Source organism: Zea mays, chromosome 7 (genome assembly GCF_902167145.1).
Source record: "Zea mays cultivar B73 chromosome 7, Zm-B73-REFERENCE-NAM-5.0, whole genome shotgun sequence".
NCBI lineage: Eukaryota > Viridiplantae > Streptophyta > Magnoliopsida > Poales > Poaceae > Zea > Zea mays.
In genome coordinates, this window is record NC_050102.1 from 168,234,488 (window position 1) to 168,303,261 (window position 68,774).

The following is a 68,774-nucleotide window of genomic DNA, read 5'->3' on the forward strand; positions in this document are numbered from 1 at the left end:
GTAGCACCCTCGGCATCGACGACGTCTTCAGCAAAGCCCGACCCAGCCTCGGGCGGCGCCGCGGTCCAGGGGCTCCTCCGGGAATCCGGCCCGAGCAGGCGGCTCAACCGGTTACCCCTGGGGCCTCGGTCAACCGGCTCCCAAGGGCGCCAGCCCGATCCGAGGCCTCGACTGATCGACTTTGGCGTCGGCCCCGCCGACGGACAACACGGCTAGGCTCCGGCCAACCAGGTTCCCATTCTCGAGCCAACTCCGCCTCTGTTCATACTGATATCGCTACCCCCGGCCTCGATCCACCGAAGGGCGACCGAGGGGTCTCTTCAACTAAGCTAGAGGAGCCTCACATAACAAGGCCGAACGGGCCGAGGGATTCCTACGCCTCCGGGATACGGATACCTCACCCGTCACCTTGACACGGGGCAACTCATGCTTGGTAAAGCGGTTCAGATAATCAAACAGGCGAGACCTAGTGCTCGAAAATGAGGAAAAAACACGGCTCCGTGCCAAAATTACATACACGTTCAGGCCTCGACAGCCACAATGAACGAACTCACTGGCATTCGAAGTGCCATTACAAACGGAACTCCGGTTCCCCCTCCGCAGGTACGAACAACCCCACTCCGAGGGGGAAGGCCTGCGGAGCAACGGAAGGCCAACGAACGGCGCGCCGTCACCTACTCCAGCAGTGGCGACGACGGCGACTTCTGCTCCGGGGGGCCGAACAGCGGCAACGCTGACCTCAGGGTGGATGCCGCTGCCAGGAGGCCCCCGCCCGTGCCAAAACTCGTAAGGCAAGGACGGGCAGAAGGCCGTAGAAGTTGGAGGTCAGCCCGTGGCCGGTCCCGGCCGCCGCGCCGGCGGAAGAACCTCTTCCGGCTGCCGTGGCAGACGCCGACGCCGCAAGTGGCCCCGAAGCCACTCGCGGCTGAAGACCAGGCACGCTGCAGCTGCCGGACGCCACGGGCAATGCCCGCTCTCCCCCCATCACTGAGTGAAGGAGCGGGCCACCGCCCACGCAGGGGCCGACCCCAACTCGGCACTCTCCCCTCCCCGGCCTTGGTGATGAAAATCCTTGAGGCTGAGGAAGGGGCAGAGGCCGCAGCCCGGCTCGCTTTCCCCCACCATCAAGCTGGAGGTCGCCATCTCGGGTGACCGCCGGTGAAGGGGTGCGACCGGGCTGCGTGATGAAAATCCTTGAAGCCGAACGATGGCTGAGAGGTACCAACTCCCATGGAGTTGCGTTCCTCCAACGAGGAGGCGGAAAGGCGGCGGATACCCCCCATCCGGGGGCTTGGAAGACGGGAAGACCCGACGCTTAAGGGAGGAAGAAGACATGGTTGCCTTACGAAGGGAGCCTCCCTCCTTTTAAAGGCAACTCCCCCTACGTGCGCCCCCAAGCGCCGTGGGCCGAGTCTTCTCCAACACGCTCCAAGGCCCTCCCCTGCGACTCGGGGGCTGGGTCCCGCATGTCATGCAAGCCGGCTCAGGGCAGAAGAAGCCAAACCGCCGCGCATGGTGCGCACGACCGTCCAGCGGTTACAGGCGACCCCCCATTTTCGCCCAGACCAACGGGCGGAATGGGCGGGCAGCCATGCAGGCGGCATGCAACCGCGCCAGATGGACGCGCTTCTCCGACTTCTGACACGCCAGCCTGGAACCCAGGCCCACGCGTCGAGCAACCGGCACGCCAGTTGCTGCATGCAAGCAACCGCACCGCCACTTGTGCCACCATCGCGCCTCTTCGGTTGCGAAGCCTGTGCCACGACTCGAGGCGACCCAACAGCGCCAGACTGGCGCGTCGGTCAAAGCGACCGAAAGTGGGCCAGCAGTAATAGCGGTGGCAGGCGGGCGGGCACAGCAGTCACGTCGTCAGCCAGGCTCACGTCCCATCCTGAGACAGCAAGGGAGCCTCCTCTCACGGCGTGAAGACGGTGCACCCGTGACCCATTCCTCGAACGGATCGCACGCGCGCAACGGCCGCCCCGCCAACCACTCACCCCGTCGCATTAACTCCGCGGCGAGACACACGGCGCTTCTGGCAGGAGGAGCGCGCGACGCTTCACCTTCGCCGTAATAACCGCGTCAGAAAAGGTACGCCACGTCGTCCGATTTCGTATCCTTTTCCGTTTTCCTCTTTCTCTATCTCTTGCAACAGGGACCGAGAAAGGGGGATACCCCGAAAGGGATCCTTCTCCGCGAAGGAACCGGGCTCCGAGCCCCCCATTACTGATCAGGGGTTCGAAGGCTGGCCCCCCGAGGGTTCAACAGTCGCCTCAGATCGCGTGGGCCCGACACCCACTACTGGTCAGGGGTTCGAAGGCCAGCCCCCCGAAGGGCTTCATGGCCGCCTCAGGCTACTCGGGCTCCGCGCCCATTACTGATCAGGGGTTCGAAGGCTGGCCCCCGAAGGGTTCACAGTCGCCTCAGACACCGAGCGAGGGATGACCAGGGGTACGTTCGATACATAACCGAGGCTCGGGCTGCGCTCCCGAGGTACCCTAGGACATTTCCGAGACCAGTGGGAACGATCTTGTAACGGAATCCCATCGGAGGGAGGCATCGAGCCCTCGGACCCCGTCGCCAGGGGACCGGGTCCGGCAAATCACCCGCAGGTACTTTTGGGCGTGCCTCTGGGCCCCTAGCCGACCCCCAACGAACGGGGCACGGACGTCCACTCGGATTACCCGCTTGCAGCTCACCGGAGACACCATGTTCGGTGCCCATCGAGGGTAACATGGCGCACTCCCCCCCTCCTCCTTGCGGAAAGGCGACGAAGGGGCGTATGTAAAAAGCCGAGTCTGTCCCTGATCGCCCTCTCGCCCTGTGCAGAGGCTCGGGGGCTGCTCTCGCAAAAACCGGCTCCGGCCAAATCGTTGACAGCGTCAACATACCAGCCCGAGAGCTTGGGCCCCGACCGTGCACCCGGGCTACGGCCAGTTCGCATGAGGGAACGACCAGACCAACCAAAGTATTAAGACCTCGAAGGAGTGTAACCACTCCTCCGAGGCCTCGGGGGCTACACCCGGCGGGTGCGCTCGCGCGCACCCACCGGAACGAAATGCAACCGAGAAAGGCTGGTCCCCTTGCAAAAAAGTGCGACAAAAGCCTCCAAGCGAGTGCTAACACTCCCTTCGAGGCTCGGGGGCTACTGTCGGGGACCATAATTAGGGGTACCCTCAAGACGCCTAATTCTCAGCTGGTAACCCCCATCAGCATAAAGCTGCAAAGGCCTGATGGGCATGATTAAGTCAGGGATCAGTCCACACGAGTGACTCGATCACGCTTCACCCGAGCCTAGCCTCGGCCGAAGGCAGCCGACCTCGAGAGACTTCCGTCTCGCCCGAGGCCCCCTTTTTATGGCGGACACATCACCGGCTCGCCCAAGGCCTTGGCTTCGCTCAGAAGCAACCTTGACTAAATCACCACACCGACTGACCAAATTGCAGGGGCATTTAACGCACAGGAGGCCTGACACCTCTATCCTGACACGTGCCTCCGGCAGAGCCGAGGTGACCGCCGTCACTCCACCGCTCCACTGGCCAGTCTGACAGAAGGACAGCGCCGCCTGCGCCACTCCGACTGCAGCGCCACTCGACAGAGTAAGTCTGACAGGCAGTCAGGCCTCGACAAAGGCGCCACGGCGAACTCCGCTCCGCCCGACCCCAGGGCTCGGACTCGGGCTAAGACCCGGAAGACGGCGAACTCCGCTCCGCCCGACCCCAGGGCTCGGACTCGGGCTAAGACCCGGAAGACGGCGAACTCCACTCCGCCCGACCCCAGGGCTCGGACTCGGGCTAAGACCCGGAAGACGGCGAACTCCGCTCCGCCCGACCCCAGGGCTCGGACTCGGGCTAAGACCCGGAAGACGACGAAACTCCGCCTCGCCCGACCCCAGGGCTCGGACTCCGCCCTGGCCTCGGCCGAACGACTTCCGCCTCGACCGACCCCTTGGCTCGGGCTCGTCCACGGCAACAGAAGGCAGACTCAACCTCGGCTTCGGAGGAAACCCCACGTCGCCCTGCCTAGGGCACAGACCGCCACATCAGCAGGAGGCGCCATCATCATCCCACCCCGAATCGACTCGGGTCACGGAGAACAAGACCGGCGTCTCATCCGGCCAGCTCCGCCAGAGGGGCAATGATGGCGCTCCACAAGCTCTATGACGACGGTGGCCCCTAGCTCTCTTACGGAAGCAGGACAACGTCAGCAGGGACTCGACCGCTCCAACAGCTGTCCCTCCATCAGGCTCCGCCGCACCTCCAACAGCCACGACATCACGCCAGCAGGGTGCCCAGATCTCTCCGGCTGCCACATTGGCATGTACCTAGGGCGCTAGCTCTCCCTCCGCTAGACACGTAGCACTCTGCTACATCCCCATTGTACACCTGGATCCTCTCCTTACGACTATAAAAGGAAGGACCAGGGCCTTCTCAGAGAAGGTTGGCCGCGCGGGACCGAGGACGGGACAGGCGCTCTCTTGGGGCCGCTCGCTTCCCTCACCCGCGTGGACGCTTGTAACCCCCCTACTGCAAGCGCACCTGACCTGGGCGCGGGACGAACACGAAGGCCGCGGGACTTCCACCTCTCTCACGCTCGGCTCCGGCCGCCTCGCCTCTCCCCCCTTCGCGCTCGCCCACGCGCTCGACCCATCTGGGCTGGGGCACGCAGCACACTCACTCGTCGGCTTAGGGACCCCCCTGTCTCGAAACGCCGACAGGATGTGAAGCGAATTCTTCGATATTTAGTCGCTACGCCTTGCTTCGGGATCTGGTATCCAAAGGGGTCTAACTTTGACTTGATTGGATATTCAGATTCCGACTATGCTGGATGTAAGGTCGATAGGAAGAGTACATCGGGGACGTGCCAATTCTTAGGAAGGTCCCTGGTGTCATGGAATTCTAAGAAACAAACCTCCGTTGCCCTATCCACCGCTGAGGCCGAGTATGTTGCCGCAGGACAGTGTTGCGCGCAACTACTTTGGATGAGGCAAACCCTCCGGGACTTTGGCTACAATCTGAGCAAAGTCCCACTCCTATGTGACAATGAGAGTGCTATTCGAATAGCGGAAAATCCTGTTGAGCACAGCCGCACAAAGCACATTGACATCCGGCATCACTTTTTGAGAGACCACCAGCAAAAGGGGGATATCGAAGTGTTTCATGTTAGCACCGAGAACCAGCTAGCCGATATCTTTACCAAGCCTCTAGATGAGAAGACCTTTTGCAGGTTGCGTAGTGAGCTCAATATCTTAGATTCGCGGAACTTGGATTGAAATGTAGCATACATGTGTTTATGCCTTTGATCATGTTCATTCTGCATTGTGTTGCTTATTATGGTGCTCAAGTTGTACACGCACTCCCCGGACCTCACAAGTCCTTGTGCCAGTAATGCACATATTTAGGGGGAGATGTGTTACAACTTGACCCTTTGAGACTAACCATATGCTTGAGTTTGCTTGATTTAGTCTCGAAGGAGAATTGAAAGGGAAAAGGTAGACTTGGACCATGCAAGACTTCCACTGCACTTCGATGAAAAGAGTAACTTTTCCAAGTTCATCTTTAAACTCTTATTGCCTATTTGCTCTTAATTGAAGATTTTGGTGAGGCAATGGGGTTAAAGGGCCAAGATTGATCCCGTTTTGGTGCTTGATGCCAAAGGGGGAGAAAATAAAGGCCAAAGCAATAGATGGATCAGCTATCAGCTACCACTTGAGAAACTTTGAAAATAGTAGAATAGAGCTTTTGGTTTGTCAAAACTCTTGCATTGTCTCTTTTGTCAAAAGTTGGCCTCTTGTGGGGAGAAGTGTTGATTATGGGTAAAAGGGGGAGTTTTTGAAATCTTTGATCAATCTCTTTTGGAATGACTCTCTTTATGCTTCAACATGTGTGTTTGACTTAGAGATAGGAATTTGAGTTTGATTTGCAAAAACAAACCAAGTGGTGGCAAAAGATGATCCATATATGCCAAATCTGATTCAAAACAAATTTGAGTTTTATTTAAAGTGATTTTGCACTTGTTCTACTTGCTTTATGTTATGTTGGCATAAATCACCAAAAAGGGGGAGATTGAAAGGGAAATGTGCCCTTGGGCCATTTCTAAGTATTTTGGTGATTGAGTGCCAACACAAGTGCTTTTGTGTTGATCTATGCAATGTGGTGGACTAAGTGCAAATCATGTCAAAAGGTACGGTTGTAAACTTAGTACATTATTTTATGGACTAATGTATTGTGTCTAAGTGCTGGAAACAGGAAAAATCGAATTGGAAATGAGATGGCTTTGTTTAGCCAAGTCTGCTCAGTCTGGAGCACCGGACTGTCCGGTGCGCCAGGCTGGCTCGAGCGAACTGGCCGCTCTCGGGAATTCACCGGCGACGTACGGCTATAATTCACCGGACTGTCCGGTGTGCACCGGACTGTCCGGTGAGCCAACGGTCGGCAGGGCCAACAGTCGTCCGCGCGATCTGCGCGGGACACGTGGCCGAGCCAACGGCTAGAAGGGGGCACCGGACTGTCCGGTGTGCACCGGACATGTCCGGTGCGCCAACGGCTCTCTGGCGGCCAACGGTCGGCTGCGCCGTTTAAGGAAAGAAATCGGGCACCGGAGAGTGTCCGGTGCGCACCGGACTGTCCGGTGCACCAGTCGACAAAAGGCAAGATCAGCCTTCCAAATTTGCTCTCAACGGCTCCTAGCTGCCTTGGGGCTATAAAAGGGACCCCTAGGCGCATGGAGGAGGACACTAAGCACACTTACAACATTCCTAAGCACCAAGTCATCGATTCCGCGCATTTGTTTCTTTGTGATAGCATATAGAGATCTTGTGGAGTTGTGATCTCATTGGGTTGTGTTGCGAGCTCTTGTTGCGACTTGTGTGCGTGTTGTTGCTCTGATTTGTGAGTCTTGTGTGAGTTGCTCATCCCTCCCTTACTCCGTGATTCTTTGTGAACATCAAAAGTGTAAGGGCGAGAGGCTCCAAGTTGTGGAGATTCCTCGCGAACGGGATAAGAAAAGAAAAGCAAAACACCGTGGTATTCAAGTGGGTCTTTGGACCGCTTGAGAGGGGTTGATTGCAACCCTCGTCCGTTGGGACGCCACAACGTGGAGTAGGCAAGCGTTGGTCTTGGCCGAACCACGGGATAACCACCGTGCCATCTCTGTGATTGATTTATTGTGGTTATTGTGTTTTGACTCCTCTCTAGCCACTTGGCAATTATTGTGCTAACGATTAACCAAGTTTGTGGCTTAAGTTTTCAAGTTTCATAGGATCACCTATTCACCCCCCCTCTAGGTGCTCTCAACAACCTCAGCCCCAACTCCATCTCGCAAGCCGCCATCTTCGTAGCGGTGTGCGAAGGGTATTTGGGGATCGCCCCCCACTGGGACTTGTGGACTCATCTCTTTTCCACGGAGCTCTTTGCTTCGCCGACGGGGGAGAGAAGGGTCCACGCGGCAGTGCGGGCCGGCGGCTGCATCCTCCAGCTGAGGTAGTCGCGGGCGTCGCTGTACATTCCCGCCATCCTTGCGCCCTCGAATAAAGGGTGGCAGCGCCGGTGGTTCTACCTCCGGAACGACGGCGAGATGCTCCCGCTGTTTTCCCAGCGAGTGGTCACTGTTGCCGCTGATGCTTGGCGCCACGGGACCCCGCACGACAGCCAGAAGAACCTCGAGCCCCTTCTCAAGGCCCTGGAGGCGCTGCGGAAAGGGGGACTCACCGCCGCGGGAGTGATTGCCGCCATCCACCGCCGGAGGGTGCTTCCCTTGGTGGAGCGGCGGTTGCCGCTTTGGGAGATGACGCCGGAGGCCGACTTGGAGGGCTCGCGGATGTCCTCGGATCCTCTTCCCATCGACGTTCTCCACACGCGGGTGGCCGTCGCGTTGGGAAAACCGGACGCTAGCGCCTTCTCCCAGCCCTTGATGCGCCCCGACCAAGGGTGCGTGACCCTGGTGAGTGTCCGCTCCTTCCTTCTCCTTGCGTCGGGTTGCCCCTGGTTCTTACGATCAGGACTTCCATCCATCTCTAGGAGGTAGGGTGGCACAAGCCTTCCCGGCCACGGGTCCCGGAGGATGCAGTGGACCGAGCAGCACGCGGGTTGCCGCGGAGGAGAAGAAGAAAAAGAAGGACGCGGAGAAGGCCCGGGCCCGCGAGCGGATGCGGGCCCGAGACGCCTTGGAGAAGCTCCATCGTCGGCAGGAGAGGGAGGGGCTCCCGTGGGAGCCGTCGCCGGAAACGCCTGACGACGACGACGATGATGAAGGTGATGACGAGGATGACGACATGGCTGCCCGCCTCGGCTTCAGCCCGGGCTTGAGGCCAGGCCAGGAGTCGTCAAGCCAGCCCCCGAGTGGGCTGGTGCCGTCAGTCCCCGGAGTCGGGACGCCGAGGTCTCGGCCCGAAGAGCGGGGGCAGACCGAGGCCGAGGAAGTTGAGGTGACCCCGGGGTGTCAGGCCGAGGCGTCTGTTCCCTGAGAGCTGTCGCCCACGCTGGCAGCGCAGGAGAGCAACCCTCAGGTCGCCGTGGCAGCGCCTGGGCAGTCCGTCTCCCGGGCGTCCAAGGTGCCCAAGGCGAGGGTGGTGCCGAAGCAGGCGGCGAGGCGGACCTCGGCGGTGCCTTCGGGGGTCGAGATCCGAGAGACCTCTCCTCAGGCACGGTTGATCATGGCCCGGAGCGGGTAAGTATCTTGGAACGTCTTCGTCCTAGCTTCTCATTCGTATGTCCCGACCGCGACTTTTCTTTCCTCCTCAGCAAGCGAAGCCATGGCCTGACCGATCTGGCTCCCCGGAAGGCCCTTAAGACGGCGTCGGCTTCCGCAGCTGGTGCCGCGCCGGGCCTCACTGTTCAGCTGACCTTCTCGCAAGGCGCTCCACAGCTGGGGGCTCAGGTGGCACCAGTCGCCGTGGAGCGATCTCTCGAGGTCGGCTCTTCTGCTGAGGCGGCCATCGTGCTGGAGGAGGCGGCTGGCGCGGATGTGGCCTCGGGCCCACCGGACATGCCATCGGTGCTGGCACCTGTTGCTGCTGAAGCCGCTGCCGACCCAGTCGGGGAGCGACCTGTTGCTGCCGACGCTGAGATGGCCGAGGCATCGGCGCTCGGTGCCTCGGAGGAGGGGGGCATGGAAACGCGATCCGTCCCGCCGAGCGGCAGCCTTGTCCCTGTGCGGCGGAGCTCCGAGGGGCGGCGCCAGTTGCTCCGGTTCCGGACCCGTGAGGCCTCAGATCCCTTCTTCGTTCTTGACGATGAGCGGGAGGAGCAGTCTTGGGACGAGCTCCGCGAGTGTGCCGAAGCAACGGTGGGGTCGCTCCGGTCGTCGCTGGAGGTCTTCTGCAGGGACATCCCCAAAATCCTCCAGGTAATGGTTTCAGGCATACCTTTTTTTTGTGACCAAGGCGTCTTTTGTGACGCCCCGCTTCCTTCCCTCAGGATCTGACGGATCTTGGCGCCGCCAAGTCGTCGTTCATCCGCCACGAGGTCGATATCTGGGGCTCGCTGCGATCCCTGAGGACCTCGCTCGCCGGGGCTACTGCGCGCCTCTCTCAGCAGGGCGCCGAGGTGGCGGACCTTCGGTTGCTCTGCGCCGATCTGAGAGCCGAGGCGGCAGCGGCATGCGCAGAGGTGCAACGACGGCAGTCGGAGTTCGACCAGGTCGCCAATGAGCGACACCAATCTCGGGGCCGGGCTACCAAGGCCGAAAGCCGGGTTGGAGCCCTTGCAGCAGACCTAGCCGTAGCCCAGGCCGCAGCCTCGGAGCAGCGTGCCCGAGCCGGAGGTATGTCCCGGCCATTTTCGGTTTTCGTTTCAACTTGTTTCCTCCGCTTGTGTTTGAGACCTTGCGTTCTGGCTGTTCGCAGAGGGAGGCCCTTGATGAGTCCGCCAGGGCGCTTGCCGGGGTGGCCGAGCAGAGGGAGGCCGACCATGCGGCCATGTCCGAGGCCGTCTCGGACTTCTGCCGGGTCTTTGGCTTCGGTGACGTCCCCTCAGGGAGCTCCCCTCAAAGTCGCCTGCAGGCCTTGGGCGATCACGTGCGCGGCAGACTCCGCGAGGCGCTACACCACGGCGTCAGGCGGGCCTTTGCTGTGCTCGCTTCCCACTACGTCGTGGATCTGGAGCGGGTCAGCGAGGGATATTGTCTTCCTAACGAAGATGAAGCTGCCTTAGCTGAAGTCCAGAGGCTCGACGCGGCCGCCGCGGGCCCGAGCGCGGTGCTGGCGACCACCTTCGAGGCAGAGATCCTCCCGCCTACACCGTCGTCCGAAGCCGGGGTGGACTTTGCCGAGGGTGGGGACGAAGCCGAAGGCACGGCTCCTTCTCCGGGCGGCGCCTAACTCTGTTGGGGCAGTTTCCTTTGAATGCACGTGTGTCTTTTGCGGCCGCTGAGGCTTGAACACTTTATTATCGTAGTATAAAGTCGTGCCCCTTTCCCTTTTTATTTTGCGTGTCCGGCTCCGCTCGTCAGTAGCAGGGTGGCTTGCCCAAGTAGGAGTCATTTTTCGTGGTAGGTGACGAGTGAGGTATCCGTAACCCAGAGGCGTAGGAGTCCCTCGGCTCAGTCAACCTTGCCACTTACATGCACCTGCATTCGCTTCTTGGGGTCCTGCTACCGACATAGCCGGGGGAACGCGGAAGCCTTTTTTGATTGAAAATTTTGACGTGGAGGGGGCTCCCCCCTTTTTAGCCCCCGAGGGAGGGTCGGGCTTTGCCGAGGCAAGGCTGACCCTTCCTTGATGACCAAATTTTGCGTGGGAACGAGGTATAGGAACAACTTGAAAACATCTTAAGGGTAGAAGCGACGTAGCTGTTGGATGTTCCAAGTGTTGGTGTAAACCTCGCCCTGACTGTTGGCCAGCTTGTTAGTTCCGGGCTTCAGAACTTTGGCGATGGCGAACAACCCTTTCCATGGGTGTGTGTAGCCCCCGGGTGCCTTCTGCAAGGGGCCAACGAGGTCCAGACCCCACACAGCAAAAGGCCAGGTGATGGGTATCGTCTGCAGAGCCTGAGCAGGCAGGTGGGCCTGCCTTGCGTAGAACTGACGCCCTTCGCAGGTGCGGACAATTCCAGTGGCGTCGGCCACCACCGTCGGCCAGTAGAAACCTTGTCGAAAGGCGTTTCCGACGAGGGCTCGAGGTGCTGCGTGATGGCCGCAAGCCCCCGAGTGTATCTCTCGTAGGAGCTCCTAGCCTTCGGCGATGGAAATGCATCGCTGGAGGATGCCTGAGGGGTTGCGATGGTAGAGCTCCTTCCCGTCCCCCACCAAGACAAACGACTTGGCGCGCCGCGCCAACCGCCGAGCTTTGGCTCGGTCGAGGGGTAGCTCTCCTCGGTGGAGATATTGCAGGTACGGGGTCTGCCAGTTTCGATTTGGCGTGACCCCGCTTCGCTCCTCCTCGACGCGCAGTGCCTCACCCTCGGGGGCCGAGGGTACCTCGGGCTGAACCGAGGGTGCCTCGGGCCGAGCTGAGGGTGCCTCGGGCCGAGCCGAGGGTGCCTCGCACTGAGCCGAGGGTTCCTCGGGCTGGGTCGAGGGTGCCTCGGGCTCGGGCGTGTCGTCGATCTTGACGGAGGGTTGATGCAGGTCTCAAGAGAAGACGTCCGGGGGAACCGTTGTTCGCCCCGAGGCTATTTTAGCCAGCTCGTCCGCAGTCTCGTTGTAGCGTCGGGCGATGTGGTTGAGCTCGAGCCCGTAGAACTTGTCTTCCAGGCGCCGAACCTCATCGGTCATCGCAGTAGGCTTCCATCTTCGGGTCGCGGCAGTGGGAGTTCTTCATGACTTGGTCAATGACGAGCTGCGAGTCGCCGCGAGCGTCGAGGCGTCGGACCCCTAGCTCGATGGCGATTCGCAACCCGTTGACCAGAGCCTCGTACTCAGCCACATTGTTGGACGCCGGGAAGTGGAGGCGTAGCACGTAGCGTAGATGCTTTCCGAGGGGCGAGATGAAGAGTAGGCCTGCGCCGGCCCCTGTCTTCATCAGCGACCCGTCGAAGAACATGGTCCAGAGTTCCGGCTGGATCGGAACCGTTCGGAGCTGGGTGTCGACCCATTCAGCCACGAAGTCCGCCAAGACCTGGGACTTGATGGCCTTCCGAGGGGCGAACGAGATCGCTTCGCCCATGATTTCCACCGCCCACTTTGCGATTCTACCCGAGGCCTCTCGTCACTGGATGATCTCCCCCACGGGGAAGGATGACAACACAGTTGCCGGATGAGACTCGAAGTAGTGTCGCAACTTCCGCCACGTCAGGATCACCGCGTACAACAGCTTCTGAATTTATGGGTAGCAGATCTTGGTTTCGGACAGTACCTCGCTGATGAAGTAGACTGGCCTCTGAACGGGCAATGCATGCCCCTCTTCTCGTCTCTCAACCACAATCGCGGCGCTAACCACCTGAGTGGTCGCGGCGACGTAGATCAAGAGGGCTTCTCCGGCAGCGGGGGGCACCAAGATGGGCGCGTTCGTGAGGAGCGCCTTCATGTTCCCGAGGGCTTCCTCGGCCTCGGGGGTCCAAGTGAAGCACTCGGCCTTCCTTAAGAGGCGGTACAGAGGCAGGCCTCTTTCGCCGAGGCGTGAGATGAAGCGGCTCAGAGCCGCAAGGCATCCCATGACTCTCTGTACGCCTTTCAAGTCCTTGATGGGCCCCATACTGGTGATGGTCGCGATCTTCTCCGGGGTACCCCGAAGACACACTTCTCGGGATTAAGCTTCACGCCTTTCGCCTTGAGACATCGGAATGTCACTTCAAGGTCGGAAAGGAGGTCGGAGGCTTTCCTCGTCTTGACTACGATGTCATCGACGTAGGCCTCGACCGTCCGGCCAATGTGTTCGCCGAACACATGGTTCATGCACCGCTGGTACGTCGCACCCGCATTCCTCAAGCCGAACGGCATGGTGACATAGCGGTACATGCCGAAGGGTGTGAGGAAAGAAGTCGCGAGCTGGTCCGACTCTTTCATCCTGATTTGGTGATACCCTGAGTAGGCATCGAGGAAAGACAGGGTTTCGCACCCAGCAGTGGAATCCACGATTTGATCGATGCGAGGCAGAGGGTCGGGAACCTTCGGACATGCTTTGTTTAGACCAGTGTAGTCTACACACATCCGCCATTTCCCTCCTTTCTTTCTCACAAGCACAGGGTTAGCAAGCCATTCGGGATGGAATACCTCTTTGATGAACCCTGCCGCCATTAGCTTGTGGATCTCCTCGCCTATGGCTCTGCGCTTTTCCTCGTCGAATCGGCGCAGAGGCTGCTTCACGGGTCGGGCTCCAGCTCGGATATCCAGTGAGTGCTCGGCGACATCCCTCGGTATGCCGGGCATGTCCGAGGGACTCCACGCGAAAACGTCGGCGTTCGCGTGGAGAAAGTCGACGAGCATTGCTTCCTATTTGGGATCGAGCTCGGAGCCGATCCGGATCTGCTTGGAGGCGTCGCTGCTGGGGTCGAGGGGGACAGACTTAACCGTCTCCGCTGGCTCGAAGTTGTCGGCGTGACGCTTCACGTCTGGCACCTCCTTAGAGAGGCTCTCCAGGTCGGCGATGAGGGCCTCGGATTCGGTGAGGGCCTCGGCGTAGTCCACGCACTCCACGTCGCATTCAAACGCGTGTTTGTACGTGGGGCCGACGGTGATGACCCCGTTGGGGCCCGGCATCTTGAGCTTGAGGTAGGTGTAGTTGGGGACGACCATGAACTTCGCGTAGCATGGCCTCCCCAGTACCGCGTGGTAGGTTCCTCGGAACCCAACCACCTCGAACGTGAGGGTCTCCCTTGAGAAGTTGGAAGGCATTCCGAAGCAGACGGGGAGGTCGAGTTGTCCGAGCGGCTGGACGCGCTCCCCAGGGATGATCCCGTGGAAAGGCGCAGCGGCTGCCCGGACCGAGGACAGATCAACACGCAGGAGCCCGAGGGTCTCGGCGTAGATGATGTTGAGGCTGCTGCCTCCGTCCATGAGGACCTTGGTGAGCCTGACGTCGCCGATGACGGGGTCGACGACGAGCGGGTATTTCCCCGGGCTCGGCACGTGGTCGGGGTGGTCGGCTTGGTCGAAGGTGATGGGCTTGTCAGACCAGTCTAGGTAGACTGGCGCCGCCACCTTCACCGAACAGACCTCCCGACGCTCTTGCTTGCGGTGCTGAGCCGAGGCGTTCGCCGCTTGCCCACCGTAGATCATGAAGCAGCCGCAGACCTCGGGGAACTCTCCTGCCTGGTGATCTTCCTTCTTGTCGTCGTCGCGAGCCCTGCCACCCTCCGCGGGTGGCCCGGCCCTGTGGAAGTGGCACCGAAGCATGGCGCACTCCTCAAGGGTGTGCTTGACGGGCCCCTGATGATAGGGGCACGGCTCCTTGAGCATCTTGTCGAACAGGTTGGCACCTCCGGGGGGTTTCCGAGGGTTCTTGTACTCGGCGGCGGCGACAAGGTCCGCGTCGGCGGCGTCGCGTTTCGCTTGCGACTTCTTCTTGCCCTTCTTCTTGGCGCCGCGCTGAGTTGACGCCTCGGGGACGTCTTCCGGTGGGCGGCCCTGGGGCTGCTTGTCCTTCCGGAAGATAGCCTCAACCGCCTCCTGGCCAGAGGCGAACTTGGTGGCGATGTCCATCAGCTCACTCGCCCTGGTGGGGGTCTTTCGACCCAGCTTGCTGACCAGGTCGCGGCAAGTGGTGCCGGCGAGGAACGCGCCGATGACATCTGAATCAGTGATGTTGGGCAGCTCGGTGCGCTACTTCGAGAATCGCCGGATGTAGTCCCGGAGAGACTCTCCCGGCTGCTGTCGGCAGCTTCGGAGGTCCCAGGAGTTTCTAGGGCGCACGTACGTGCCCTGGAAATTGCCGACGAAGGCTTGGACCAGGTCGTCCCAGTTGGAGATCTGCCCCGGAGGCAGGTGCTCCAACCAAGCGCGAGCGGTGTCGGAGAGGAACAGGGGGAGGTTGCGGATGATGAGGTTGTCGTCGTCCGTTCCACCTAGTTGGCAGGCCAGCCGGTAGTCTGCGAGCCACAGTTCCGGTCTCGTCTCCCCCGAGTACTTTGTGATAGTAGTCGGGGGTCGGAACCGGGTCGGGAACGGCGTCCGTCGTATGGCGCGGCTGAAAGCCTGCGGACCGGGTGGTTCGGGCGAGGGACTCCGATCCTCCCCGCTGTCGTAGCGTCCCCCACGCCTGGGGTGGTAGCCTCGGCGCACCCTCTCGTCGAGGTGGGCCCGACGGTCGCGGTGATGGTGCTCGTTGCCGAGGCGACCCGGGGCCGCAGGCGCTGTGTTGCGCGTGCGCCCGGTGTGGACCGAGGCTTCCCGCATGAATCGGGAAGTCGCGGCGCGATGTTCTGAGGGGTACCCCTGCCTTCGGGAGGTGGATCTCTCGGCCCGTCGGACCGCGGCGCCCTCCACGAGATTCTTGAGCTCTCCCTGGATTCGCCGCCCCTCGGTGGTTGATGGCTCCGGCATCGCGCGGAGAAGCATTGCTGCGGCAGCCAGGTTCTAGCCGACCCCATTGGAAGCGGGTGGCGGCCTTACCCTAACATCGTCGGCGATGCGGTGCTGGAAACCCTGGGGTAGATGACGCATTTCCCCGGCCGTAGGTTGGCCCGCCCATTCCTGCCCGACGTCCCGGCAGATTGGCTCAAGTGTTCCTGCTCCCTCGTCGAGCCTGGCCTGCACCCCGCGGATTTGCTCGAGCTGTGGGTCATGACCCCCCGCCTGAACGGGGACCACTGCTAGCTCCCGTAGGATGTCAACGCGAGGCACAGACCTAGGGAGATCACCATTCTCCGGCATACCAAGATGGTTGCCTTCGGAGGGACCCCCTAGATCGACGTGGAAACATTCACGACTTGGGCCGCAGTCCTCGTCGCCGAGGCTGCGGCTACCGTCGGAACAGTCGGAAAGGCAGTAGTCGCATGCGGTCATGAAGTCCCGCATGGCACTGGGGTTACCAAGTCCGGAGAAATCCTAACAGAAGTCGGGCTCGTCATCTTCCTTGGACCCCGAGGGCCCGTAGGTCGAGACGTCCGCGAGCCGGTCCCAGGGTGACCGCATACGAAATCCCAGAGGGTTTGGACTCGCCTCTACGAGAGCGTCCGCCAAAGCGAAGTCGCTTGGCGGGTCAAGGCTGAATCCAAAGGGCGTGAGATGGGAATCGGTCGGTACCTCTTGGTCGACGGGCGGTGATGAAGTCACGTCAGGGACTGACTGCACCGTCGTCTCAGGTATGAGGGTGACGCCCAGCAAGCCTTTCGCGAGCATGCTGGCGTCGTCCGTTTGCTCGGAATTGGCGTGTTGCGGGGAGACAGCGCTCGTCTTCATCTCAAACGCGAGGTCGATGCCCGACGCGCCCCCCGTTGGGGCGCCGGCACCGTCGACTTGCTCGACAGACGACGAGGTGCCGCCTCCTGCTTGGCCTTGGTTGCCCCGCCTCCTCCTCCGTCGGCGGGGGAGAGGGTGGGGTGAGCTCGAATGTCGCTCTTCCACCACGCGGGGAAGACGTCGCCGATTCCGCCGCCGACGGGCGGGCTGTCGACCGCCATTGTCGCTGTCGCACGGCGGGGGAAGGAGTATCATGTCGTAGCTGCCGTCGAGGGACATGAACTCAAGACTCCCGAAACGGAGCACTGTCCCGGGCTGGAGAGGTTGCTGGAAACTGCCCATCTGGAGCTTGACGGGAAGTTGTTCGTCAACACGCAGCAGGCCCCTACCTGGCGCGCCAACTGTCGGCGTTTCGAGACCGGGGGTCCCTGGGCCGACGAGTGAAATGTCGCTGCGTGCCCCAGCCCAGATGGGTCTGCGCGAGGCCGAGCGCGAAGGGGGGAGGAAAAGCAGCCGGAGACGGGCGTGAGAGAGGTGGAAGTCCCGCGGCCTTCGTGTTCATCCCGCGCCCAGGTCGGGTGCGCTTGCAGTAGGGGGTTACAAGCGTCCACGCGGGAGAGGGAGCGAGCGGCCTCACACGAGCGACTGTCCCGTCCTCGTCCCCGCGCGGCCAACCCTCTGTAAGAGGGCCCTGGTCCTTCCTTTTATAAGCGTAAGGAGAGGATCCAGGTGTACAATGGGGGTGTAGCAGAGTGCTAACGTGTCTAGCGGAGGAGAGCTAGCGCCCTAAGTACATGCCATCATGGCAGCCGGAGAGGTTTTGGCACCCGGTTCGTGTGGTGTCGTGGCCGTCGGAGGAGCGCTGGAGCCTAGCGGAAGGACAGCTGTCGGGGCTGTCGAGTCCTTGCTGACGTCCTCTTGCTTCCGTAAGGGGGCTGAGAGCCGTCATCATCATAGAGCGTGCGGGGCGCCATCATTACTTTGTCTGGCGGAGCGAGCCAGATGGGACGCCGGTCTTGTTTCCCGTAGCCTGAGTCAGCTTGGGGTAGGGTAATGATGGCACCTCCTGTTGACGTGGCCGGTCCGCGCCCTAGGTTGGGCGATGTGGAGGCTCCTCCGAGGTCGAGGTAGAGTCTGTCTTCCGCGGCCGAGGTCGAGTCCGAGCCCCTGGGTCGGGCGAGGCGGAGACCGTCGGCTGAGGCCAGGGCTGAGTCCGAGCCCTGGGGTCACGCGAAGCGGAGTTCGTCGTCTTCCGGGGCTGAGCCCGAGTCCGAGCCCTAGGTCGGGCGGAGCGGAGTTCGCCGTCTTCTAGGGCTGAGCCCGAGTCCGAGTCCTGGGTCGGGCGGAGCGGAGTTCGCCGTCTTCTGGGGCTGAGCCCAAGTCCGAGCCCTGGGTCGGGCGGAGCGGAGCTTCCTATGGTGCCTGAGGTGGGGCCTAACTGCCTGTCAGCCTCACTCTGTCAAGTGGCACAACAGTCGGAGCGGCGCAGGCGGCGCTGTCCTTCTGTCAGGCCGGTCAGTGGAGCGGCGAAGTGACTGCGGTCACTTCGGCTCTGTCGACTGAAGGGCGCGCGTCAGGATAAAGGTGTTAGGCCACCTTTGCATTAAATGCTCCTGCAATTTGGTCGGTTGGCGTGGCGATTTGGTCAGGGTTGCTTCTTGGCGAAGACAGGGCCTCGGGCGAGCCGGAAGTATGTTCGTCGCTGGAGGGGGGCCTCGGGCGAGACGGAGGTCCTCCGTGGTCGGCTGTCCTTGCCCGAGGCTAGGCTCGGGCGAGGCATGATTGAGTCCCTCGAATGGACCGATCCCTGACTTAATCGCACCCATCAGGCCTTTGCAGCTTTGTGCTGATGGGGGTTACCAGCTGAGAATTAGGAGTCTTGAGGGTACCCCTAATTATGGTCCCCGACAATAATAAAATTTGTTACCTTAAAATTAGCATAGAGCAGGCTTCCGGCGATATGGTGTCGTTGATACCTACAGAGGTCCGCTTCTAGTTTTGGCAGCCCAACGCTTTTGGAGAGGGTTCTAACAACTTTGGCCTCGGTGCGGTTCCGAAGGCATCTTAGCTTCCCTTCGTTGACCCCACCAAATAGCGTAGCCCCTGGCTTATATCCGCAAGATATGGCATATTTTTTCAACTCTTCTTTTTCGGCACCTGTTAGCTCTTGTCCAAGCAAATCTTGAAAGTTAAAACTTTCTTCTTCTAAAGTGTCATCGATCTGCTTCTTTCCCTTTCCAGTTGTCGTGGTTACCGCAGCCACATCAGCTTCTTCCTCAACCATTTTCAGGAGAATATTGTCAATAACTTCAAGGGTGGTTTCCAGATTCGAACCTTCCGTGGTCCCAGCTTCGGCCCCAGTAGCTTCGGCATCGCCGGTTTCAGCTTCGGTGGTTTCCACTCTGGAAGCTTCGGCTGCGGCGCCTTCGGCTTCAGCGGTCTCGGCAAAAGCAATTTTTGACACTGTCGCCGGTGGTGGCGTCTGATGAATCACATCTGCTATTTGAATAATTCTTCGTTTTTTCGGCAGTGCAGGACTTTCTTCTGCCGAAGCTGTTTTGTCCTTCTGAAAAAACTTTGTCAGTTCCGGCGCCAGCGGACTTAGCTTGACAGGCAAGGGTTCAGTCATTACCTTCATAATCTCTTCTACTTCGGCAGCAGAAGGCGTTGCAGGAGTGTCTTCTTCTCGAACCAACGTTTTTGGTTCTGGAGATGCAGTTTTCCTTTTTCTTGCAGCGGCCACCTTCGGCTCAGGGCTCAACTTTTCAGGACTCAGCGTTTCAGAAATCTCCTTTTTCTTTTTGGCCACTTTGGTGCTCTCTTCGTCAACGGCACTGGCAATTATTTTTCTCTTCGGGCCACCAGCATCTCCGCCCAATCGCCCATAATCAGGATATTCAAAGCCTATAGCATCAAGTACTCTGTTTAGCCTTCGTTTCGGCCGGGTGCCGAAGGCTGCTGTCATCAATTGGTCTTCTTTTTTAGAGTAATTTCCAAGAATTTCAGTACTCATTATTTCGATTGTATCAAGCCATTCTTGGCAGGGTGCCTTAAAATATTTCTTGAATTTATAAGGATAGGGTAGTCGGACAAGCTCCCCCTCTTTCTTCTCACCTTTAAGCTTCGGCATAGCCCATTCCTTCATAGTTGGAAATACTTTGAAAGCCAGAAATTCCTGCACCAAATCCCTAGTGCCAATGTGCTCTGCAATAATTCTGAATTCAGCCAACGCCGTTTGGGTTGGACCTTCTGGTGTCATATTGCACTGGGGTCGGGTTTCTCCGAAGATTAGTTCAAGCGGACTCTGTACAAGCTTCTTCTTGTCGTCATCAACTTTGACGTAGAACCATTCTGATTTCTAGCCTGCCGGCCACTTGCTTCGATAGCTGATCACAGGAAATTTTGTAGTTTTCTGATATGCAAAGTTGTAACAACCAAAATTTTCATGTAGCCCATCCTTTCTGGCCTTAGTTTGGTAGTGTAGCTCGTGCACTCGGCAGAAACCTTCGGCAAATGGCTCCACTGCTTGGCTTCGGAGAGCCCAAATATAAACACTAAGCCTAACAATAGCGTTAGGAGTTAGTTGGTGAAAATAGATCCCAAATTTTTCAGCACATCGGCAATCATCCTATTCAAAGGAAATCTCAAACCAGCTTTGAGGAAACTCTTAAAAATCACTATTTCATCTTTTTGTGGCTTCGGGGTAATCTCTTCCCCACCAAAGCGAATCATCTTTTTCTCATCTTCACTGAAGTAGCCCGACTTCACCATCTTTGGGAAATCAGCCTTCGAGATAGTCGACTTCCCGAAGTCCAGATGACTAGGCTTGCTCGGTACTGCGATATTGTAATCATCGTCAGTACCAGCCTCCTCAATATCTGCTTGTTCTGCTTCAGCAGCAGGGATGTCTTCTGATGTCATCAATCCAGATCGCTTCATTGCTTCAGAGATAGGAACAGTTTCCGCACCTTCGGCTTCGTCTCCCTCGCGCTCAACTCTACCAGTAGAGCGCACTCTGGCTATTTAATTTTGAATTTCGTGAAAAATGTCTTGGAAAATAATAACCTTCTCTTCCGAAGCTCTTCTTCTGACGAAGCAAACACCAAATTGGAGCTTCGTTTGAATGCGAAAGTCAAGCTTCGGTTATGGTTAAAAATTTTGGCAGCAAAACAGTGCAATAGCAATGAATGCTGTGATAACTTCACACCTACCCGTCTGTTTATATAGTGCTGCAGGTAAGAAGGTAAATCGCCAGAATTTTTACACCAGGCAAACAGTTGCTCGCACCCGCTGAACGGTGGGCCGCAAAAACCAGAACAGTGAACCTGCATGGTGGGACCGCTACACGCTCGAAAGTTGTATCGTTTCTCGACAACGAGCTCAGGGAAGGTGTTTTTCGGACCTTCGGCTTCCTGAAGCCTAAGAGATTTTTTTCACGGATCAAGCTCGTTATGAAAAACGATCTAGCACCGCGAAGGGGCTACTGTTGAGACCATGCTTCGTCACCGAAGGTCCTGCAAAAAGAAACAGCTTCGGCTGAAGCTGCTTGAACATGCTGCCGAAGACGCCGTTCACGAAGCTTCGGAACTACAGCATATCCGAAGACGAAGGGTCGAACCGACTTAAAGATAAAATGTCCTTTTTAGTCTTTAAGGGTCTGAGTCGTTGTTGTAAACTTTTATGAGGGGCATAATCGTAATTCCTCATAAGCTGTGTCCTGTGCCTATAAATAGTGAACAATATTCCTTTACTGTTCACGCATTCCTGTAATTGCTAACGCATCACTCGGGAATTATTGTTTGTCAAGGCAAAGGTATAATGTACCTAAACGTTGTATTCAAATATCTTAAATTCATATAATAAGATATGTGAATGATGTCATTTATTTTCAATGTATTTATCTTTAATGTTCCATGTTTTATTTTACTTTGTATTATCCTTATAAGTTTAGTTACGAAGGTGAAACCTTCGTAATATTATGTTCGTGACCTTCGTCCGAAGTTCATTAAATCCTTGTGGAGATAATGCTTCGGCAGACGAAGGGCATTGATATTTAACATTTTATGTTGCCTTGTTCTTAATCCATAGCATTTGAGAACAAGTCTCCAACAGGTGTCAAAGGTTCAGCACAAACCAATAAAAAGATTAAAGTTAGGGTTCAAAAGAAAGGAGCAAAAGAAACCGAAAAGAACCCTAGTCTCGCGCACCGGAGTGTCCGGTGTGCCACCGGACAGTGTCCGGTGCACCAGGGTGGATCGTCTTCAAACTCTTCACCTTCGGGTTTCTGAGGCCGCGCTCCGCTATAATTCACCGGACTATCCGGTGTGCCAGCGGAGCAACGACCGCCAGTGCAACGGTCGACTTCAACGGTCAACTGACAACTGAATAGTGCGCGGACAGTTCGCACAGGGTCAGAGCAGGCGCCTGAAGGCGCATCGGACAGTGAACAGTACCTGTTCGGTGCGGCACCGGACTGTCCGGTGCCCCAAGATGTCAGAGCTCCAACGGTCGAAACCGTCAGAACCCTAACGGTTGGGTGACGTGGCTGACGCACCGGACAGTGTCCGGTGCGCCCATCAACAGCAGCCCTCCCCAACGGTTGTTTTGGTGGTTGGGGCTATAAATACCCCCCAACCACCACCATTCAAGGCATCCAAGCATTCAGTACTCCTCATTCAATACAAGAGCAATACACAACACTCCAAGACACAAATCAAAGCCTCTGATCAAATCAAAGTCCACAATTCAACTCTAGTTTTTAGAACTTGTGAGAAGATAGACTTGTGCTCTTTTGTTGCTCTTGTTGCTTGGTTGGCTTTCTTCTTTGTCTCATTCTTACTCTCAAAGCCTTGTAAGCAAAGCAAGAGACACCAATTGTGTGGTGGTCCTTGTGGGATCTAAGTGACCCGGGAAATCAAGGAAGGAAGCTCACTCGGTCTAAGTGACCGTTTGAGAGAGGGAAAGGTTGAAAGAGACCCGGTCTTTGTGACCACCTCAATGGGGACTAGGTTTGCAAGAACCGAACCTCGGTAAAACAAATCACGTGTCATCCGCTTCATTTGCTTGTGATTTGTTTTTGCCCTCTCTCTTTCGGACTCGACTCTATTTCTAACGCTAACCCCGGCTTGTAGTTGTGCTTAAAGTTTATAAATTTCAGATTTGCTTATTCACCCCCTGTAGGCGACTTTCAGTTTCCAATATCGATCGTCATTTGATACACCGATTGACAAAAAATCGAAAACCATTCCAGTAACATAACAAGGATTCAGAAGCAGAGATGTATGTGCATTACACACTCGGCAGAAGGCGACATTGGATCAAGTGTTGGATCATGCATCAGTTGATATTCACTATCCAAGATCAAATCACGGAGCAAGAAAAATGACAAAACAAGATTGGAGGGGATCTGTAGTTACTCAGTGGTGGCAATAGGATTATTGGTTTGATTCTGCCTGCGAGCCTCAATGCCTTCAGAAGAGGGAGTTTGGTATCCTCATCGCAACAATTTAATCCACACTCGAATAGGGAAAAGGAAGCAGGAAAATAAACCGTCCAGAGAAAAAACTTCGAATCACAAATAAACGAGACCCAAAGAGAGAAAATAGATGGATCTATTCAACAGAAAAATCTGCATAAAGATCGATCTCGTGTACAGAGAGACCTGTGATTTGATATGTTGAGCTTGAATATTACCCAGTCGTCACTGCCATCGCACTTGAGACTTGATGCAAAGAACTGATTACGACAAACGGAAAGAAGATGGAACTGCAGTACGACGAAGAGAAAGAATGATTGATCCACTATCTGGAGGGGGTTCTAAACCTAGACCCAACAGATTTGGCTTGATGTCAGATGGATTGAGGCGAGGTGTTTTGAACCTAAACAAATCCACGACCGTCGTGCACGACAGAGCATATCTACGCAAAAAAACGGAGAAAGAAACTAACCTCCGGGATCGGGCGGAGGAGCACCTAGATGACGCCAAAGGAACTGGACGCGTCGAGCGTGGAGGGCGGTGAGACATCATGCTGGTACTATGGAGCGCGCACCCGGTGCGTTGAGCAAGCTTGTAATCGGGCATGGCCTTCTTGGCGGCGCGAACTCGGCGAGAGGCCGTCGAGGGATGTGCGCCCTGCTCGGCACACTTGGCGGCTGGGGCCCACGGTTGCGGCGTCGGATCGGCCTGTGGAGGAGTCGCTCCTCGGCGAGGTGGCCCTGTCCATGGAGTCGTGCGCCCCGCTCAGTGGACTCAACGGCGGGGCCTGCGGCTACAACGTACGGTCGGCTTGCGGCTGCAACATTGGCGAGTCACCCTCGAACGGGGAGGTAGCCCTGTCCATGGAGTCGTGCGCCCCGCCCGCGCGGACTCGGCGGCGGGCCCTATGGCTGCGGCGTTGACCCTGTCCATGGACTCGACGTACTCGGCGGCGGGAAGGGACCCTAAACGACGACCTCGGGGGCGTCGGCGGCCTTGGCCTCGTGAAAGCAACGAACGAGCGCGGGTAGGACGTGGGAGTTATCTGGTGGAAGTTATCGCGAGCCGCGCGCGTCACAGCGAGACGGACGGGGGCGGAGGGATCGGTGCCTTTGAGCGGGCGTGGGAGGGAGGCAGATGTGGGGGCATGGCAGGGGCGTTGGGTGTGGACGTTGACGGTGGAGTCTTAATAGAGTAGTATATATTAACGTTGACCCGACCGCAGATCTCAGGGTTGAAATACCTAATTTTCTTACTAAATGTGAACATAAATTGTTTTTGCGAAAAGGATATTTAAAAAAACGCCTGGCTTGCCCTGCAAGTCCCAGCGACAACAGTGAGTAGAGATGGCAACGGGTACAAACCCGCTGGGTTTTGCCGTCCCAAACCCGTACCCGTGAAAAATATCTATGCCCATTAAAAACCCCGTACCCATGACGGGTTTGAGATTTTTCCCAAACTCGTACCCATCGGGTTAGCGGGTACCCATGGGTTACCCGCGGGTTTCATGTCCAATATACTTGTTCTTCTCATAATCAATAAGTATCGTAATGATTAATGATATCATGATCCAAAATCTATGTAATGAACAACGAGTTCATGTTTGGTATAAAAATTATTAATAGAGGGAATGAAATACAAATAATAAGTTGTATAATTAAGTGACCTTGCACTAAGTTATCCATCCACCACATATATAACGCTAGTAAAAACTATAATAGCAAGCAAGCAACACTCTCACCGACTATTGATACATTCACCAATTGATAAAAAATATGAAGTAAATAAGGAATAACAAGTTCCTTGTTCGTTTATAAAATAAAATGACAATGTACACTAAGGTTTGGTCGGGTTTAAAAAACCCACGGGTTCACGGGTTTGGGTACTATAGGAACAAACCCGTACCCATAAACCCGTCGGGTATAGATTTATACCCATTAACAAATCTATGAGTATGAAAATTTACTCAAACCTGTACCTTAATAGGGTAAAAACCCACCGAGTTTCAGGTTTCGGGTACCCGTTGCCATGTCTAACGGTGAGAGTGAGACACTGACAGTCACACTGTTGCGGCATCCGATGCGTCCCGCATGGCGCGCTGGAGGTGGGATCGGGTCGCCGACGCCGTGGATGTTGGTGTTCCTGCACAGCCTGTCCCGTCCCCTCCCGGCCCGTCTGGCGTCTGCTACTCTGCTGCTTGCCTGCTTGTCCGTAGCCCGTTTCCGATTGGGCGGACGGTGGTCCAAGCTCAAGCCATGTACATGGACGGGTCGGGGACGAAATCGCGTCGCGGCTCTCTTCCTCGCGATCGACTGAAACGCGAGGACATTTGTCAGACAAGTCTTTTTCATAGAGGAGAGCGCACTTGAGTACTGTACGTACTTGACAAGGGAAACCTAAGCTGCTCCGCTCTCGTTTGTTTTGTTGCCGTCAACGACCTGGGAAAAAAATGAAGGCGATTGTAACAAAAAAAAAAGCATAACAATCATCCATTACTACATTTTTTTGCCAGTACAAACCGATGCCCTTGTTTGGTTATTCACATTATACATGTATTGAATGTGATTGAAAAAAAAACTATGTCTTTTTTGGTTATTCCCATTATACATGGATTGGATGAGATTAGAAAAAATTTAGAAAAACTTTGACTTCTTTGGATTTAAACTCATCCAATCTCACCTAAACCATATGGATTGAGAGCTAACCGAACATACACGTCCTCTCTGACGAGCTAGAGGTGGACAGATTCTTGCTCTTGCTGATAAACTGGCGCCTTGACGCAGCATGAAGTCACCGGCTGAGAACAGGTGCTCCAAATAACCGGCGGCCCCACCGCCGAAGCGGCATGCACGGGGTCAAGGAAACCAGTCAGCATGACGACCTTTCACACGGAAAACTAGAGGGGGAGGATACACCGAACCAGAAGAGGCGTCACAGCCTAGTAGTCCAAAACGATCGCCTGACGACGGGAAGGTGCACGAGTTGGAAGGTTAACTGGAAGCTTTGAGCCTTTGACGAGATGAAAAGGACGATTTAGCGGGCGCACCTCACCTCGACGTTGGCAGATTCTTTAGGCCTTGTTTGTTTCCGTCGGATTGCACCTGGAATCGTTCCAGCTAATCAAAATTTATATAAATTAGAGAATCAATCCGTTCAGGAATCGTTCCGACCCACCAATCCAGCAGAAACGAACAAGGCCTTAGTCACTTTGCCACGGCACGCATCGAAAGCGACCGGGATGCACAGCAGCGGCCACACGTCCGCATGCAATTAGCAGCCAATTTACACGCCTGCTAGATGGGGCGATTGGCCGTCTCCAGTAACGTCCTCTATATTCGTCTTTTACAGACTTCTCTAAAAGATTTTATCATCTATATTTTTTTTATCTCCAACAACATTCTCTAAGTCACGTCCTCTATACTCAAATACTTATATTAAAGACTTTTTATTTTTATTTTTTGTACATACGTATTTGTCGTACTCTTAAATGTATTGTACATATTTTAGTTTTGTTAAATCGGTTATTTAAAGTATTCAAATGGATAGATGACCGTTTAGAGAAACTCTATATATAGAGAATTCAGCAACGTACTCTAAATTTAGAGGACCATTTAGAGGCAGGGGCGGAGGGCCTATTATGGCCCAAGCCATACTAAGAAAAAAACAGGTCCAGCTCAGCATCTCTAAACCCTAATCACTCAGTCGCCCGCCGCCGTCCGCCCGTCCGCTCAATCGGTCGAGCGCTCGAGCCTCCTCCGTCGCGCCCGTCCGTCGAGCGCCGACGGCCCGAGCAGCCAGCACCGCCCAGCAGGCGAGCCGCTTCGCCTCCACGCCTCTGTCCGCCGTCCGCTCGGCCTGAGGCCCCGAGCCGCTCCGCGGCTACGGCCCTCCGCCCGACGGCCCGAGCAGCGGAGCAGGCGAGCAGCTCCACGCCTCCGGCCTTCGCCCGCCGTCCGCTTCCAGGTAGTGCTGGGAATTGGGCCGGGTCGGGCCAGCCCGGCCCAAGCCCATCGTGCTTCGTGCCAAACGGGTTCGGGCCAGCAAAGCCCAAAAGATTTTTGGGTCGTGTCGTGCCAGTCCGAGTGTAAAAACAGTGGTCCAGCCCGACCCTAAACCACGTTGTGCCTTTTTTGGGCCGTGCCGGCCCAAGCCCGGCCCGTATATTTGACCATATAAAATCAAAATATTACAACCATATAAAGTTCATAGCTTACTAAATTAAAGATATTAAACAATTCTAGCATTATTGAACCACGTAAACTCCAAATATAACAACAATATACAATCGATATTTTACTAAATTAAAGAAATTAAACAGATTGGGCTTAATTGGGCCGTGTCGGCCCAAGTCTGGCCCATCTATGCGGGCTGTGCCGGGGGTCCGATGGGCTGGAAATTGAGGCCCGGCCCAAGCCCGCCTTCGGACCGTGCTAGTCCGGTCCATATTATTTTGTGTCGGGCCGTGCTTTGGGCTCATATTTTCGGACCGTGCTTGTGCTAGCCCGAAAAGCCCGGCTCATATTCCCAGCACTACTTCCAGGTTCCAGCCATACCTAATTTTGTTTTCGTCCTCCACCACTGTTTAGAGGACGCTGCTGAAAAGCGTAGAGAATCGTTTGATCCTCTATATTTAAGGTAGAAAACCTTTTAGAGGTCTTTGCTGGAGTTAGCCTCGACGAAGGGCCACGGGGCCCGCCTACAAGATTTCGCGATGGCCTACCTGCCCTGTTCACGAGTTCTGCAGCCTGCACTGCAGACGGACGGGGCAAGCTCTACCTTATCTTGCTCGCCGGCCAGGTAGTAAAAGCACCTCTACCCGCTGGCCTCTGTGCGTTGGACGAACCGATCCATCCAGCGGCGAATTCATCGCCACCACCCCGGCCGAGCTGGCGAGCGAGCACTGGACCTGGACAGGACAGGGAGACGCTGGCAGAATTCAGCAGGATCACATCATGCGGTGCACACAGCACTGGCTGGCTACCACCACCACCACCTCTTCCCCCGCCCGTGCCTTGCCGTGCCCACTTGGGGAGGGAAACTGTCCAGCACCAAACGAAACTTGCCTCTGCTCGACGGTGCTCCTAGCTCCCACATATTTTAATGCCTTTTTCATCCTCGCACGTCCAACGGCGACGGGCACCGGCACGTGTGCTCACCTACAGCTCCAGCACGCATATCTTTTTTTTCTATCCCCATGCCCATGGTATGGAGCACGGCGTCTCGCCCGTCCACATAAAACCGAAACAGATGCTCGAGCTGCCGCTAGCTGGACTCCCCAGTCCCCACATGCACTCCGGATGAGAGATGCACAGTCATCAGAGGCAGCGAATACCTTTGTCATCACACGCTCACAGTGGGCAGAGGTACACCATCCATCCATAATCAGTCACTTTCAATTCATTCATTCATTTCCTTTCCCCCACCCCCCTCCCAAAGCTACTTACAACAACAAACCCAGAAGCATGTCACCCACCAATCATGGCCGGAAGATCCTACCTATTCTACTTGGGATAGATATTTTGCTCCTCCTAGATCTAGCTGCCAAAACAATCCAAGCAGAGTGTGTATCAACAGACAGCATAACGAAGTCACCTGATCTGCGTTCTAACTGAATCTTTCTTCCTCCAGTTAGTTAAAGCTTAGAACCACCCAAAAGAAAGAAAGGGGGGAAAACGGAAACAGCAAAGCTACAAGAAAGAGAGAGGGGGAGAAACCAGCTTTTGGGCCATCCATCCATGCATAAAATAAAAAACGGGCTAAGAGACAAATTCTATGCACCTCCTCCTCCGCGGCCTTTACACCATGGGAGGATAACCAGCCCCAACTACACAAAAGAAGTACCACTCCCCCATCAACCATTCCGGAATCTGAATACTCTGTTTTAAGTTAACGAGACATCTGCTTCTTGCTCGGAACGAACTGGTGCACGGCACCCCTCCTTCCTTCCTCATCACCAGCAACCAAGCGGGCCATTTGAGCTTCCATGCGGGTTCTTTTGAGCTGCCGCTGCTACTGTTGTTGCGATTCTGCCATTTGGGCTTCCGCTGAACAGGCAAAAACCAGTTCAGGTTTACCACTCCGATGCATGGTCGTCTGGACTGTTTATTTTCCTGGTAATAAAAATAAAAACAAGGCAACTTGTTCTGTGAGCTAAAAGGGACTGAACCTTCTCTGTTCAAACTCATTTGGTGGCAAGTCAAGTACCGGCAGCAGGCTTCTGGTCGCTTGACGGTTTTAAAGGCGTCGGCATTGTTCCGAAAGTCAGTTGCCCCGCCGACACGTGGGTGTGCGCCATGCCACCTGCAGACTGGGCTGCGAGATGCATAAACCCGCCGGATGAAGGATGGAGTGCTTTCACGTTATTGCCGCCGGCAGCTGCGAGCAAGAGTTTCCCTGGGTCAGCGAGGGTCACGGCAGAGGAAGCCGAAACGGATCCAAAGGACATGGAAGGGGTTGCGGACGAACCTGACATGGCGCTCTGCTGGTGCGATGCCTGCTGCTGCTGCTGCTGCTGCGTCTTGTCGCCTGGTCGCTTCTGGTAGAGGCCTAGGGCAGCAGCACCTCCGGCTCCCGGAGCCGGAGGAGCGTAGGTGTTGGATATGAAGAAATGGCCTTGCGGGAATGGCTGCTGTTTCATCGATGCTGGCTGCGTATGTGAGTGCTGCTTGCTCCCAGGATTGGAACCAGGCGATGCATTAGGCTGCTGGCCAAGGATGGATGGCATGGCCATACTGAAATGATTCGTGGGAGTAGTCCTGGAGCCAGACGTCGACGCGGAGTTCTTGGCTGACTGCTGCTGTGGTGATGGCAGTTGGACAGGCTGCTGAACACCCTTTGCATTTCCTGTGGCGGGTGGGCTGCCACCGGTACTTTTGGACACCGAATTGGATGGTGAACCAGAAGCAACAGGGGCGTTTGAAGATCGAGATAGATCCCCTCCTCCGGTAGAAAGGTTTGTTAGAGAAGGTCCTACCTTTGATGAACTTAAGGAAGTCTGTGATTGGTGACCAGGAGTGTAGAGAGCCTGCATAGGGACTTTTGCTTGTTGCTGGTGGAGGCTACTGTTCTTCATCATAATCAAATTAGGGGGTGTGGCGGCAGGGGTAGTCGTAGCAGTAGATGAAGGTGTCCCTCTCCCTGAGGATGCCTTCAACTGGGGGGATTGAACTCTCCCTTGGGCAGCACTTGATGGGTACATCATATTCTGAAAATTAGCCATGTTTATACGGTCTTGGTACCCACCTGCACTGTTCTGTGTACTTGGTGCAGCAGATCTGGGCCGATTCAGATGGTGATGCTGAATTAGCTGCTGATGCTGCTGGTGCTTTTGTTGCGCTTGCATCTGAAGGTGCTGCTGCTGCTGCTGAGAAATGCTGGCCGAAGCTGCAGCGGCGGTAGAGGCAGGGGTGTTGGAATTTGTGGGTTTGCTTCCCATGAATGCATTTGAAGATTCTGTTCCGATAAGGCTCAGGGTGCGGGACGAAGTTTCATTTGTGTTGCCAGTAAGGAAAGGAGGCACATAATTCTTGCTTTCCGTCCTGGTGAAGGACAGCGAATGCTGTTGTGAATCACTAGAATACTTGTGAGAAGTTGATTTCTTTCTCTCACTGTCTCCAGCAATGGGAGTCGAGGATGAATCCCCCGCAACAGTTTTTGTTTCTCCAGTCATTTGGTGCTGGGGCTTCTGCTGCGTGGATTGCACAGGTTGAGCTGCAGCAAAATTAAGCTGGGGATAACCATGCCTTGCTGCATCTTGATGGCTCTGGAAAACTGCATGGTTCTGCGCCAATGCCGAAAAGTCAAGACCACTTGGGGTAGATCCAGGAGGACCAATGGAGCCAAAGGGCATCACAAAAGGCTGAGAAGAGGCAAGATCAATCCTCACACCCTGGCCTCGGCTGACTTGTGGCTGCTGCTGTTGCTGGTGGTGCTGGTGGTCACTTAACTTCTTCTCACTCTGACTGACAGCAGGTTGAGCGGCTGGCATCATTGCAAAATTCGGTAGATGGACTGGAACGGCAAAATTGTGTTCATACCCACTCTTCTGGGAGTGAGATGGCTTGTCATCACTAGATGGACAATCTTGTCCAGTTTTGTCACTCTCCTGTCGGTGCACAAGGCCAGGTAGCAGGACAGGGCGCTGATTGCCACTTGAATAATTCTGTGAATTACTAGCAGCTGCTGCTGCATTAGTATTTGGTGCGTATCCCAACAGGCCTTGGGACTGTTGTGGCTGATGCTTCTGTGATGAACTGGGCAAGTTTGGCATTTGGGTCTTCTGATGACTTTGTGACTGCGCACCTTGCTGCTGTGATGGGTGCAGCATGGGGGAGGAATACACATGACCATTGAAGAATGGAACAGCTGGGCCTGGCGATGCCATGCCTCGATATGGAGGCCCTCCAGGATGGGCAGCAACCTGGAACGGGTATCCATTCTGTAAGATTGCCAAAAACTGGGCATCAGCCGGTTGCATGTTGGCAAAGCTCAAGTTCATGGCCGCGGCACCAGAGTTTGTTGCCAAAGTGTGAGCACTGGCAGATGGCGGCAATGTATTGCCGGCACCAGATGATTTTGCATCCCCTGCTCGGTTGGCAGCATTTGCAGCTGCCACCATAGCATGCTGCTGATTGAATGGAAAGATGAATGCCGGGGCTTGCTGCAAGAGGGAGGAAACATCTTGTAAAAAAAATCCAACTGAAATTTTCAAGTACAAATAACGGATGCATAAGATTTCCAGCATGTACGTACCAGCATGTTTGGCAAGGGAGTGGACTGCAGTGTTTCATGAGAAGGTGGTTGTTTCCTCTGGCTTGATTCAGCACCAGCAGCATTGCCTAGTGTTTTGTCCTTCGAGAGACTCCCCTGGAATGGTGATGTAGCCATAGGAGCCTTTGCTTCTTGCATCGGAGTGTGCGCCCTAACAGGGTAGCTTCCCTGCATTGGGTTCACAAGCATAGAGGCGGCATCCGTGGGTGGCACAACACCCATGCTGAATGGCCTTGCACCAAAGAATGGCCCCGGTGGTCTATTGGCGGCGGCGGCGGCTGCAGCAGCAGCAGTTGGCGGCCAGAAAGAGTTCATCTTTGCAACTCGCTGCTGGTGCTGGATAAATTGTGCAATGTAGCAATGTGTAGCACATCTCTTTGAGCGTGTTGGCGGTGGAAGCAATGCAGAATGCTGCAATATAGAAGACCGTAAGACTTCAGGAGAGGCGGCAGAGCGAGGGGAACAGAGCACAGATAACCACAGCGTTACTGACACAAGAATACATACATGTAATCCACTAGATGACCCTGGTTTCACGTCCATGGGATGATGAAGACCAGCTGCTGATAGGCCTGGGACTGGACTGAGATAACTGCAACGACACAAAACAGCAGATTCAGAAACCAAACCACTGAAGAGGAGTGCACATTTCGTATCCAGCTCCAGCAACTAAAGGAACTCACCCAAACGGTGGGAAATTCCCAAGCCAGCCTCCAACAGGTATAGGCATAGGTGGTGTAACAGCAGCAGGCATAGCTGCAACACAACAAAATCCAGATAAAACAATGGAAACAAACAACTTCCTAAAAGGCTTAAAACCAAAGGACCAAATGCAAATAACACGGCAAAAGACTTACCAGATTTCTCGTGCTTTATCTCAGCCTTTGAGGGCTTCTGCTGCTGCAATTGTTGTGGCTGCGGCTGCGGCTGCCGTCTCTCTGATGGCGACTTTTCATCACCGAGACTGGGCTTCTCCAAATCCAACTGCAGTGTGAGCTTCTTCGGCGCGAACTCATCGACTGGAATTCTTCGCACCTTCTGGTCCTCCAAATCAATATCCAGTCCTCTCCGAGTCCTTTCACTAGCCTTCTTTTCCGAATTTCCTCTCCCCAACTATTAGTCAAACAGAAAGAAAATTAGAAAAAAAATCTGAATCAATATCCAATGCTCCAGCTGATGATGTATTGATGTCAATCAAAAGAATTGGTGAAACCAAAGTACTCACCATGTCCATCTCAGAATCCAATCCCTTCTTATCTGCATCAGGGTCGGAGGAGCCATCTATATCATCAGATAGCTTCCCAGGAGGGGGAGCCTATAGAACCAAAAATAAAAAGATGAGGGAAAAGAAAGCCAGAAAAAGAAGCCAAAGAATAACAAAACACCAAGCAGCAATTGCGGCAAAAATTGTCGCTTTCACTCTATGCCCACAAAATTCGGCAAGACCAATTCAACCACAAACAGAGAGACAAGAAAGCATATACCCACCATGAGATCAATGGAAAACCTCTTGTCATGCCGAGCGCCATCCGATGCCAGCTCACTGCAGGGAAAAAGATATTTCACATAAATAAAGATCGTTCACATAAATTGTGAATATACTAATCAAATCAGCACAATCCAAAAACAATAATGGCTATCGTAACATCAATAATATAAAATTCAAAGTGGCCCACATCTTTGTCGTGGCAGTAGCTTCGCCGTTCCTGGCCTCGGAGCCCACCGGCTTTGCTTCAGCATCCGGCTTGACTGGAGGCTCTGGCAACGGCAACGGCAACGGCGACGGCGGCACAGCCTGGCTCTCCAACCTGTGATCTCGCCGATCTGATTCGTTGGGCCGGAGCTCTGAGTCTCTGTTTCTACCACGGTCCTCCGCCTTCTCTGACTCTCGTGAAGTCTCAGGTTGGGCAGCCGCAGGGGTGGTGCTGGTGCCGCTTTCTGCTGCTGCCGATGTTGCTGTTGTCTTCGCTTCTGATCTTGCCACAGGAGGTGACTCCGGGTTTGATGACGGCTCTGCCAACTCTGGTCTCGCCGGACGGCTATCTTCGTCGTAATTTACCAGCCGTGGTCTCTTCCTCTTTGGAGCTGCAAGATCCAGCGGGAGAGCCGATTAGACCCAAGAAAACAAAAATGCAAAAACAGCGAGGGAAAAAAGCCACAACCGCCAACAGGACTACGCACCTATGGTGGAAAGGGAGGTGGAATCCGACGGTCGGACGCCAGAAGACGAGGGGGCCGGCGAAGAGTTCCCAGACTTGGCCTCGGGCGCGTCCCTAGGCTCGAGTTTGTGGTTGCTCTCCTGCTTTTGCGGGCATGGGAACTGCCTGGTGAGCCCGAACAGCACCTCAGCGACCTCAATCTCCTCTTGGATAAAAGATGGAGACTTCGAAATCTTCGACGGCGGCGGTTGTGGCGGGGTTGTTGAAGGCGCTGGGGACATCGACGGTCGCTGCTTCGGCGCTGGTCCCAGACCACCGCTGCTCACACCGCCACCCAATGTTTTCTGATAGGCAAAGCCGAAGAGAGAAAAAAAAGTTAGCAAGCAAGAGCACCATGGAAAACGAGGGGCAAAGGCCTCTAGAAACCCACAAGCTTCTTCCGAGGAGCGGCAGTAGAGGCAGGCGCCGGAGAGATCGGCCGTGACGAAGGTCGTTGGATCTGCGAGCCATCTCCTACGCCGGAGCTGCCTCCACTGGTTCCACCGCCGGGGACAGGCCACTCGTGCGAAGAGCGTTTCGTAGAAGCTGCCAAGAGCACAAAAGCATAAGCAAAGATGAAACAGCCGGTGATGCCAAAAAAATCTGAGCGGTGGTAGGAGAGACTACCAGAGCGGGCTTTCCTCGGGACAGGCACGCCGATCATCTCGTCAACAGCCTTGACCACCATGGGGCTTTTCGGATGTGAGACGCCGCCCTTCCGCTGTATCTGATGCTGCTGGCCGTGGTGGTGGTTGTGGTAACCGCCGCCGCCGCTGCTACTACTGCTGTGGTGGTGGCCACCGCCGGGCTGCGGCGGCGAGGGCGGTGGCGGCGCCGTGCTCGGCGACCGCCGCTGCTGCTGGTACCGCGGCGCGAGCTCCTCCTCGGCGTCTTCGTCGTCGTCGCCGAGGCTGTCGTCGGAGGTGTCGTCGGCGTCGTCCCTCCCGGCGCCGGCGCCGCCGCCGTTGAGCATGAGGCGCTCGCCACGTCGGCGCTCGGAGCGCGGCGAGTCTCTGGGGCCCCCTCCGCCGTTGCTCCTGAGGCGCCTTCTCGGAGGCGGCGGCCCGGCTCCGCCGGACACCCCGCTCCTCCTGCCGTCCCGGATCCTGTCCATCTCAGATCTGAGACATGCGGCGCCGATCCCCGGCAAATCACCGCCGCCTCGCCGGATTCCGACGAGCGCCGCCGCCGCCCTGTAGATCCGGGGTGCAGCGCCTCGGTAATTCTGGCGAATCTAGCAGCGCGGCCAAGGATTAGGCGGAGGAGAGCTCCTCGGCTCTCGTCGCTCTTCCTCCCTATCTCTCTTTCTACTACTGCTTGGCGCTCCCCTCGCTTCTCTTCTGCGGTGCAAGGCTCCGCCCTGCCCTTCACCACGCCAGCCTCTCTTTTCCGGCAGCGTGCCGCTTGCCCCCTTCTCGCTCTTTGGTCTGAGCGTCGTCTGGCCGTTTCCCTCCCCGTCGGGTTCCCTTTCTAGGCGCCCGCCTCGCCTCATCTTCTTTTTGTCGCTGCGCACCCCCGCATCGGACGGTCCAGATCCGCGCGCCTACCGATCCTGCATCCGACAGCGCCGGCGACGAGGGCGCCACCGTAGCGCGGCCCGCCACCGTCGGATCCTTACCGGGCCCACACTGACGCTCAATAAAATCTCTCCCTCTGCCTCTTCCTTACGGCTCAAGCATGGGCCGCCACTGACACGTGTCGGTTTCGGGTAGCCGGGAAAAATCTAATCGTCCACCGGTGGTAGGAGGTGGGTGGGGGACGGGCCGGGGAAGAAGGCACCATTAGCCTATTCATTCAATTATAAATTGATTATAACCAGCTGAGTAATGAGAAAAAATGATTTTAATATAGATGGGTTGTCCGCTTTTGGCGGGCCCCACCTGCGCGGAATGGACCTGATCTGGACACTGCACGGGGTGTTTCACCCCGGTGCTGATGTGGCACGCCCTCGCACCGGTTGCTCGGGTGTTGCCGCGGTTGTCTGGTGGGTTATGTGGTGGGCAAACTACTGACTTGTAATGGAATGAAGAAAAATGGCTACAGCAATTTTCACATATTTACGTTAAATTACTTATACACGGAAAAGGGGCGTTAAGAAAGTGCAAGCGCGTGCGCCAAACAGTCTGAGACGTCAGTTTCCAAAAAGGAACCACACGTTGGCTGGCGATTTGGGATGAGATTATCCACGTATAGATATTCATATTTGCAACACTCTCCTTGCTGTAATGCTGTTCCTAGACCGAATCCAATTTTAAGATCAATGAATACAATTAATCCTCTAAAAGTCCTGTAGAATAAAAATGATGGGAAATATTGATATATTTTATTAAAAACTTCTTTAAACCTAATGGAAAAATAAGGAGAAAGTGATCCAACATGTAATGATTATTGCCTTATTGTAAACTCGTATGAGAACTCATAGATGTTTTAGAGGACAATACATATATTGGTAACTCCTTTGAAACTATTGTAAATGAATGAAAAACGAGATTTGGGATAGAAGTGACAGCCGCAGGGAATTTATATTTATATACAAGTGAAGGGGTGCAAGCCAATAGGTGTGTCTCTTAGCGAGATAATTGTCGCACCCCTTTGGATTGATCACACATATGTCACATTTTTCTAGCACTCTCCCTTGATCAATTCCAACTTCATTTGACATCCGTCAATTGTTCTTTCAGTATATTATTCTCCTTAAAAACCCTATAGGAAAAATAAGGTGTACATCATGCTTTTGGATTATGAGTAAAACTCATACTGACTTCCAAAAGAAAATATGTCTGTAATCAGCATTCCTAAAACCCCCATGGAGTAAAATAAATGATGAAGCATAAAGCTTAGTTGATATTACCTCGTTAAAAACTTTGGATGAGAAAACCTCAGCAAGGTAAAACTCATACTGTCGGTGTTTGGGACCCGACCGCGCACCCGGGTTATCCCTCGAGGTGCTTTTGGGTAGGACGGTGTTACCAACTGTAGCTCGATGGTTCGTATTGGGCGCACGAGGGACGATAGACAATTTTATACAGGTTCGGGCCGCTTAGAGATGCGTAACACCCTACTTCCTTGTGTGGCTCTTTATGTGGTGGATTACAGGGGAGTTCTCTAGCATGAAGGATGCTAGAGAATTGATTAGATGGCTAATAAGTGACTTCTTCTTTGATAGGGTGCCCCCTAGGCCTTATATACTCGACCGTGGGGCGTTTCATGCGGGTACGATAACTATGTGTTCCTAAGTAATAGTGAACCGACTGAACTTATCTCCCTGTTATCCCGCTGACTTATCCTCGTTTAGTTCCGACGTCTGAGGGTGCTGCGCGGGAGAATCAAGTCAATGCTGCGGATAATGTTTAAACCCAATGAGCCGTCTGGGCTCGAGTCGGTCCAATCTTGTGTCGGTCCATTCTGCCAGTGATTCCTCCCCTGGCCCACGAAGGGATGGCCTTGTGAAGTAATGGGCCCAGAGTCTTTCGCGAGGCCTTCTAGCCTTCTAGTGGACCCGGGGGATATCTGTCCCCCACAAATCCGCAATCTTTGAGTTGATTTTGAAACAATCGGCCCAAAGATTTTAGGTCCAGCTTGCAGTTTTGATTTTAGATCGCAGATGCTCTGAAAGTGCACCTGTTAAGTCATTGCTTCTGAACTCTGATCAATCCGGTAAAAACAAACTTCTGTTATCCTTCTTCAGCTCTTTCAACGGTCTTCACTTTGTACTAGGTAGGTGCCCGTGCGATGCCACGGAACATAAATCTCGATTTGTATATCAGATATGCTTCCTGTGAAGCAAGGAAGCGAACGCAAGCCAGCTTTTTGTATTAGTGCATTATGTTCAGTTCTTACTTGAGCATCCCGTGTTCTCGTGTGTGCCATGGCCGAGTGGCAAGCTCAACACTGGTATTGTTGTCTTGTCTCAAATGAAGTCCGCTTCCACAAGTTAATCGGATTTCTTCATGGGTGATAGCTGTGTCAGATTCTTCCACGCATAGGGCAAGTAATGCAAGTGATAGCTGTGTCAGTTTACCCCCATTTTCTTGGGCATCACTTGTCACAAATGAAGTCCATTGGAGGTTCGCAATTTATATTCCGTGGCATCGCACGGGCACCTACCTAGTAAAATTTGAAGTTCAAACACATCATATATTAAAAGATAAAAAAGAAAATTCTGAGATAAAAAAGTGAAATTATCTCTTACAGTTTTCTCTTCTTTTATCTCTTATCATATGATGAATTTGAAGTACATCTATAATTTAATGCTTTTTTGGGACTTTTGTTAGTTATAATTTAATATTTTTTTGTGGCTTTTGTTAATTGGTTTGCACGAAAAATTGATTTTAAAGTACATCTATAATTTAATATTTTTTGTGACTTTTGTTAGTTATAATTTAATAATTTTTTGTGACTTATGTTAGTTGGTTTGCACGAAAACTTGATTTGCACTTAACACGTTGCCAACAATATTATATTGATCTCTTGTTCTCGCACAAGTACTGAATTTGGGACACGCTCTATTGATCCAAGCCATATCGCTTCTCATGGCCTCTTGCACAGGCGCATCAGGTTGAAACAACTTATCACACGCCAAAAGCGCATCAGTAGGATAGCGAACTTGATTTCTTACAGCCACGAAATCCATGCACTACAGCAAATCTGCAATGTGAACACAACAAACACCTGGGTATCGATACAGCACACAAGAACGTGAATCACATAAACAAACTGCAGAGACTGTCAAATACAACATCCATCTTACGTATCTCATTTGTTTACAGTATGCGTTCAGGAGGGTTTCAAATGTAAACATCACATGTCGTTGGAGCAAATCAGTTTACAGAGTGATAAAACCAAGACATGTCACTGGAGCAAATCAGTTTACAGAGTGAAAAAACCAAGACAAGCTTCAGGCTGGCTGCTCATAAGTGATGCTGCTATTCTTGTTTGAAACAGTAAATCATCAACAGACAACTTACTCCACCTCTTCCAAGAAATCCTTGATCTCTGATGGGCTTAGAACTCTGTTATTTGTATGGAAACTGTTAGTTCTCACCAAACCATTTGAAGTAGCAAGGAGTTTGTAATATCAAATAGCCTTAGATTTCCAACAACAAAAACATAGTAAACAGATTCATTTCCCCTACAGCTAGAGGAGCACAAGTTGTTACCAAACCCTAAAGAACAGAATGGGAGCAATGAGTGATGCAGTGATTTGATCATTTGATGAGGCAAGAGGAACATGGATCATATAAAGGTGGCAGTAATAATTGAGTCTGTGTAACTTACTTGAACTCACGGTCAGCTCGAATAATTCCGATTTCAATGTTGTTGGAGGAAATTTGCCCCTCATATCTGCAAGTCCAAGATGCAGAACCAATTAGTAACTATTTAGGATGTTTTAAACTAAGCAACTACAAGTGGGTTGCAATACCCTTCTTTCAAAGTCAAAATTGCAGTGTGGATGGCATCATCAAGCTCTATATCCTCTGTGTATCTACAATGAAAACATATTATAAAGATAAGATGTGAAATCAGAAGGAAAGGATGATCTGTTATGGCACACAGGGGGTGGTAATGGGCTCTAAATCTTACACTATAAAATTTAAGGATCGAATCGGATTAGGATTCGGTCTCTATTCCTATTCATTTTTGTACTAAAATTTATTAAGGGCCACAATTTATTGTGAAGAAACACTTGATCATAATCCATTACCATCCCTAGGCACACATGCCTCTTATATTAATCAATGATGAGGTACATAGAATCAACTGGAATTTATTTACAATCAATGATGGAAGAAAATTATCAATGATAGAAGAAAATTATCAGCGGTACTATGTCACAACTCACAACAGTGTATCTGTATATAGTGCAAGTGCACAACATTACTACCATGAGATTATGTACCTCTTTCCAAGAAATGTCTTTGCATTTGACACATTTTTTCCCATGGCTGATGCCTTCCAGGAGAAGTATGATCCTGAGGGATCAACCTGAAGAAATAGCCAACAATGTCAGTTGTCTTGACTCTTGAGTTTACGAAGGTACATCCTACAATATCATGGTGATTGTTAACACATATGTGCACATTTTTCACTTTATAAGTACTACTTGTGATGATCCCTGTGAGACAATAAACAGGTTTCCTTTTTTTGAAAGGTTGATAATCAGGTTTGAGGTTTCTATCTTGTAACTTCTTCAGTATACCTGATACAACTGTGGGCCATTGTCATCATACCCAGCAATCAACAGCGATACTCCAAATGGTCTTACACCACTGAAACAAATAAGGATCACAAGTAAAACTCATTAACATATACGTATCTCAGGTTTTCACTAATCACCTTAAAAGCCCCAGACAATAGAGGCTAGTACAATCCTTTTGACTGGATGGTGTATATCCTAGTAATCTCTATTAGTTTAACTGTCTGGTCAAGCCATCACGACGACGTCAAGTGCGTCAATCAATAAATGGAAATATCTACTAAATGTTATAGATATAGTGCATATTCTATGTATGATGTTGGTTGGCTCGCTTGGCAAATAAACAATATTTAACCCTCGACCACTTAAATATCACCAATTAATTGAAAATCAATATCTGGATTGCACACAGGGACAATACATTTAGGTAATGTACAAATAAAAAAAATGGCAGACCGAGTACCAGAGGCAAGCCTTCCTCCCGCAAATGCAGAGAGGCTGCTTCGAACCCGCGATCTGGTGACTCAATGAAGCAGATCTTCCAAGTGTTTAGCTATTTAGGTAATGTACAAATAAGGCACTAAAAACAGCTAAAAAATACAATGTTATTCCAAGTGTTTAGCCCGGAAGAAAAGTTGTTTGAAGGTTTAGTGCCATAATATATTGATTATGGAGTGGCCATCCTGCAGTATGCAGATGACATTATCCTCTGTATTCAAGAATCTGTTTTCAAGTCGTCCGATTAATTGTGATTAATCGTCCAAGTTGATTTGGACCCAATCACGATTAATTGCCCAAGTTGGTCAGCCAGAACGACCAGCAAGTCGTCCGACTTGAAAGCAGATGACAAAGAGCAAGCTGCAAATTTAAAGTTGCTCTTTATATCTATGAGATGTCTGGTTTTTAATCAAAATGCAGTTTGTACAGCTTTTTAATATGAACAGAGGCTCAAGGTAAGTTAGATGCCACTTAACTCAGCTGAACTTGATAAAGGCATAAAGCCATAAGCCAAGGAAGAGGCTCTGATCACAGATCCCTTGAATGGGGGAAACTTTAGGTATGTTTCTTGTTAAAAGAAATCAATGGGACTACAGCCTTCTATATAGGCCAGCCCTAACAATCTTTAATAATTAGCATAGAAGCATATCGTCATGCCCATGCCACCTGGGTAATTGGGGCCATGGTTTCCTTCTACGTGAGAAGGTGCAACCCACAGTGGTATTTCACATTTCCACAAGACATGTAATGATTAACTCTTCAAAATTCACTTTAGATTGGGAGAGTAAGCTCCACAAGAATTACAATATCTAAGGGTATTAATGTTTTAACTCTAAAAACTGTTTGAATTCATAATGCAATAGAAATTAATTATATCGATTTCTGGTCAAATAAAGGAATGAACAACTGGGGCCTTCCATGTGATAAATAGTAGTGCTGGGTCTTCAAGACCAAATTACAAGAACATTGCGAACTTGACTTCATGATCATGTACTGCCTTTATTAGGACAATATGATGAGCTTTTAACATTTCCTTTCGACTTGCACAATCTGGTGTGTATGTTATAATCATGTTATTGGATTTCCATTATTGTAACAAACTACTTTTTTAGAATACTATACTAACAATGAATACTATACTAACAATCATGAAAAGCAAAGTAGTGACAAATTTCAAATTATATTGGGGCAGACACACAGAAAAGGAAAATGCAGATAATGCTACTGCCACTTAACAAAATGCAATGGAGTTACACTCCGAGGTTTTATTTATAGCTTCACCAGAGATGAAAACATTAAGTTCTAGTTATAAAACCCCAAACGGGCTGCATGTGGTGTAAACATAGAAATGCACTCTATTTCATATATAAGCAGTAATAGCGATACAAAAATGGAAATCTATTACACTGTAAGAATTTATAGTATTTTGAAGACTATAAGGGACATAAAGCTAGGCATATTCATATGTTTCATATGAGACCATATATTATGAATGACAAATGCATATGAAAAAAATAAGATACTGTAAATGTTGTTCAGGCATGCCAAATAACAAGCATGAACTGAAGGTGATTAGAAACCTTGGCTGACCGTACATCTGCTTCTCTGCTCCCATCGACGGTTTTAGAGGATTCATCTTTAGATGTGTTGAAGCTGAAGCAACAATCAACAAATATGAAAAGCGTTAGGACCCAATCATCCAAGTACCAAACAATGAATGATCATGCTTACAGAAATTTACTCCATGAGATTTTACGTGGTTAACAAACAATTCAGTTTTGACAAACATACCGTGGGTCTAGTTTGTTAGGACCTCCTTGTATACGATGTTTTTGGTGCATGTCCCACAATCTACTGTAGGGTTCTTTCTTAGACCCTTCCTCGACCTCTTCTTCCCATCGACGGTTGGGATGGCAAGGATCTTTATGTTCGATCGGGCTATCGCTCTAGATAGAGCAACATATAGTTGGCCATGAGAGAACACTGGTTCGGGCAAGTACACACCAACATTGGGAATAGTCTGACCCTGTGCTTTGTTAACAGTCATTGCAAAGCTAAGCCGTACAGGAAACTGCTTTCTTTTGAACTGGAAAGGGAACATCTCTTCATCGGAGGGACACAGAGGTATACGCGGCAAGAAAATCCGTTTTCCAGCGTGCTGACCCAGTACAATTTCTGCGTCAATGCTATTTCTTTGGAAACCACGAATGACCAGTCTGGTGCCATTGCAAAGTCCATTCGCAGGGTCTATATTCCGAAGCAATATAATAGGGCATCCAATCTTGAGCTTCAAAACATGTGGTGGCAGCCCATTAGGCGTCAGTGTGTTTAGGAACTCAGGAGGGTAGTAGTTATGAGGATCATCCATGGCGCTATCGAAACTATGGTACAACATATGCTCCCCTTGAAAACGATCGATCATCTTAGCATTTATCATATCCACCCAGTCGTTCCGCGTTGACAGTATCGCCCTTGAAGTGATGTAGGTCGAATCAGACATATTTTCGTTGAGATTTGGGAAAACGAAGTCTATTAGGTTGTCAAGATCGTTGTCACTCCCACTATAAGGCACACATACCTCGTCAGGAAGACAGATGTCGCCGTCACTATTTGTGTCCTCAGTTCCACCGCCTACGCGCAGCAAATACTCCGCAAACCAAGGGTCATTTTTTGCCCTCATATTGCTAACAAGCTTTAAGTGGGACATGGACTCCCATAGGTAAGACATCCGTAGCGAAGAAGCGACCACTTGAGCCCTTGACCCTTTACGAACAACAGGCAAGACTTGTCTGAAATCCCCACCGAAGACAATGGTTTTACCACCGAATGGTAGTTCAGGCCGACCCATTATATCGCGCATGCTATTGTCCAGTGCCTCAACGGCTTGTCTCTTGGTCATAGAAGCCTCGTCCCAGATAATGAGAGATGCTTTCCGTAGCAACTCTGCGGTTCCACTCTACTTCGTGAAGCTACATACAGCGCCATCGTCAATAGTGAGAGGTATTTTGAAGCGTGAATGGGCGGTTCTTCCTCCAGGCATTATGGAAGCCGCAACGCCAGATGTAGCTGTTGCCACTGCAATCTTGCCCTGGCTGCGTAGCGTCGCGAGCAGCACTCTATATAGATAAGTCTTCCCGGTGCCACCAGGTCCATCCACAAAGAACAATCCGCCCTTATCAGTGTCCACGGCAGATAGAATCTTATCATAGGCGACCCTCTGTTCCTCGTTAAGAGAGTCTTTGAGAGCCACATCTCCCACTGCTGGTTCGATACTTTCCTCCTCGTAGACCTCCCTAGCAGTACCAATAGCATCGTCATATGCGTCGATGATAGGAGGAAGAGGGAATGTCTTTATGTCCTTTCCCATTGACTGCAGCATGTTCCTAATGTCAATCAATACCATCTGCTCAACATGAGTTTTACCCTGACTCCTGTGTTGATAGTCCTCTGACATAACATCTAGGTGATTCTGCCAGAGTACCGCCACGTCGCTTGGCTCACAGTACACCAGTATTGTGGCAAAAAGTCGTCGCAGCGCCGATGGCATCTGGAAAAGAGCACGTTCAGTGAGACAGTCATCCAGTGTGTTGTCCGACTCAAGCAGTCCCCTTCTCTCTGCTGCCTCACGAAAAGTTGGTAGCGGGACACCATCTACTGTCCTTAGATCCACATAGGAGGTGGCACAAGTCACATGGTTTAGGAGAACACGGAGATAGTAGCGCTCCCCCTCAGCGGGATGAGCAGAGACTATTCTACCGACTTGTCCACCCGTATCACGCTTCCTCCGTTGCCATACTTTGCCCTTACCACTTTGCCAAGTGTACCACTCAGGGAAGTCACGATATAGGATGCCACGAGCCCCCTCATGTAGCCTATTCGCTTCAAAATATGCCGTGAGCATTGACCTATCAGCACCTGGACGGTTGACGACTAGCTCGACCATTTGTCGTTCGTGAAACGCCACCATGTGCATGTTTGGAAGATGGAGTTGCAATTGCATCACAGGTGGAGAGTTCTGACTAAGCTCAAAGCCGTATATCCTCCATAACGCTTCTGGAGGAGTCACCCACCTTGCATCTCTGTACTGCTTGATCTCATCTACATCATCATCTGCCTTGCTCGCATCTCTCATAACAACAGACGCACGATCATGGCCTTTGTATATGTACTTGAAAAGGTATTTAACAGCCTTGATGCTCCCGCACGCCTCAACATTGATGTGACAGTTGAAGAGACGAAGGAGGTAAGGGTTGTAAGGGACAACCCATCTATTGTCCAATTCGCACCCTCGAACCTTTTCCTTACGCCCATCATCACGACGTCTGTAAATCGGGTATGAGTCCTTCCCTTGCAAGGTTGTGTCACTGAAAGGCCGGGGGTAATGATTCTTGCACGATACATGGCCCTTAGTGCATGGGCAGTTAGGGTTTAACGACCCACACGGGCCATGCATCATATGCTTGATAACCATCTTTCGTAGTTCAGGGTACTTGTTGTGTGGGATCTCGGCTGAGATCAAAAGGTCATACTGCTCAGGGCACGTTAGCTTGTACTTCCTCTGCATGATGAGTAGAAAATGGGCATGTGGCAAACCCCGCTTTTGAAACTCCACGACATAGACGTAGGCCCGGACCTTACCGAGAATATCCTGTTTAGTCAGCCTATGCTTTAACTCCTGTAGCTTCGCATGAAAGACACGCACTACAAGATCGGGACGATCTTGTGGTGTTTGCCCAGGGAGAAGCTCTCTCCTTATCTCATCCCAGTTGGGGTTACATGTCATGGTAAGAAAGATGTCCGGTTTACCAAACTTCCGCACCAGAGCCATAGCATCCATATACCGACGTTTCATGTCACGAGGACCACCAATAAATGACGTAGACAGCACAGTTCGCTTCCCAACCTTTTCTGCTCTGATATCTCCATCTAACATGCTATCCACCAAGCCCTGGTATAGGTCTGCCCTTAAACGATCCTGATTCTTACGTATGAAATCTAAACGAGAGCTCTCAATCTTGATGTACGTGTCGACAGCGAACTGCTGGAAAAGCCGCTTTCCATGAAGTATTGGATTAAATACCCCGGGACGAATCTGGAATTTGTAGCAGTAGTAGTCACGTACGGACACACATAAATGGGTAGGAGATTCTGCATACGCAAGGATTGAAAAGTGAGTGATGTTGAAAGAATAGTTAATAATGTGCAAAAATCGCAAAGTACAAAGAAACAACTAACCTGCATCTTCATCGTTTGAATTATTTGCCCTATGTGTCGCACGGTATGCATCCACTTCATCCATGGATACACCAACCTTTGGGATATTTGCATGCCATCCAAGTTCACCTTTAGGGAAGAACAGTGGATACGATAGTGCATCGTAGCATCCATGGTATGAGCGGATGCCGTGGCTTGACCTATCCTTCCCATGTAACATAACACTCTTGCTGAACTGGCCTCGCCGTTCGCTCCCCTCGATCCATACAACGGCCACCTCCGAAGTGAGAGGCGTGTTATATGTCTTCTGGTTCAAAGTCTGGTCAAGGTTCAATGCGATATGATAGTCATCAAGGTTCTCAACATGGCCCATGCTCCTAAGGTGCTCGGAGTACGGGTTTCCATGGAGTATGCCAACTATCTGTTTAATAACATCTTTGTCTTTCTGAAGCTGTTCTTCACGACACTTACGGTACCGATGCTCGAGACTGGGATCGTCATCGTAAAAGTAAAGCTCTAGATGTTTATGCTCCGACCCACCTTCCTTACCGAATGACTTGATATTGTGGTACATCATGCCTTGTGCCCGGAACGTGTATATACCAGAATCTCGCACATTAGTTGTCATACTATCGAGGCAACAGTATAGGGAAGTGAAAGAGAAATGGCCATTAAAAAACCTAATGTTATCACGAAAGTGCTTAGCATCAGAGTCTGCACTATCCCACAACCTCCTGAGCTGGGGAGGGGTATCGAGTGGTGCTAGCTCAACCTTCCCACCACGACAGCAAAACCCAGGTGGCTCGTACTCAAACTTCTTCGCAGTGCAATAACCGCAGTCAGGAACAGGCTTCAGCATATGTGTTTCTTCAGGGAGGTTACTGTATACCTTGTCGTACGGGTCAGGCACATCAGTGCCAGTAGATTCATCCTGAGTACCATCGATTTCGATGTCCTCGTCAGTCTCCTCGTCTGATATTTTTTGGAAAACAACGACTAAGACATGTGTATTTATATAAGCCTTGGTATCATAATCATAATAAAAATTGACATAAGTACATTGGCCAGCGAATATGTATCCCTCGTCGTTGTCATCATCTTCTTCGAATATGACAGCCTCATCATCATCATCATCATCTGGATCGTGAAAATACGAGCCACGTAAAAGACAAAGGCATTAAGGGTGGGGAAAATATGTAATCTAATTAAAGATTTTTTACAATTACCATTGGAAATGACCGTTGGCTTCTCTTGTGTATGCTCCACCTCATTTCCTTGTTCGGTTATGCCTTCACTTCCATTTGTTGGCAAGGTAGCGGCTTGGCATGGAACGCTACATTGTGCTGATGGAAACACACGATTAGTCTGACTATATGGTATCGTCGTCGTGCAAGATCCATTTAAGATTGGATAGTAATTACCATTGTTGTTGGCGTCACCGATAGTATCCCCATTCAAAGTAGTCACGTTCCTTGCAATGGATGCTTGAAATTGTTTGTTTCGACGGGCTAAGATAGCTTGTCTTTCCCCACGCGGCACATGATGTTTATGTCTTATTGCTTCAGTAGACATATCGAATGAACCGACATCCTCGGTCTGTGTTTGAGCTGGTAGGAAAGGTGTCCTAATGAATTCAGGGATAACCCAGTCGCAGGTGGTAACTGTTGAAGGTTCCGTTGCAGGGTGCACAACCTCAGGGGTATATGTTGGGTCCTCCATGGCGATGGACGCAACATTCAGAGTGTCAGCATGTAGCACTCTACGTTTTCTCATGTACTCTATCTTTGCCTCTTTTCGCTTTGGTGTCTGATTATACAACCTAAGGCGTTCAAGCCTATACTCCCTAACGCCGATACTCGGTTCCCCAATGACACCAACAGATTCATGCACACTGCCTAGAATATGGCATGTATAGGTTCAATTGCACGAAACCTGTTGTATTTTGCCTTATTTTAGTAAAGTGAACAGTCATGAACCTGGTGGCAGAAGGTCTGTCGTTGCGACATAGTCGTTTGACTGGAATGTCTCGTTCCGATGCAGCCAGTCGCTATCATCATCTGGATCCACATTTTCTTTTTTGTCGCCATCTACGAAATATGAATACAATTACTTTACAATAGTAGGTCTATGAACATACATATTTAATTTAAATTTGACGGGTTTCATCACCTCCTGAAACATCGGGCATCACATTTTGTCCCTTATTTCGTTGACGCATTTGACGACGCTTGTTATTGTACTCATTCCTTTGTTCAACCGACATTGTTGCACGCCTTTCTCTATCCCTTTGCCTCTTTCGTTCGATAGAATTACCAGCCAATGGAGTGTTTTTAATAGGACCTACCATAATCATCCTAGCATTAGCCAAATAAACAGTGGTACAAAAGGCAAAATTTGTGAGATCAATGGTGCTACAGTTAAATACGAACCTCTAGATGACTCAGACTTTAGGGGTAGTCCTTTGTTTCGTTGACGTGCTTCACGGCGCTTCCTATTTTTCTCATTCTTTTGTTCAATGGACATCGTGGCATATCTTTCTCTATCCCTTTGCCTCTTACGTTCATTAGCATCGTCTATTGGTCCAAGCGAGTTTGATCCTATTTGATCACCTACAATTCAACCTTTTGTATTAATGAACACATACTTATTAAGTTTCAATCATTAATTGACATGTGTGAACAAACTTTTACCTGTAACGCTTGTGTTTGAGATGTCTATTAATGGTGTGCGATCAGCATTATGCTCCATTAGATTCGTTTATGTTGGTTCTTCGTTTTCACATAAGGAAATCTGCTAGTTGAGAATGGGCAAGTTTAGATGGTGCTTACAGAGATTCTGGTGGAAAGGGAGATACGGCAGCAACCGTCCTATTTTGGTAAAGTGTAGATGGTGCCATTGATCTTTTATCGACAATATATTGATCAAAGCACCATTAAAACAACAATAAAATTATGAGAAGGATTAAGTAGCCCTATTATGGTAAATTGTAGATGGTGCCATTGATCTTTTATCGACAATATATTGATCATAGCACCATTAAAACAACAATAAAATTATGAGAAGGATTAAGTAGCTTTTCACAAATAACACAAGATACCACAAGATACCACAAGATATCTGGTTATCCTAGATTCATCATTAGAGACACCCAGAATTAAAAAAATGGAAACAAATCACTTCCAAACTGTAGATGTGCTATATACCTGTTTTGCTTGGTGGCTGGTGCATTGGAATTAGTAAGATGAGTCCATACTTTGTATTAGCGTGGATAACTTAATCCCTACTATTAAGTGTAAGTCACTAAACAATGTATCTTATTGGTACTACACGTAAAAAACTGGTGCATTTTAGATGTGACTGTACAAGTAAAAAACTGTAGATGTGCTTCTACAGTTGGGAATTGTAAAGTAGACTGCTTCCATTAAGTTTTGCCAAGGAAACTCAATTGATATCAACAAGCTGGGAACACTGCCGCTGAATTTAGAGGCTGGCCAAAATGGTTCCATAAAAAAGGTTACAAGTATTCCTGTGATGCCACATTCTGGGCACAAAGGGCAAGACAGGATTGGATGTTGTTGTTGCACTTCATCGAGTACTTGGCATTCTAAAAGGTAAAATCTGGAACTAATGGCTGCCTGCAGTCACCGGGTGTTTATACTGTTAAAATCTACAGACGCGAGGACACTTTCTGTTTGGCTGAACCAATGGCGGCCTCTACTGTTTAATTTAACAAAAACATTGGTTTAGCAAAAAATCTTATTGGAACTACACGTAAAAACTGGTGCATTTTAGATGTGATTGTACAGGTAAAAAACTATAGATGTGCTTCTACAGTTGGGAAGTGTTAAGTAGACTGCTTGTATTAAGTTTTGCCAAGGAAACTCAACTGATATCAACAAGCTGGGAACAATGCCGCTGAATTTAGAGGCTGGGCAAAATCCCTATCCCTACTCCCTACTACTAATTAAGAATGGAGTGTGGGCGCCTGGCGTGGCCATGCCCCCGCCTCCGTTTCTCTGTCATCCTGGCCCACTGCGAGCCCTTTCTCGTCATGCTGGCCCACTACAAGCAGAGAGAATCTCTGCCATGCTGGTCCACTACGAGAGAAGCGTCATCAGCTCGTACACACAGCTCCACCGCTCCACCGCACACAGCTCCACCGCACCTCTGCACACTGCCGGCCCCACTCCTGCCCCATCTCGCCTCCACCGCACATCTCCACAACACAGGCCGGCGGCCGCAGAAACCTCGCCTCATATGTTGTTGTTTAGGGGATATCAGCTGCTGGTTTGCTTCTGTTCTTTTGGTTGGTTGCTTCAAGCTCGTGCAAACTATCCTTTCGTATCAAGAGTTAACAAACTTGTAAAGTTAGTATTTTCTGTTTTTGTTCCATGTATGTATTACACAATCGTGTAAAGTTTAATTTATGTGCTTCTTATTTTTTCAAAACATTATATTAGCCGGTTAGGTTCTAGAATACATAATATATTGTAGCCTTGTAGGACTTGTAGGAAAATACTACTTACATAAACCCACCGGTGTAAGAGATCTAACTATAATCGACTAAGTTAAGTCTGCTAGGTAAAAACAAACTTATCAGTTTTTTATTTTGATGCGTGCACAAAACCAGTTTATACCCTGACTGTTGTCTCAAAATTATTATAAATCTGCGCCTCCAATAATTACATAAATTTATTTGCTGCTGTTTTTTTATTTTACTTGTACAAACACTTTCCAACTGAATCCGAGATCAAATCTAACTTTTAATGGTGAATCTAGGATAACCAGATTGTACTAAACTTAGTTCCAATAAGATTTTTTTTTGAAAGCAGAACTTCAATTTAATCGAACCCAGAACTACATCTGAAACCCAAATGAACACAAACCACTGTAAATCTGCGCCTCCAATAATTACATAAATTTATTTCCTGTTGTTGTTTTATTTTACTTGTACAAACACTTCCCAACTGAACCTCAGATCAAATCTAACTTTTAATGGTGAATCTAGGATAACCAGATTGTACTAAACTTAGTTCCAATAAGATATTTTTTGAAAGCAGAACTTCAATTTAATCAAACCCCGAACTACATCTGAAATCCAAATGAACACAAACCACTGTAAATCTGCGCCTCCAATAATTACATAAATTTTATTTGCTGCTGTTTTTTATTTTACTTGTACAAACACTTCCCAACGGAACCCTAGATCAAATCTAACTTTTAATGGTGAATCTAGGATAACCAGATTGTGCTAAACTTAGTTCCAATAAGTTTTTTTAAAGCAGAAATTCAATTTAATCGAACCCAGGACGACATCTGAAATCCAAATGAACACAAACCATTGTAAATCTGCGCCTCCAATAATTACATAAATTTATGTGCTGCTGTTTTTTTTATTTTACTTGTACAAACACTTCTCAACTGAACCCCAGATTTGCAAGTACCAGTTCTACCTTGACATGCTGAACAAGGGCTGTCGTGGTGGTATGTCTGCCTAAACTAAGTAAGCTTGCCTTTATTAGGATTATTCATACTTTGTAATCGGGCACTTTAATGTACTCCGGAGAAGCAAGGAGAATGTTTTCGAGTGATTAGTGTATTAGTTGGGATGGAAAGTGTGCATGTCGATCCCACCATCTAGGCTAGAGTCATCTTTGGGCTCAATTGGGTGATTTTTTTCTTACCAATGCAGAGCCTTTTTCTCTGATGGATATGCTGTGGAAGAGCAGGTCAAAAAGAGAGTAGAGAATAAGGCAAGAATCTTCGAGCAAAATGCTATCTACATGTGTTGCTTGGTGGCTGGTGCATTGGAATTAGTAAGATGAATCCATTCTTTATATTAGCGTGGATAACTTGATAGCTGAACATAGTATATACTTGTCTCTCACTCCATAATTAATTGAAGCAACATGTGCTGGTTACAAGTATTATCCTTGCCCCAAGGTCCTTATAGTTCTGTTATTCGCCCAGCAGAAGAACATGATTTATTCACACATTTGTTATCAGCTACCTGCTTATCGCTTTTACTAAATTTCTAAACACTTTGGATACTATTATGTTGTGATGTGGTCAAAAGTATTACTTTATTGTTGTGCAGTAAATTGAATAGGAGGTTTGTGGTTTGTGCTTGGCCTGAAAGGTCATGCCACTCTAGTTGATTCCTTGCAATTTAGCAGAGCGAAATATTTTTGGTGTATATTTTTTTCACGAGTGCAATTGTGATTGATTATATCGTTTTTGTTTGGCTAAACCAATGGCTGCTTTATACAAAAGTTGCTAGATGTTATATTACATAAACGTTGGTTTATGTAAGTTGTTTTTTCCTACAAGTCCACAATATACCATGGTCTGCAACCTAACAGGCTAATAGTGATACATGAAAAGTTAAAGAATACAACACCAGTGTATTTCTACATCGTTAAGAAAGCAAAGCAGAACTAAACACACTATGAACTAATACATAAACACAGATTAGCAACAACTCGGGGAAAAAAAGTGTACCAGCAGGAACCGCTAGCACATAAGAAAATTGTATATCTAGGTTCGAACAGGCAAGAACATGGTTATGCATAATCATGAACTGCTAGAGAAGCTAGTGAAATTTATACCTTTGAACAGGGGCAAATGAGGAGTAGGCTCCTGCTTGGACCCTCCTAAGTCAGCTGAACCAAAAAGAGAAGAACCAAACTGAGAATCTACTGAACATGAAGATGTTGGCACACACATGAAAATGAAGGACCAGCGCTGACTCACCTGGACGTGGGTGGGCGCGACATTTGGGGGATAGTTGTTGTGATTGCGGTACCGAGATCGTGCTTTCCAAATCGGCGACGTAGATTGTGCGATTTCCAAATCAGCGACGCCATAGCCAAATCGGGCGCCATTGCCGTGGCTTCCAAATTTGTGGGTGCATTTCCAAATTTGTGGGCCAAGCCGAGCGCGGAGGGGAAGGAGAGACAGGGTCCTGGCGGGTCGGGCGGTTGCACGAAGGGGAAGCCGAGGCGCTGGCACGGCGGATCGTGCGAGGCGGGGGCATGACGGATCGTGCGAGGTGGTTGCATGGCAGTTCGTGTGGCTGCGCGGAGCGTCCAAATTTGTGGGCGCATTTCCTCGGCTCGGCTTGGTTGTTTGAGCGCGGAGGGGAAGGAGAGGCAGGTCCTGGCGGGTCGGGCGGCTGTGGATCTGCGCATAGGGTTAGCCGAGGCGGGGACATGGCTGTTTTGCGGAGGGGAAGGCGGCGGGTCGGGCGGCTGAACGGAGGAGAAGCCGAGACGCTGGCATGGCGGATCCTGCGAGGCGAAGGCATGGCGGATGGTGCGAGGTAGGGGCATGGCGGTTGCTGTGGTTGCGCGGAGGGGAAGACCATGGCGGTTGCGCAGAGGACGGAGGGGAAGACCGAGGGGCATGGCGGTTGCTGGTTGCGTGGAGGGGAAGACCATGGCCATTGCTGTGGTTGCGCGGAGGCCGGAGGGGAAGACCGAGGCGGGTCCACATGGCAGACGCGTAGGGGAGGCGACGCGGGGGCATGGCATCGCCAGGCGCCCACTCTCGATGCTTAATTAGTAGTAGGATTTCAGAAATTAGTGCTCGGTTACCAGCTTATGCTTTAGAGATCAGCATTTTGTCCTTAGCGGTTGAGGATTCATTGGGTGTGCAGCAATGGGTGTAGCCCCCGAGCTTTGAGTGGATTACCGAAAATAATCCACTCAAAGGTCTTCATCTCATGCTTTTTAGAAGTCGTTGGTTTATCTTCGTCTCATGCTTTAGAGATCAGCGTTTCATTGTCGGTCCATGCCTTAGAGATCAGTGTTCTGCCTTCGAGGTTGAGAATTCATTAGATGCACCGGAGGTGCACCCAATGGGTGTAGCCCCCGAGCTTTGAGTGGATTACTGAAAATAATCCACTCAAAGGTCTTCATCTTATACCTTATAGAAATCTTTAATTTATCTTCGTCTCATGCCTTAGAATTTGGCAATATATCATCAGCTTATGCTTTTAGAGATCAGCCTGTTGTCTTCAATTCCTGCTTTAGAAATCAGCAGCGCATCTACCCATGTCCTGTTAGGTTTGAAATTTATTTGATCGGCGACAGATTGGACGTCTGGTAGATGGCTCTTGGCTGGTCTTCATTTCGCTTCGTGCTTCAATGCTTCTGTTGACTAGACTTGTACTTCAGTAGCTATATTTGGCTTTCCTCCGATCTCCATCAATATTTTTCTTCTGTCTTGATACATTCATTGCGTATACTGTATGGATGTAACTGTTTGGGAAAATCTATTGAAAAATCCTGGGCGTCCCCTCCCCAATGGGTGTAACCAAGGGACGGCTTAGTGCGCTGAGCGTTTAGCAAACTGCCCTTGAGTAGTAACTTGATGTGACCGCGGGGTGTAATCATATCGTCCAAGCAGTTGACCTCAGTCCCAATGGTGTCGTGTTACGTGTAACAGCGTCTACCGCCTGACTTGTTTCCAGACGATTTGAATTTCTTATTGAATACTTGTGACTGTTCAGTGACCGTGGTAGGAGATGAGCGGTTGCCTCCCGCCTCTATAAATAGACTGCCTGCTTCGCTGGTTTCTTCACACATCTCCTGGCCGTTTGTTGCTTATTCTCCCACTTTTCTATTCTCTTCCAATCAACCATGGGCAAGAACAAGAAGGGCGGAAGTTCGTCGCACCACTCCGGCGACAAGCAGAAGCGCGAGCCAAGTCCCCCCTCGGAGGACTTTGGTGACTCCGAGTACTCGGAGGAGGAGTTTTCCTCCGAGTCCGAGGGGTCGCCAGTCTACTCCTCTCCCCTGGTGTCGTCCGATGACTCGGACGATTCCCAGGGAATCGCTGCCAAGGTGTGGACGTACATCCGGGCCGTCGAGCGCTCCGGGCTCGAGGGCTCGGATGAGTCAGAGATCTCCTCGGACAAGGAGAACTCCTCCGACTCGTCCGAGGAGGAGAGCGGCGGTGACGGCGACGACGAGGACGACGGCGGTGATGGAGGCGACGACAGCGGTGATGGCGACAACGGCGGCAAGGGCAACGGCGACGGCGGCAGCATCAAGGGCGACAGCGATAGCAGCAAGGACAGTGGCAAAGCGCCACTGGTTTAAATGTTAGTATAGATAACTAGTAGTATAAGTAGTATTAGTAGTAGTGGAATAATGTAGTAGTAGTTAGTAGTATAGTGTAGTGTGAGTAGTGCAGTGATGTAGTAATGCAATGTAGCAAAAAAGGAAAAAAGGCCGACTCATAATGAGTTGGTCTTTTAAGTTTGTGAAAGAACTTCCCTCCTCTATATATTGAAAAAGTTTCAGCTTGTTATGAGCGTTCTTTCGCTTTTTCGTTGTGTTTCTTTTATAGTCAATTGATAGTTTGTCTTCATGCATAGCGCTGCTGGTGTTTTTAGAGATAACACTTGAGTAATGTTTGGTAATTGCTGAGTCGTATTTGGTTCCGTCGGCATTCACTTAGAGAAAACGACCGAGTTACGACAGACACTGTTGGCGTCTTTTAGAAATAACTGCTGAGTGGTGCTTGATGGCGTCGACGTTTCAGAGGTAACAGCCGAGTTGCGTTGGACCACGTCGGCGTTTTAAAGGTAACTTCCAAGTGGTGCTTGATGCTGTCGGCGTTTTAGAGGTACGGCCGAGCGGTGCTTGATGACGTCGGCGTTTCAGAGGTAACAGTCGAGTCACGCTGGGCCACGTCGGCGTTTTAGAGGTAACTGCCGAGTTAGGACAGACACTGGCAGCGTTTTTAGAGGTAACAATCGAGTGGTGTTTGACGACGTCAGTGTTTTAGATATAACAGCAGAGTTATGACAGACACTGCCAGTTTTTTAGAGGTAACCCCCGAGTGGTGCTTGATGTTGTCGGTGTTTTTAGAGGTACAGCCGAGTTATGTCGAAAATCTCGTTTTCCCGAGTGATGACTTGTCACTTTTTAGAAACGGTGCCCAACCCGGGAAAACCCCATTTATATCACGTCACCGCATGCCTCTGAGTTCTGAGCACTAACTTCACATTTCCGCCTCAAATCACTCCTCTATTTCTCTCTAATTTCGCCTCTGTTCAATCCGCCGGTGAGATTGCGATGGCGGCCAAGCGGAAGAACTAGAATTCTGTTGCGGTAGTCATTCCTCCCATCGACCCCAACAGTCAGTTGTCGTTCGCAGGTAACCATATGTCTGTCGTCTCGGAATGAAATCTTCTCCGCCTTGTCGATGTTGGAGTTCTTCCTCCGAAGGAGCTTTGTTCTTGGCGGATTTGTCGTGGGGTCACTGTTCCGATAGAAGGTACCCACGAGTCTGTTGTCTATGTTCCTTTTCTCATCTGCGGCCTTGCTCTTCCCATTTCTCCCTTCTTTTGTGGTCTCCTTGACTTTTACAATTTAAACCTGACCCATCTGAATCCCAATTCCATCTTGCAAATTTCTATCTTTGTACATCTGTGTGAGGCCTACCTCGAAATTCTTCCTCATTTCGATTTATAGAAGTATTTGTATCACTATCGACCTGGGATGGCTGGGGGCAGCACCAGCTCGTGGGTGGTGCAAGTCTGGAGATGCGTCGCGGGAGGAAAATAGAATACCTTGACATTCCGCCTAAGGACAACATTAAAGGGTGGCGCCTTGAGTGGTTTATTGTGGAAAACCACGGCAAGTCCCTCCCCCCTCGGTCAGGAAGACAGCCAGATGTACGCACTCCGAGTTGGGTTGAGTCTCCCACTGCCTTGGAGGTAACAGAAGCTAGGGTTCTGCTTGCTGAGATCTGTCTGCTAAAGGAGAGAGGTCCGACTGCCGAGGCTGTGGTTGCTGACTTTGTTTTTAAGAACATTCAGCCTTTGAAGGACAGGTCATACCTAGCTTACTTATATAGTGGCATTACTGACTCGACTCGGGTTACCAATAGGAAAATTCCTACTGAGGATCTGGTGAGCCGACTGGACATGATCTTAAGGGGCAAAGTATCAAATGTTGGTGCTCCTGTTGCCTTCTCTGCTTGGAATCTGCCACCTCCTAAGTCCTTTTTCAATTTCGTGTCCAACCCTCCTACCGGTGATAGTGGTTTGGGTCTTAAAGTGCGACCCTCTTCTCAAGACATTGGGGCTCTGGTTGCTTCTATTTGTGATCTTCCCAATGATGAGAGGCAAGTTCAATTTTCAGTGTCGGCAAGTCCGGATGATGAAGAAATAGATGTTGTACTCAATATGTTGGCTGGAGAATCTTCTGACTCGGCTTGTGCTAAACCAATGGCTGTTATGGTTGTACAAGAGCTTAACAAAACAGTGGGCACCCAAAACCTGAGGGTATTTGCCCAAAGTGTCCTTGCCCAGTTAGCCGCCCAACTGCATCTGTTGAGGAAAAGAAGAAAAAGAAGCGACTTCGGCGACTGTCATGCTTGGATCAAGACGCTGGCCCTTCTGCTCCTGTTTGTGAAGAAGTACCAGCAGAGGTCCTTACTGAGGTTGATCCCAATGGTGGTGTACCTGTTGAAGCTGACCCCAATGGGTGTGATCGCGCATCAGCTAACCCCAATGGGTGTAACCTTGTTGAAGCTGACCCCAATGGGTGTAACCGTGCACCAGCTGAACCCAATGGGTGTGACCTTGTTGAAGCTGACCCCAATGGGTGTAACCGTGCAGAAACTGATCCCAATGGGTGTGATCGTGCACCAGCTATTGTTCGTATTTTTGATGAGGACGAAAAATAGGAAGAAGAAGTTCCGCTAATTCGTAAGAATAGCCGGCGTTACAGAGGCATTAGGGGGGATAGTGATATTCCTTCTCCAGCTCTGTCTACTCTTGTTGGCCTTCAAGAATTATCCATAACAGATTTTGATCAAGCCCTTGAGGATGTCATTCCTGAAGTTATGTTGTCGGAGCCGACTGCTGGTGATATGATGGATGTTTGCTCTGAAATTTCAGACGTGGGATTAGAGGTATCCCGGGCAGTATCTCGCGCATCGTCGACTTTGGAAGGCAGTCTTCGGTGTCAAGAAGTTGGTCAGGATTGCCCGACTCCGATGGAGGTGACTGAGGATCCTTCAACCTTAGAGGTGGCTGTTGCAGAAAACGCAGCCTCCAAGGGTGGTGCTGGCGGTTACCCAGCCCTCGAGGGTGTCGCCGGTAATGATCCGGCTCTGGTGGGTAGGGTGAGCTGCAACCCAGCCCCTGAGGGTGTTGCCGGTAGTGATCCAGCTCTGGTGGGTAGCGCGAGCTGCAACCCAGTCCCCGAGGGTGTCCAAGTGAGCTCTCTTTCCCACACCTCCATGGACGTCCACATCGGGTTGTCTCCACCAGGATCTGATGGAGTGATAGTAAAGCATGCTTCTTTAACTTCGAGCGAGCGAGTCGCCTTGGAGGTCGGTGAGCCGTATGCAAGAATTCTGATATATGCTAGTGCGACTGAATCAACTCCCGACGATGCTCTTCAAATTGTTCCAGTTGATCTTCCTTCGTCGAGCTACAACGCAGCTTCTCATGACTTGGGATTGCCCTCATTCTTTTCTAATCTTCAGGTAACTTAGCTCTTTTTGTTCTGTCGTTCCCCCTGGTAAATCATTTTCTCTATACTCATTTGTCTTTAATAACAAGCTTTGGTTGACGGAATGTCCGCTCAGTTGAGGTCACATGGTGCCACTATTCCATAAGGGGCTATGTCTCTAACACAGTGGAATCCATTGCTGCTTCAAAAACAAATAGCTGATTTGAAGACGTCGAATGCTGGTTGGTAACTTTGTTTCTTCCTTGGCTCATTGATCAACTTGTTTTTAACCGTGTATCCTTTTTCGACTGCTTTGTCAGATATGGCCCGGTGGTAATCTGGGCTTGAGGAGAAACATCTTCAACATCAAGCCGACTCAACCCGACGGTACTCCGAGCTTGAGGAGAAGTATTCCCAAGGTCAGATCGACCTGACTTGGGTTTCTGCTTCTTTGGACGACGCACATTCTTTGAATTATTCTCTCAATGCTCAGCTTGACTCTGAAAGGGTGGCTAATGAGGTAAACTTACTTAATTGGCTCTGTCGTGCTTTACTGTTTACTGGATGCTTGAGAGTTGATTCTTGTTTGTAGGAGGAGAAACGAGCACTTGCAGCTTCTCGTGATAATCTGGATAGGTTGTATCGTGATGCCAGCAATTCCTTAACCATCTTGGAAAGGAGCCACCGCTTTACTATGACAGATCTGGATCATTATCGTCGTGAACTGCAAGTATCCCAGGATGTGATTCTGCGGCTTAAACAGTTGGTGTCAAGCAAGGACTCCATCATCAAAGATCTGCGTGCCTCCAAGAAATCAGTCGCCCATGAGCTAGAGGCCGCTCGACTGGCTACCAAAGTTGCAGAGGACAACTGGGCCACTCTGAAAGCTCAGCGTGACAAGGCTATGGACAAAGCCATTCGCGCGGGACGGATCCTGATGAGAAGGCCCGGTGTAGTTGTTCCTGATGACATTGTTGTTTACGTCAAGGTTGCGCCTGATGCCTCGAGTCGCCCTTCTTCCTCGATTGCCCCTATGAAAGACATTGCCAAATAGAGATGTTTCGCCGTAGCGACGTGTTTAGAAGATACTGAATGCATTTGTGAATTATATGTGTGTGTGATCACTGTGCTCGGGTACTCGGTGGATAGGGTACTAGAATGTGTCCTTGGTGCTGAAAACTATAACATTTTGCTTCTGTTGTTAGAATTCAATAGTCGTCCTGAACGATTGCGGAAGTAAGTGCGACGTGCTGGTTTTGGAGTCTTTTCCTGATTTATGTCAATTGATCGGCTGGTAAGGCATAGAGGTCACCCTAAGACGAGTAGTTGTGAGCGTGTTGTACCGTCTTAAGTCATTGCCGACTTAAGCTGATTGCTTTTATTAGTAGGGTATAGTAGTCACCCTAAGTTGAGTAAGCGTGAGCATGTCGCACCGTCTTAAGTCGTTGCCGACTTAACCTGATTACTCCGTTAGTAGGGTATAGTTGTCACCCTAAGTCGAGTAAGCGCGAGCATGTTGCACTGTCTTAAGTCATTGCCGACTTAAGACGATTGCTCCGTTAGTTGGGTATAGTGGTCACCCTAAGGCGAGTAAGAGCGAGCATGTTGCACCGTCTTAAGTCATTGTCGACTTAAGCAGATTGCTCCATTAGTAGGTGTCGGTGTTTCGAGACCGAGGGGTCCCTAAGCCGACGAGTGAGTGTGCCGCGTGCCCCAGCCCAGATGGGTCGAGCGCGTGGGCGAGCGCGAAGGGGGGAAAGCGAGGTGGCCGGAGACGGGCGTGAGAGAGGTGGAAATCCCACGGCCTTCGTGTTCGTCCCGCGCCCAGGTCGGGTGCGCTTGCAGTAGGGGGTTACAAGCGTCCACGCGGGTGAGGGAAGCGAGCGGCCCCTAAGAGAGCGCCTGTCCCGTCCTCGTCCCCGCGCGGCCAACCTTTTCTAAGAAGGCCCTGGTCCTTCCTTTTATAGGCGTAAGGAGAGGATCCAGGTGTACAATGGGGGAGTAGCAGAGTGCTACGTGTCTAGCGGGGGGAGAGCTAGCGCCCTAAGTACATGCCAATGTGGCAGCCGAAGAGATCTTGGCACCCTGGTGGTGTGATGTCGTGGCTGTCGGAGGAGCAATAGAGCCTGGCGGAGGGACAGCTGTCGGAGCGGTTGAGTCCTTGCTGACGTCCCCCTGCTTCCGTAAGGGAGCTGAGAGCTGTCGTCGTCACAGGGCTAGCGGGGCGCCATCATTGCCTATCTGGTGGAGCTAGCCAGATGGGACACCGGTCTTGTTCTCTGCAGCCCGAGTCGGCTCGGGGTAGGGTGATGATGGCGCTTCCTGTTGACGTGGCGGGCCTGTGCCCTAGGTCGGGCGACGTGGTGGTTCCTCCGAAGCCGAGGTCGAGTCTGTCTTCCATGGCCGAGGCCGAGCCCGAGCCCCTGGGTCGGGCGAGGCGGAGGTCGTTCGGCAAAGGCCAGGGCGGAGTCCGAGCCCTGGGTCGGGCGGAGTGGAGTTCGTCGTCTTCTGGGGCTGAGCCCGAGTTCGAGCCCTGGGTCGGGCGGAGCGGAGTTCGTCGTCTTCCGGGGCTTAGCCCAAGTCCGAGCCCTGGGTCGGGCGGAGCGGAGTTCACCGTCTTCCGGGGCTTAGCCCGAGTCCGAGCCCTGGGTCGGGCGGAGCAGAGTTCGTCGTCTTCCGGGGCCTAGCGCGAGTCCAAGCCCTGGGTCGGGCGGAGCGGAGTTTGCCATCTTCCGGGTCTTAGCCCGAGTCCGAGCCCTGGGTCGGGCGGAGCGGAGTTCGCCGTCTTCTGGGGCTGAGCCCGAGTCCGAGCCCTGGGTCGGGCGGAGTGGAGTTCGCCATCTTCCGGGTCTTAGCCCGAGTCCGAGCCCTGGGTCGGGCGGAGCGGAGTTTCCTATGGCGCCTTTGGCAGGGCCTGACTGCCTGTCAGTCTCACTCTGTCAAGTGGCACTGCAGTCGGAGTGACGCAGGCGGCGCTGTCCTTCTGTCAGTCCGGTCAGTGGAGCGGCGAAGTGACGGCGGTCACTTCGGCTCTGCCGGGGGGCGCGCGTCAGGATAAAGGTGTCAGGCCACCTTTGCGTTAAATGCTCCTGCGACTCGGTCGGTCGACGCGGCGATTTAGTCAGGGTTGCTTCTTAGCGAAGGCAAGGCCTTGGGCGAGCCGGAGACGTGTCCGCCGTTGGAGGGGGGCCTCGGGCGAGACGGAAATCCCTCGGGGTCGGCTGCCCTGGTCCGAGGCTAGGCTCGGGCGAGGCGTGATCGAGTCGCTCGTATGGACTGATCCCTGACTTAATCGCACCCATCAGGCCTCTGCAGCTTTATGCTGATGGGGGTTACCAGCTGAGAATTAGGCGTCTTGAGGGTACCCCTAATTATGGTCCCCGACAGTAGCCCCCGAGCCTCGAAGGGAGTGTTAGCACTCGCTTGGAGGCTTTCGTCGCACTTTTTTGCAAGGGGACCAGCCTTTCTCGGTTGCGTTTTGTTCCGGTGGGTGCGCGCGAGCGCACCCGCCGGGTGTAGCCCCCGAGGCCTCGGGGGAGTGGTTCCACTCCTCCGAGGTCTTAATGCCTCGCGTAATGCTTCGGCTGGTCTGGTTGTTCCCTCATGCGAACTGGCCGTAGCCCGGGTGCACGGTCGGGGCCCAAGTTCTCGGGCTTGTATGTTGACGCTGTCAACGGTTCGGCCGGAGCCGGGTTTGCGAGAGGAGCCCCCGAGCCTCCGCACAGGGCGAGAGGGCGATCAGGGACAGACTCGGCTTTTTTACATACGCCCCTACGTCGCCTTTCCGCAAGGAGGAGGGGGGAGAACGCCATGTTACCCTCGATGGGCACCGAACATGGTGTCTCCGGTGAGCTGCAAGCGGGTAATCCGAGTGGACGTCCGTGCCCTGTTCGTTGGGGGTCGGCTAGGGGCCCAGAGGCACGCCCAAAAGTACCTGCGGGTGATCTGCCGGACCCGGTCCCCTGGCGACGGGGTCCGAGGGCTCGATGCCTCCCTCCGATGGGATTCCATTACAAGATCGCTCCCGCTGGTCTCGGAAATGTCCTAGGGTACCTCGGGAGCGCAGCCCGAGCCTCGGTTATGTATCGAACGTACCCCTGGTCATCCCTCGCTCGGCGTCTGAGGCGACTGTGAACCCTTCGGGGGCCAGCCTTCGAACCCCTGATCAGTAATGGGCGCGGAGCCCGAGTAGCCTGAGGCGGCCGTGGAGCCCTTCGGGGGGCCGGCCTTCGAACCTCTGACCAGTAGTGGGTGTAGGGCCCACGCGATCTGAGGCGACTGTTGAACCCCTCGGAGGGCCAGCCTTCGAACCTCTGATCAGTAGGGGGGGCTCGGAGCCCGGTTCCTTCACAGGGAAGGATCCTTTTAGGGGTATCCCCCTTTCCCGGTCCCTGTTGCAAGAAATAGAGAAAGAGGAAAAAAGGAAAAGGATACGAAATCGAACGACGTGGCGTACCTTTTTTGGCGCGGTTATTACGGCGAAGGCGAAGCGTCGCCCGCTTCTCCTGCCAGAAGCGCCGCCTGTCCCGCCGCGGAGTTAATGCGTCGGGGTGTGTTGTTGGCAGGGCGGCCGTTGCGCGTGCGCGAGCCGTTCGAGGAACGGCTGTTTCGCTTCGAGTTTTTTGAATCCCGCGTCCGGTCCGGGCGGAGCGCTGGAAACGGTCTCGCCCTGGTCTTTATGTACCCGGGAGAGGGTCTGGTGACGGTTCTTCGCTCCGCTTCCTGCCTCTTCCTTTAGGTCTTCGCAACCCGAGAGACTTTAGCCAGAGAAGAGGAAACCGCCCTTCCTGCCCCTTGCGCCGCCATTCCTTCCGTCTTGGTGATGGCTGATCGGGTGACCATCATCTCACCGCGCGATCCGTGGCCCTTCTCCACGGTGACGGCGAGCGATCTGGAGGAGCTGGTCGGCGAGGGTTTGCTTCGCCCTCTCACCGATGAGCAGCGACCAGAATGGATTCCTCCCATGGGCGGAGTCGCTCCGTCCCCACCGCCGGGGTACGTCGTGAGCTTTGTCTCCTTCCACGAGCGGGTATTCGGTGTGCCGACGGGCCGCTTTATGCGGGCAATCCTGTTCCACTATGGGGTGGAGTTGCACAACCTCACCCCCAACTCCATCTCGCAGGCCGCTATCTTCGTAGCGGTGTGCGAAGGGTATTTGGGGATCGCCCCCCATTGGGATTTGTGGACTCATCTCTTCTTCGCCGAGCTTTTTGCCTTGCCGACGGGGGAGAGGAAGGTCCGTGCAGCGGTGCGGGCCGGCGGCTGCATACTCTTGCTGAGGCAGTCACGGGCGTCGCAGTACATTCCTGCCATCCTTGCGTCCTCGAACAAGGGGTGGCAGCGCCGGTGGTTCTACCTCCGGAATGACGGTGAGTCGCTCCCGCCGTTCTCCCAGCGAGTAGTCACCGCCGCCACCGCCGCCTGGCGTCATGGGACCCCGCACGAGAGACAGAAGAACCTCGAACCCCTTCTCCAGGCCCTGAAAGCGTTGCGGGAGGGGGGACTCACCGCTGCGGGAGTGGTTGCCGCCATCCACCGTCGGAGGGTGCTTCCCTTGGCGGAGCGGCGGCTGCCGCTTTGGGAGATGACCCCGGAGGCTGACTGGGAGGGCTCACGAATGTCCCCTGATCCTCTTCCCTTCGACGCCCTCCAATGGCGGGTGTCGGCTGCGATGGGGAAACCGGACTCCCACGCCTTCTCCCAGCTTCGGATGCGCCCCGACCAGGGGTGCATAACTCTGGTGAGTGTTCGCTCCTTCCTTCTTCATACATCGGGTTGCTCCTGGTTCTTACGATCGGGTTTCTTTCCCCCCTTTCTTTAGGAGGTGGGGTGGCACAAGCCCTCCCTGCCACGGGTCCCAGAGGACGCGGTGGACCGAGCGGCGCGGCGGGTCGCCGCGGAGGAGAAGAAGAAAAAGAAGAAGAAGAAGGACGCGGAGAAGGCCCGGGCCCGCAAGCGGAGGCGGGCTCGGGACGCCTTGGAGAAACGCCGTCGCCAGCAGGAGAGGGAGGGACTCCCAAGGGAGCCGTCGCCGGAGACACCCGACGACGATGATGACGATGACGATGAGGAGGAGGACGACATGGCCGCCCGTCTCGGCCTCAGCCCCGGCTTGGGGTGTGGCCAGGAGTCGTCGAGCCAGCCCCCGAGCGGGCCGACACCGTCAGTCCCCGGAGTTGGGGCGTCGGGGTCCCAGCCCGAGGCATCGCCTGACCCCTCGGCTGGAGGAGCTGAGGTGGCTCCGGAGGGCCAGGTCAGGGCGTCTGCTCCCCAGGGGCCGCCGCTCGTACCGGCAGCGCATGGGGGTGACCCTCAAGTCATCGCGACCGTGCCCGGGCAATCTGCTCCCCGGGCGTCCAAAGCAAGGGTGGCGCCGAAGTTGCCGGTGAAGCGGACCTCGGCGGCTGTTCCGGGAGCCGGGATCCAAGAAATCTCCCCCCAGGCGCGGTGGATCATGGGCCGAAGTGGGTAAGTATCTCAGAATGTCCTCGTCTTGGCTTCCCATTCATATGTCTCGGCCGTGATTTTCCTTTTCTTGTCTTTCTCAGCAAGCGAAGCCATGGCCAGACCGACCTGGCACCCCGGAAGGCCCTTAAGACGGCGCCGGTCTGTGCGGCCAGCGCCGCCCCGGGCCTCGTCGTTCAGCCGACCCTTTCGCAGGGCGTTTCACCGCAGGGGACTCGGGCGTCGCCTGCCTCTGGGGAGCAGGTTCCCGAGGCTGGCTCTTCTGCCGAGGCGGCCATCGTGATAGGGGAGGCGGCTGATGCCGACGTGATCCCGAGCCCGCCTGTCGTGCCGGCCATGCCGGCGCCTGCCGCTACCGAAGTCGCCGCCGACCCAGTCGGAGAGCGACCGGTTGCTGCCAGCGTCGGGATGGCTGATGCGTCGGCGCCCGGTGCCTCGGAAGAGGTGGGTGTGGACGCGCGATCCGTCCAGCCGGGCGGCAGCTTCATCGCTGTGCGGCGGAGCCCCGAGGCCCGGCGCCAGCTGCTCCGATTCCGGACCCGCGAGGCCTCGGACCCTGTCTTCGTTCTCGACGATGAACAGGAGGACCAGTCCTGGGATGAGCTCCGCGAGCGTGCTGAAGCAACGGTGGGGTCGCTCCGGTCGTCGTTGGAGGTTTTCTGCAGGGACGTCCCCAAAATCCTCCAGGTAACGGTTTCAGGCATACTTTTTCCTTTCTGTGAGCGAGGCGTTCGTCGTGACGCCCTGTTTCCTTCCCCCAGGACCTGACGGATCGGAGCGCCGCCAAGTCGTCGTTCATCCGCCGCGAGGTCGATGTCTGGGGCTCGCTGCGATCCCTGAGGACCTCGCTCGCCGGGGCTACTGCGCGCCTTTCTCAGCAGGATGCCAAGGTAGCGGACCTCCAGTTGCTCTGCGCTGACCTGAGAGCCGAGGCAGCAGCAGCGCGCGCGGAGGCGCAACGGCAGCGGTCGGAGTTCGTCCAGGTCGTCGAGGAGCGGGACCAATCTCGGGGCCGGGCTGCCGAGGCCGAAAGCCGGGCTGAGACCCTCGCGGCCGACCTAGCCGCAGCCCAGGTTGCAGCCTCGGAGCAGCGTGCCCGAGCCGGAGGTACGCCTTGACCGTCCCTGGTTCTTGTTCTTGTTGGTTTCCTCTGCTTGTGCTTGAGGTCTTTCTTCTGGTTGTTCGCAGAGCTCGAGTCCGCCCTTGACGAGTCCGCCAAGGCGCTCGCCGAGGCGCTTGCCGGAGCTGCCGAGCAGAGGGAGGCTGACCTCGCGGCCATGTCCGAGGCCGTCTCGGATGTTTATCGGATCCTTGGCTCCGGCGACGTCCCTTCAGGAAGCTCCCCTCAAAGCCGCCTTCAAGCCTTGGGTGATCACGCGCGCGGCAGAGTCCGCGAGGCGCTACACCACGGCGTCAGGCGGGCCTTCGCCGTGCTCGCTTCCCACTACGTTGTGGACCTGGAACGGGTTAGTGAGGGGTATTGTCTTCCTGACGAGGACGAAGCTGCCCTGGCGGAAGTTCAGCGGCTCGACGCGGTCGCCGCGGGTCCGAGCGCGGCGCTGGCGACCACCTTTGAGGCGGAGATCCTTCCCCCTGCGCCGTCGCCGGAAGCCGAGATGGACCTTACCGACGGCGGGGACGGAACTGAGGGCGCGACTCCTTCCCAAGGCGGCGCCTAACTCTTGTTGGAACAGTTTCTGTTGAATGTGCGTCTTACCGTGGCCGCTGAGGCTTGAACACTTTGTTTTTCTTGCATGAAGTCGTACTCTCCTTTCTTTCAATTTGCGTGTCCGGCCCAGCTTGTCAATAATAGGGTGGCTTCCCGAGTTGGGTCATTTTTCGTGGCAGGTGATGAGTGAGGTGTCCCTAACCCGGAGGCATAGGAGTTCCTCGGCTCAGTCGGCCTCGCCACTTACATGCACCCACGTTCGCTCCTCGGGACCCTGCTTCTGACATAGCCGGGAGAACGCAGAAGCCCCCTTTTTGATCAAAAATTTTTGATGTGGAGAAGTACATCCAATCTCGACGCAGAGGGGTTCCCCCTTTTTAGCCCCCGAGGGAGGGTCGGGCTCTGCCGAGGCGAGGCCGACCCTTCCTTGACGACTGATACTTGTGTATGAGCGAGGTATACGAACAGCTTGAAAACATCTTAAGGGTAGAAGCGACGTAGCTGTCGGACGTTCCAAGCGTTGCCGTAGACTTCGCCTTGACCGCCGACCAGCTCGTACGTTTCGAGCTCCAGAACGTCGGCGATGACAGGCGGCCTTTCTCGGGGGTGTGTGCAGCCCCCGGGTACCCCCAGCAAGGGCTCGGGGTGCCGTGCGATGGTCGGGGTTTTCTCCTGGTTGGCTTCGATGCTCCATTTGGAGATAATGAACTCCAAGACCGTGCCCTGGGACGCCCCGAGGACTCCCCTTTCAGGGCTGAGCTTGACACTTTTTGTTTCTTTTAGCTTGTGGATCTCCTCGCCTATCACTCTGCGCTTCTCCTCGTCGAATCGGCGCAGAGGCTGCCTGACGGGTCGGGCTCCTGCCCGAATATCCAGCGAGTGCTCGGCGACATCCCTCGGTATGCCGGGCATGTCCGAGGGACTTCACGCAAAGACGTCGGCGTTTGCGTGGAGAAAGTCGACGAGCACTGCTTCCTATTTGGGGTCGAGCCCGGAACCCATCCGGATCTGCTTGGAGGTGTCGCCACTGGGGTCGAGAGGGACGGCCTTAACCGTCTCCGCTGGCTCGAAGTTGCCGGCATGACGCTTCACGTCTGGCACCTCTTTGGAGAGGTTCTCCAGGTCGGCGATGAGGGCCTCGGACTCGGCGAGGGCCTCGGCGTACTCCACGCACTCCACGTCGCATTCGAACGCGTGTTTGTACGTGGGGCCGACGGTGATGACCCCGTTGGGGCCCGGCATCTTGAGCTTCAGGTAGGTGTAGTTGGGGACAGCCATGAACTTCGCGTAGCATGGCCTCCCCAGTACCGCGTGGTAGGTTCCTCGGAACCCGACCACCTCGAACGTCAAAGTCTCCCTTCGGAAGTTGGAGGGCGTTCCAAAGCAGACGGGAAGGTCAAGTCGTCCGAGGGGCTGGACGCGCTTCCCAGGAATGATCTCGTGGAAGGGCGCAGCGCCTGCTCGGACGGAGGACAGATCGACGCGCAGGAGCCTGAGGGTCTCGGCGTAGATGATGTTGAGGCAGCTGCCCCCGTCCATCAGGACCTTGGTGAGCCTGACGTCGCCGACGATGGGGTCGACGACAAGCGGGTATTTCCCCGGGCTCGGCACGTGGTCGGGGTGGTCAGCTTGGTCGAAGGTGATGGGCTTGTCGGACCAGTCTAGGTAGACTGGCGCCGCCACCTTCACCGAGCAGACCTCCCGGCGCTCTTGCTTGCGATGCCGAGCCGAGGCATTCGCCGCATGCCCACCGTAGATCATGAAGCAGTCGCGGACCTCGGGGTACTCTCCTGCTTGGTGATCTTCCTTCTTGTCGTCGTCGCGGGCCTTGCCACCCTCTGCGGGCGGCCCAGCCCTGTGGAAGTGGCGCCGAAGCATGACGCACTCCTCGAGGGTGTGCTTGACGGGCCCCTGATGATAGGGGCACGGCTCCTTGAGCATCTTGTCGAAGAGGTTAGCACCTCCGGGGGCTTCCGAGGGTTCTTGTACTCGGCGGCGGCGACAAGGTCCGCGTCGGCGGCGTCGCGTTTCGATTGCGACTTCTTCTTGCCCTTCCTCTTGGCGCCGCGCGGAGTAGACGCCTCGGGAGCCTCTTCCGATGGGCGGCCCTGGGGCTGCTTGTCCTTTCGGAAGATAGCCTCGACCGCCTCCTAGCCAGAGGCGAACTTGGTGGCGATGTCCATCAGCTCGCTCGCCCTGGTGGGGGTCTTGCGACCCAACTTACTCACCAGGTCGCGACAGGTGGTGCCGGCGAGGAACGCGCCGATGACATCCGAGTCGGTGATGTTGGGCAGCTCGGTGCGCTGCTTCGAAAATCGCCGGATGTAGTCCCGGAGAGACTCTCCCGGCTGTTGTCGGCAGCTTCGGAGGTCCCAGGAATTCCCGGGGCGCATGTACGTGCCCTGGAAATTGCCGGCGAAGGCTTGGACCAAGTCATCCCAGTTGGAGATCTGCCCCGGAGGCAGGTGCTCCAACCAGGCGTGAGCGGTGTCGGAGAGGAACAGGGGGAGGTTGCGGATGATGAGGTTGTCATCGTCCG

At 52.8% G+C, this 68,774-nt stretch overlaps 3 protein-coding genes, 3 non-coding genes and 3 pseudogenes across 10 annotated transcripts; 1 reads left to right on the top strand and 8 right to left on the bottom strand.

Annotated features, from left to right (window-relative positions):
- Positions 1-10,870: 10,870 nt before the first annotated feature.
- LOC103634354 (uncharacterized) lies at positions 10,871-23,001 on the top strand (annotated as a pseudogene).
- LOC111589857 (small nucleolar RNA snoR31) lies at positions 22,535-22,632 on the bottom strand. Its single transcript, XR_004851688.1, has one exon. It is a non-coding gene; the product is annotated as a small nucleolar RNA snoR31 (small nucleolar RNA).
- On the bottom strand, positions 22,688-22,782 carry LOC111589908 (small nucleolar RNA R30/Z108). Its single transcript, XR_004851713.1, has one exon. It is a non-coding gene; the product is annotated as a small nucleolar RNA R30/Z108 (small nucleolar RNA).
- Positions 22,880-22,986, bottom strand: LOC111589850 (small nucleolar RNA Z107/R87). The gene has a single exon (XR_004851682.1). It is a non-coding gene; the product is annotated as a small nucleolar RNA Z107/R87 (small nucleolar RNA).
- Positions 23,002-28,330: 5,329 nt separating the features above from the next.
- Positions 28,331-35,352, bottom strand: LOC100502414 (uncharacterized). 2 transcript variants are annotated; one of them, XM_008653596.3, is made up of 13 exons: positions 34,345-35,352; positions 34,109-34,263; positions 33,701-34,022; positions 33,196-33,604; positions 33,008-33,062; positions 32,745-32,834; positions 32,377-32,632; positions 32,203-32,275; positions 32,027-32,111; positions 31,502-31,930; positions 29,216-31,409; positions 28,955-29,125; positions 28,331-28,860 (listed from the first exon to the last, which is right to left on the bottom strand). In XM_008653596.3, exons 1-13 carry the CDS (start codon positions 34,829-34,831, stop codon positions 28,853-28,855), a joined length of 4,734 nt encoding a protein of 1,577 aa, XP_008651818.1. In that variant the 5' UTR covers positions 34,832-35,352; the 3' UTR covers positions 28,331-28,852. The 2 variants fall into 2 exon arrangements, with proteins under 2 accessions (XP_008651818.1, NP_001310888.1); NM_001323959.1 differs by having other exon boundaries at positions 28,345-28,794; positions 28,917-29,125; positions 34,345-35,156.
- Positions 35,353-38,652: 3,300 nt separating this feature from the next.
- On the bottom strand, positions 38,653-40,014 carry LOC103634355 (proteasome subunit alpha type-2 pseudogene; annotated as a pseudogene). The gene is made up of 5 exons (NR_161402.1): positions 39,917-40,014; positions 39,617-39,702; positions 39,140-39,202; positions 38,995-39,060; positions 38,653-38,729 (listed from the first exon to the last, which is right to left on the bottom strand). The product of NR_161402.1 is annotated as a proteasome subunit alpha type-2 pseudogene (transcript).
- Positions 40,015-43,367: 3,353 nt separating this feature from the next.
- LOC118473040 (uncharacterized) lies at positions 43,368-45,641 on the bottom strand (the record flags this gene model as incomplete). The annotated part of the gene is made up of 2 exons (XM_035961252.1): positions 43,368-43,958; positions 44,610-45,641. Coding segments are annotated over 2 exons (1,623 nt in total), but the record flags the coding sequence as incomplete, so codon positions are not given.
- On the bottom strand, positions 45,549-48,411 carry LOC109941210 (uncharacterized). Of its 2 annotated transcripts, XM_035960748.1 has the most exons (8): positions 48,316-48,411; positions 48,055-48,234; positions 47,795-47,965; positions 47,602-47,712; positions 47,047-47,520; positions 46,852-46,968; positions 46,685-46,762; positions 45,549-46,597 (listed from the first exon to the last, which is right to left on the bottom strand). In XM_035960748.1, the coding sequence occupies exons 1-8, from the start codon at positions 48,371-48,373 to the stop codon at positions 45,642-45,644; spliced, it is 2,145 nt and encodes a 714-aa protein (XP_035816641.1). In that variant the 5' UTR covers positions 48,374-48,411; the 3' UTR covers positions 45,549-45,641. The 2 variants fall into 2 exon arrangements, with proteins under 2 accessions (XP_035816641.1, XP_035816640.1); XM_035960747.1 differs by having other exon boundaries at positions 45,549-46,762.
- A 3,820-nt stretch (positions 48,412-52,231) lies between these two features.
- Positions 52,232-53,120, bottom strand: LOC109941006 (extensin pseudogene; annotated as a pseudogene). The gene is made up of 2 exons (NR_161403.1): positions 52,379-53,120; positions 52,232-52,287 (listed from the first exon to the last, which is right to left on the bottom strand). The product of NR_161403.1 is annotated as an extensin pseudogene (transcript).
- Positions 53,121-68,774: the final 15,654 nt, after the last annotated feature.

Bases quoted from the DNA above. Each gene is read 5' to 3' on its own strand.
- LOC100502414 (XM_008653596.3), bottom strand. From the start codon at position 34,831: ATGGACAGGATCCGGGACGGCAGGAGGAGCGGGGTGTCCGGCGGAGCC. The intron at 32,633-32,744 runs GTGAGTACTTTG...TTTGACTAATAG, and splicing joins TGGATTCTGAGATGGACATG to TTGGGGAGAGGAAATTCGGA. The intron at 32,276-32,376 runs GTAAGTCTTTTG...GTTGTGTTGCAG, and splicing joins GATAAAGCACGAGAAATCTG to CTATGCCTGCTGCTGTTACA.
- LOC109941210 (XM_035960747.1), bottom strand. From the start codon at position 48,373: ATGGAGCATAATGCTGATCGCACACCATTAATAGACATCTCAAACACA. The intron at 48,235-48,315 runs GTAAAAGTTTGT...GTTGAATTGTAG, and splicing joins CTCAAACACAAGCGTTACAG to GTGATCAAATAGGATCAAAC. The intron at 46,969-47,046 runs GTAATTACTATC...TGTTTCCATCAG, and splicing joins CGGTGACGCCAACAACAATG to CACAATGTAGCGTTCCATGC.